The 72,089-nt window shown below is 38.7% G+C and overlaps 2 protein-coding genes across 4 annotated transcripts in view; both read left to right on the top strand.

Moving 5' to 3' along the window:
- Positions 1-19,944: 19,944 nt before the first annotated feature.
- On the top strand, positions 19,945-52,843 carry LOC139931527 (uncharacterized). 3 transcript variants are annotated; one of them, XM_078284861.1, is made up of 29 exons: positions 19,945-19,978; positions 22,105-22,186; positions 23,895-24,010; positions 25,751-25,828; positions 26,606-26,666; positions 30,599-30,692; positions 33,947-34,163; positions 34,288-34,488; positions 34,709-34,903; positions 35,196-35,371; positions 35,648-35,741; positions 35,821-35,920; positions 36,136-36,257; positions 37,781-37,954; positions 38,080-38,243; positions 38,409-38,526; positions 39,303-39,411; positions 39,527-39,660; positions 40,106-40,187; positions 40,325-40,403; positions 40,493-40,550; positions 40,735-40,808; positions 44,776-44,981; positions 45,071-45,315; positions 45,444-45,569; positions 46,501-46,648; positions 46,792-46,833; positions 49,856-50,107; positions 50,195-52,843. In XM_078284861.1, the coding sequence occupies exons 2-29, from the start codon at positions 22,114-22,116 to the stop codon at positions 50,218-50,220; spliced, it is 3,564 nt and encodes a 1,187-aa protein (XP_078140987.1). In that variant the 5' UTR covers positions 19,945-19,978; positions 22,105-22,113; the 3' UTR covers positions 50,221-52,843. The 3 variants fall into 3 exon arrangements, 2 of the variants coding, with proteins under 2 accessions (XP_078140987.1, XP_078140988.1); XM_078284862.1 differs by lacking the exons at positions 19,945-19,978; positions 22,105-22,186; positions 23,895-24,010 and adding an exon at positions 30,416-30,511 and having other exon boundaries at positions 25,775-25,828; positions 30,602-30,692; XR_013504999.1 differs by lacking the exons at positions 46,792-46,833; positions 49,856-50,107; positions 50,195-52,843 and having other exon boundaries at positions 45,071-45,320; positions 46,501-46,632.
- A 5,396-nt stretch (positions 52,844-58,239) lies between these two features.
- LOC144539463 (nuclear GTPase SLIP-GC-like) overlaps positions 58,240-72,089 on the top strand; it is a 29,348-nt gene continuing 15,498 nt past the window's right edge. The window contains exons 1-11 of the mRNA XM_078284515.1: positions 58,240-58,312; positions 59,099-59,217; positions 61,321-61,354; positions 61,803-61,896; positions 64,280-64,496; positions 64,647-64,889; positions 65,940-66,134; positions 66,277-66,452; positions 66,562-66,664; positions 67,127-67,223; positions 67,411-67,532. Coding sequence (XP_078140641.1) covers positions 58,240-58,312; positions 59,099-59,217; positions 61,321-61,354; positions 61,803-61,896; positions 64,280-64,496; positions 64,647-64,889; positions 65,940-66,134; positions 66,277-66,452; positions 66,562-66,664; positions 67,127-67,223; positions 67,411-67,532 — 1,473 coding nt within the window. The remainder of the gene's footprint in view (positions 58,313-59,098; positions 59,218-61,320; positions 61,355-61,802; positions 61,897-64,279; positions 64,497-64,646; positions 64,890-65,939; positions 66,135-66,276; positions 66,453-66,561; positions 66,665-67,126; positions 67,224-67,410; positions 67,533-72,089) is intronic.

The following is a 72,089-nucleotide window of genomic DNA, read 5'->3' as shown; positions in this document are numbered from 1 at the left end:
AAAAGCCAAGGTGTGTATTGTGACTTTCCACATATTTGCATGGGGAAAGTCACAGAGAGGAATTAAGAAAAACAAAACCAAACAATGGAAACACAAATGGGATTATTAAACCCATCACCTGGTTGGCATGAGGGGTTGTGGATCCTGCCACCAGAAAACAACAAGCCATGGCAAAAACAGGACAGGGTGTTAACAAAACAGATGAGACAGATAGTTTGGAAGGAAAGGAGAAGGAAGATGAGGCAGTAAGAAGCAGCTCGCTGAGCCCACGGGGTCACATGTCAGCAACAGGCTCACTGAAAGATTGTGAAAATGTCATTTCAGCAATAGGCTCATTGAAAGATGTCATGTCTGCAACAGGCTCGCTGACTGTACTTTGTAATTTATTGTATTGTTTGTGCTGTATTTTATGTCAGCCTGCCCTGGGACCAGACCCGGCGGCAGAAGCAAATCAGTGGACGGGCATTTCATTTTCGTGGGAGAGCCTAATTATGACATCAAAAAATATTTTCACTGCTTTTTTAAATCACATTTTCTATAAGACACATTTTCTATGCTACAACAATTCCACTGTGATTTCAATAGCCTACGATTAACAATATTGCCCAATCATATAGGAAGTTCACTTTCACTCACTTTATTGACAAGGATCTGGCGGCCCACGATATACTCCAGTAACTCCGGTAGAGGTTTTACTTTAGCTATATCCATGTCTCTCTGTGGGTCTCCGGGTCCAAGGCAGCCAGTGCGCCAATGAGATGGCTGTTGCGCTCACCAACACGCGCACACAGCTCTCCATGCACTGCATCCACAACACTATAAAACAACTTCTCCAGCTCAGATTTTTCATTTGTTTTGTTTTGCCAAACGCTTTTCTCCGCTACATAGTTCCGTAGATTCTGGTTTACAATACGCTTTCTCTTACTTGGCCCAGTTGTCGTTGTGGCATCGTTATTGGCCGCTGGTACAGATGTGTTCCAAAATGCAGAGAATTCTGTCTCATTGTGAAGTTGCCCAATGCATTCCGATGCACTGTTAACGAGTGTTACAGCAGTATACAAGTCCATATTCTCGGCTTGTAGCATGCGATTCGGGGGCTGTAACAGAGATAAAATCCTCTGGATCAGGTGAGCTATGAACTTGAAGCTCAGCTGCGTAATTGCGCGAAGGAGACCCACGGCTTCGATGTGCACGTACAGTTTAAATATCATCAAAATTGTCAATGATGATCGATACTGTTGCCAAATGACCTGTCCACCGCTGATCCAACAGGTGTTTTAAAGTTTGGCCTTTGTAGTGAATTGATATTGTGGGTTTTCTACAGAATTTGTAGAGTAAATTGCAGATATGGAAAACTTCCTCAACTCAACTGACATGGCATGAATAATAACTAAATGAAGTAGGTGATTGAAGCAGCAATGTTTTCTCTTGCACATGGTCCCTGACAAATAAACTTAATAAACTAAACTAAACTAAAGATTGTTAAATGTATGTGATTACAAACGGCACTGAAACATAACCTCCTTGGCGAGGTAATAAATGAGTGTGAGTGGGGCTGTCCATGGTGCTGAATCTTTAGGCCAAAATAAAGCCCACTGTGCTGACTAGTGAGATAAGTGAAAATATTTTCAGAGTGAGAAATTGAGTTGTATTGATTGTTTGGTTGTACTGATTTATTTGCTTTTGTTTGTGAAACAATCTGTGTTAAAGTTCTATAGTAATAATAATAATAATGTCAAAATATTATTTACAGATTGTATTTACAGTCAATCTTATTTTTTACATCACACAAAGGTGGAATTGTTGCAGAGACATTTGCAGGTCAATTCAATTCAATTCTCAGTTAAATCAACAAGTGATAAAGTCTGGGCGTGACACCCCTTATAAATGCGCTTCAGTTACCACCAACTCTCTGAAGACGCTAATAATTTCACTCTAACTGCATGTGGCAATTAGCGCCGACCTTTGTGAATTGGACTGTTTTTGCAGTGAGGCTCCTTTGCATAGAAGGGGGCCAATTTTGCGCCAAATGTATGCATATTACCTAATTTAAATACGTGCAAATAGCACAGGAGCACCGAGACGCTATTTGCGTGGCAGCGCAGTTTGCGGGGCATTTCACCCTTTGCGAGTGCTTTGTGAAGACGGTTCTGTAGTTATGGGCCTTTTAATATACCCAACACAACATATTGTGTCGTATACCTCTGTGAACTAAGCTGCCAAAACTTAAAACAATGATACAGTCAATCAAGTGTTCACCCTCCAACACGCCCTGGACTCATTGCACATTAATATGTTTGGGTTCTTGTGCGTTAAAAGAGTAAACTAGACCAACAGGAAAACTCGGGTTTCAGGTTGCAGTTAAGGTGTGGTTCATTTGCAGATGGCATTTCTCCAGTTCTTTGGGTACTAAAAGGAGCAATAACCATTGTCCTACATGTGAAATGGTTTTAATAAATTTAAATGTGGGCTAAAGGCATGTATTTTGCAACAAAAGCGATTTTGATATGAACTGCTGAATCTGCATAAGGGAATGTTACGTTTGTTTCACCCTCTGTGATTGCCCCTTTCTTTCTCTGTTTGTATAGGAATCCAGTGCAAGAATGTCTTGACTGTACCCAAGTGGGCGTTGGTTTGTACATTGCAATCCTGGTTGAGCTATCATTACTTGTGTGGTATCAGAGCTAAGGCACAGAATCATTCACATGGGAAGGCCTATACAGGCCTTTTATATGAGCATTTTAGATGTGTGATAGGCCTACCACTCATTCGCAAATGTTCAAAATGTGACCGCAAACTTCACACACTACAAAGTCACTGCAACATAACCTTGAGATAATATTGATAGTGTTTCATCTCTTTATGTAGTTTGGTGAAAGTCAAGAGCTCTCAGTTTGCTGAACAGGGTAAATTCCCATGTAACTTAATATACTTTTGCCCTCAATCTTTCTCTCTACTGTTTTTTTTAATCTGCTGGGTAGAAAGTGAATTGAACTCAGGTCATAAAATGACTGTCCCTCTCAGCTTTCCTACTGTCTCAAGAATTGAAATAACAAAGGGGAGTGGACTGGCTGCTCTAAAAGCAAAATACTTTCATTAGGCCAGTGAGACAAAAGCCAAGGTGTGTATTGTGACTTTCCACATATTTGCATGGGGAAAGTCACAGAGAGGAATTAAGAAAAACAAAACCAAACAATGGAAACACAAATGGGATTATTAAACCCATCACCTGGTTGGCATGAGGGGTTGTGGATCCTGCCACCAGAAAACAACAAGCCATGGCAAAAACAGGACAGGGTGTTAACAAAACAGATGAGACAGATAGTTTGGAAGGAAAGGAGAAGGAAGATGAGGCAGTAAGAAGCAGCTCGCTGAGCCCACGGGGTCACATGTCAGCAACAGGCTCACTGAAAGATTGTGAAAATGTCATTTCAGCAATAGGCTCATTGAAAGATGTCATGTCTGCAACAGGCTCGCTGACTGTACTTTGTAATTTATTGTATTGTTTGTGCTGTATTTTATGTCAGCCTGCCCTGGGACCAGACCCGGCGGCAGAAGCAAATCAGTGGACGGGCATTTCATTTTCGTGGGAGAGCCTAATTATGACATCAAAAAATATTTTCACTGCTTTTTTAAATCACATTTTCTATAAGACACATTTTCTATGCTACAACAATTCCACTGTGATTTCAATAGCCTACGATTAACAATATTGCCCAATCATATAGGAAGTTCACTTTCACTCACTTTATTGACAAGGATCTGGCGGCCCACGATATACTCCAGTAACTCCGGTAGAGGTTTTACTTTAGCTATATCCATGTCTCTCTGTGGGTCTCCGGGTCCAAGGCAGCCAGTGCGCCAATGAGATGGCTGTTGCGCTCACCAACACGCGCACACAGCTCTCCATGCACTGCATCCACAACACTATAAAACAACTTCTCCAGCTCAGATTTTTCATTTGTTTTGTTTTGCCAAACGCTTTTCTCCGCTACATAGTTCCGTAGATTCTGGTTTACAATACGCTTTCTCTTACTTGGCCCAGTTGTCGTTGTGGCATCGTTATTGGCCGCTGGTACAGATGTGTTCCAAAATGCAGAGAATTCTGTCTCATTGTGAAGTTGCCCAATGCATTCCGATGCACTGTTAACGAGTGTTACAGCAGTATACAAGTCCATATTCTCGGCTTGTAGCATGCGATTCGGGGGCTGTAACAGAGATAAAATCCTCTGGATCAGGTGAGCTATGAACTTGAAGCTCAGCTGCGTAATTGCGCGAAGGAGACCCACGGCTTCGATGTGCACGTACAGTTTAAATATCATCAAAATTGTCAATGATGATCGATACTGTTGCCAAATGACCTGTCCACCGCTGATCCAACAGGTGTTTTAAAGTTTGGCCTTTGTAGTGAATTGATATTGTGGGTTTTCTACAGAATTTGTAGAGTAAATTGCAGATATGGAAAACTTCCTCAACTCAACTGACATGGCATGAATAATAACTAAATGAAGTAGGTGATTGAAGCAGCAATGTTTTCTCTTGCACATGGTCCCTGACAAATAAACTTAATAAACTAAACTAAACTAAAGATTGTTAAATGTATGTGATTACAAACGGCACTGAAACATAACCTCCTTGGCGAGGTAATAAATGAGTGTGAGTGGGGCTGTCCATGGTGCTGAATCTTTAGGCCAAAATAAAGCCCACTGTGCTGACTAGTGAGATAAGTGAAAATATTTTCAGAGTGAGAAATTGAGTTGTATTGATTGTTTGGTTGTACTGATTTATTTGCTTTTGTTTGTGAAACAATCTGTGTTAAAGTTCTATAGTAATAATAATAATAATGTCAAAATATTATTTACAGATTGTATTTACAGTCAATCTTATTTTTTACATCACACAAAGGTGGAATTGTTGCAGAGACATTTGCAGGTCAATTCAATTCAATTCTCAGTTAAATCAACAAGTGATAAAGTCTGGGCGTGACACCCCTTATAAATGCGCTTCAGTTACCACCAACTCTCTGAAGACGCTAATAATTTCACTCTAACTGCATGTGGCAATTAGCGCCGACCTTTGTGAATTGGACTGTTTTTGCAGTGAGGCTCCTTTGCATAGAAGGGGGCCAATTTTGCGCCAAATGTATGCATATTACCTAATTTAAATACGTGCAAATAGCACAGGAGCACCGAGACGCTATTTGCGTGGCAGCGCAGTTTGCGGGGCATTTCACCCTTTGCGAGTGCTTTGTGAAGACGGTTCTGTAGTTATGGGCCTTTTAATATACCCAACACAACATATTGTGTCGTATACCTCTGTGAACTAAGCTGCCAAAACTTAAAACAATGATACAGTCAATCAAGTGTTCACCCTCCAACACGCCCTGGACTCATTGCACATTAATATGTTTGGGTTCTTGTGCGTTAAAAGAGTAAACTAGACCAACAGGAAAACTCGGGTTTCAGGTTGCAGTTAAGGTGTGGTTCATTTGCAGATGGCATTTCTCCAGTTCTTTGGGTACTAAAAGGAGCAATAACCATTGTCCTACATGTGAAATGGTTTTAATAAATTTAAATGTGGGCTAAAGGCATGTATTTTGCAACAAAAGCGATTTTGATATGAACTGCTGAATCTGCATAAGGGAATGTTACGTTTGTTTCACCCTCTGTGATTGCCCCTTTCTTTCTCTGTTTGTATAGGAATCCAGTGCAAGAATGTCTTGACTGTACCCAAGTGGGCGTTGGTTTGTACATTGCAATCCTGGTTGAGCTATCATTACTTGTGTGGTATCAGAGCTAAGGCACAGAATCATTCACATGGGAAGGCCTATACAGGCCTTTTATATGAGCATTTTAGATGTGTGATAGGCCTACCACTCATTCGCAAATGTTCAAAATGTGACCGCAAACTTCACACACTACAAAGTCACTGCAACATAACCTTGAGATAATATTGATAGTGTTTCATCTCTTTATGTAGTTTGGTGAAAGTCAAGAGCTCTCAGTTTGCTGAACAGGGTAAATTCCCATGTAACTTAATATACTTTTGCCCTCAATCTTTCTCTCTACTGTTTTTTTTAATCTGCTGGGTAGAAAGTGAATTGAACTCAGGTCATAAAATGACTGTCCCTCTCAGCTTTCCTATTGTCTCAAGAATTGAAATAACAAAGGGGAGTGGACTGGCTGCTCTAAAAGCAAAATACTTTCATTAGGCCAGTGAGACAAAAGCCAAGGTGTGTATTGTGACTTTCCACATATTTGCATGGGGAAAGTCACAGAGAGGAATTAAGAAAAACAAAACCAAACAATGGAAACACAAATGGGATTATTAAACCCATCACCTGGTTGGCATGAGGGGTTGTGGATCCTGCCACCAGAAAACAACAAGCCATGGCAAAAACAGGACAGGGTGTTAACAAAACAGATGAGACAGATAGTTTGGAAGGAAAGGAGAAGGAAGATGAGGCAGTAAGAAGCAGCTCGCTGAGCCCACGGGGTCACATGTCAGCAACAGGCTCACTGAAAGATTGTGAAAATGTCATTTCAGCAATAGGCTCATTGAAAGATGTCATGTCTGCAACAGGCTCGCTGACTGTACTTTGTAATTTATTGTATTGTTTGTGCTGTATTTTATGTCAGCCTGCCCTGGGACCAGACCCGGCGGCAGAAGCAAATCAGTGGACGGGCATTTCATTTTCGTGGGAGAGCCTAATTATGACATCAAAAAATATTTTCACTGCTTTTTTAAATCACATTTTCTATAAGACACATTTTCTATGCTACAACAATTCCACTGTGATTTCAATAGCCTACGATTAACAATATTGCCCAATCATATAGGAAGTTCACTTTCACTCACTTTATTGACAAGGATCTGGCGGCCCACGATATACTCCAGTAACTCCGGTAGAGGTTTTACTTTAGCTATATCCATGTCTCTCTGTGGGTCTCCGGGTCCAAGGCAGCCAGTGCGCCAATGAGATGGCTGTTGCGCTCACCAACACGCGCACACAGCTCTCCATGCACTGCATCCACAACACTATAAAACAACTTCTCCAGCTCAGATTTTTCATTTGTTTTGTTTTGCCAAACGCTTTTCTCCGCTACATAGTTCCGTAGATTCTGGTTTACAATACGCTTTCTCTTACTTGGCCCAGTTGTCGTTGTGGCATCGTTATTGGCCGCTGGTACAGATGTGTTCCAAAATGCAGAGAATTCTGTCTCATTGTGAAGTTGCCCAATGCATTCCGATGCACTGTTAACGAGTGTTACAGCAGTATACAAGTCCATATTCTCGGCTTGTAGCATGCGATTCGGGGGCTGTAACAGAGATAAAATCCTCTGGATCAGGTGAGCTATGAACTTGAAGCTCAGCTGCGTAATTGCGCGAAGGAGACCCACGGCTTCGATGTGCACGTACAGTTTAAATATCATCAAAATTGTCAATGATGATCGACTGTCGCCAAATGGCCTGTCCACCGCTGATCCAACAGGCGTTTTAAAGTTTGGCCTTTGTAGTGAATTGATATTGTGGGTTTTCTAAAGAATTTGTAGAGTAAATTGCAGATATGGAAAACTTCCTCAACTCAACTGACATGGCATGAATAATAACTAAATGAAGTTGGTGATTGAAGCAGTGCACGTATGGTATATCACGGCCAAGTTTATACTCGAGTAGTTTCTGCACTCCTCCATCTTTCCCTGACATAAGGGATGCGCCATCATAAACTTTAGAGAGAGCTATATAATGTATTATGCAAACTCTCTGGGGGGCACAGAAGCTCTGTAGGCGGGCCCGGCCCCCTAAGGCCCGCCCATAGCGCCGGGTATGCCTGGGACTGCAGATGGAAATTAGCTAATAGCTATAATCTGGTGCAAAGCATCATTTCTCTTCTCTGAGATCACTGTTTTCTCTTGCACATGGTCCCTGACAAATAAACTTAATAAACTAAACTAAAGATTGTTAAATGTATGTGATTTAGCTGTGCTTCTGCTTGCTTGCTAACTGAAATGTAATGTTTGATTTAACTAAAGACAGTGTCCACCTATAAGAAAACAGGACACGCCTGTAACTGCTTTAATCATCAGGAATATGTTAAAATATGATGCGGGGGTTGGTAAGAAAAACACCCCGCAGAAGCTTGCTACATATATCCAGCTTGCTTGCTGAAGAGACAGATGGGGGGGGGGGCACATTGAGGGGGTACTATCTGCAGTGGAAAACCAACTGGTTCTACCAAAAGCGAGTCGAGTCAAGGCGGGTTGAGCCGGTACCATGCGGTGGAAAAGCGGCTTTACCTGAAGGAAAGGGACTCCCGCCCGAGTGAGGGACATGTGAGACTAATACGGGGTCAGCTTAAGTGAGGCCTAGGCATAGCAAATTTGACATGATGCGTCTGTCAGTGACAGTGTAAGTGACAGTCAAGGATCAGTTGTTTGTGAATGTTTATGCTAAATATATAATGATTTTTGGTGAAGATTTTTGACTCCACGGCTGAGTTTTGAATGTTTATTTCAAGCAGTTCGTAGCATCAAACAATGCAGTATGCATACGTGAAACAATGCCGTTTGGAGTAGAAACAAAACGTAAAAACGTACGGTCAACAGACTCCCCACTCACCCCCTCTCTGCCTAACCAGACTGACTGACTAACAAACAGGTGATATCTCTTCCGCTACCAACACACACACCCCGACGTCATGCCCCAAATTACCGTAAGTGACAGTGAAGCAGTGTGAGCACAACACAAACACATACATGGCTCCAGCATCTTCAAAAGCAGTTGTCACTGCTTGCTGCACTTCCCACCATGGCGCACTGACAGTTTCATAATGAAGAGGAAAGTCCAAACCGGCTTCTCCCAAGAGGAAACAATGTCCTTGTCTGGGAGGTGCACAGTCACAGCGGGCATATGCTTGAGGAAGGTGGAGGAGCGGCCAAACCTTGATTTGTTGTTGTAATGACATTGCTGAACGATAGAGGTCAGCATTGGACCAGAAATTACACTGCTTTACGTATCGAATTACGTAATAGTAACGTAAAAACGTAAGACTAGTGCCCCATCATCACAGAACAACGTTACAATAGGCCCTTTTCACGTTCTGTTTCTCAATGCTTCTGCATTGTGAATCCATCCGTTGTAACATTATAGATTTACCTTGCTGACACGTTGTTCACACTTCTTTATTATGTTACTTACCTAACCATACATTTAGATCTTGTGTTAAAAAAAGCTATATCATGGTGTTGTAATTTTGACCTCCATTCTATCCTACCAATGAAATGCCAATACTAGTGTAACTCATGACTTCAACATTAATTTTCCAAGATACTCAGTACAGCAGTAATAAATGTACACATATCAAGCCCAAATGCCATTGAGATCAGGTTCAAGTTAAATTTATAGGTAGGCAATATGTGCTGCAGCAAGTATACGTATGGTACAGAAGATGAGACATAAACATACAAAACCAGATACAGAAACAACATAAAAAGGGTGTCTTGCACCAGTGCAATGTCCATAGCAGGTCCCCCAAAGCATACAGTATAAGTGCTAGTATAATATACAGTACATCCTCATCACCATGATCATCACCTCCACCACCATCATAAGCATCAACTGCAGCATTTATTGACAGAATATCATGACTTCCTCCTCCCTAGTATTTTTCTGATAAAATGATGGAATTACCATCATTACAATTTCTTGATATGTCAACAGATTAAAGTGCACAAGAACTAAATTAAAACACCCAAAAACTGCTTGTCAATAAAATATACATTGTCTTGCATTGTTGTAGTTTCAGGACAGTAATAACCATAGACCAATGATTTCAACATTATATCAGTGGTGTTGAGTATTTTTTCAAGCTGTGAACTACATTTCAGTTCATCATATACACCTTCAGTGAATTTATGTCACAGGGGAATTCAAACAAAAAATGGACAATTTGTTGAAGGGATGAAAATTAATTAATTATTAAATGGTGCAAATACTGTCCACACTAGACAGTGAGAGCTTAGCATGTGTTTATGGATCCCCCAGATATTAAAGTAGGATGTCTGCAGGCATTAGCAAGTTAAATGTAAGGCTTTATACACATTTTAAATGCTTCCTAGAATAACATTTAAGACAACGTTTGCCACAAAAGTAAGCACATGCAAGTTGTACTCTTAACTACTTTTTTCTTAACGACATTTCTACAATTACCTAAAAGGACAACATTGACATTTGTCCAAATGGTTATTTTGGTCCAAGAAAAGGACACATTGCAGACTTTTGCCATTCAAATACAAACGCATTGTAACCACAGATAAATACACCATGAATTATTCAACTGTCATGGTGTATTAGACAATTTTATACTTTTCCAGGCCTTTTATGAACAAAAATCAATTTAAGACAATTTAAGACTCATTAAGGGCCTGCAAACACCCTTAAAGACATGTCACTTATTCATTTTTACATGTTACTTAATTTTTAAAAATGCTTTCCTTGTTAGCTATTTAATAAGGTCAGAAGAGCTCAATAGAGTCTTATATTATGTACCATACAGTTCCAAATAACACTGCCCAAATTCACAGGCCTCCAGTGCATTGTTCTACTTGGAATACCGTCGCTCTTGTCTCAGGCACATGTAGTAATGTTCTGATATCTTGAGTGGGGAAGGCTGGACCTTGGGTTCTTCACTGGGGCAACAGTCATACAGCCATGTGTGGGAGCTGAAAGGATATAAAATTGAACCAAGTAAGAAAAATAAATTGAGTATATATATTATATATATACATACATGCAGCAGGCTAAAATCGTAATTGTGTTTTGACGATGACAAATAATACAAAACTAACTGATGCAGGGTAATCCATTCCGACAGGACACTTGGTCAAACACATAGCTCAGCATCCAATGCCACTCAATGTTAACTATGTAGTTGTATGTTGTACACAAGGGGTTGGGGAGCAATGAATGACCTGAAGTGCAGGGGTAGTAGTATTAAATACAAATGGTGGTAATACTGATCACACACAGCAGTGCATTATAGGGTGTGGAAGACAGTAGCACAGTCAATGCAAAGGAGCTTGGAAATGGGCAAAAACAATGGAAATATGAGCAAAAATGACAAAAAAAATGTCAAAAAAACAGCAACATTATTTGTTGAGTCTGATAGAGGATGACAACAGGTAATGAGCATAAAGGGCAGTTTATAGTACAGCAATGTATGATTGCCCGATGGACATCGCTACAAAGTCACCAACATTCCATCATTGCTCGACTTTGATTTTGGACGCTGTTGATCATAAAAAGTATAAACACTAGAGCGATTATAACGCATCGGAGGTTCAGTCATTTCCTCTCATCATCTAGTTACTTTACTTTGTTGCTATAGTTCTACATAGCAACTAGGCTAGTTACTTTTGTTGGGCCAGGCCATGTCGTCAAACAAAGGAAAGGCCTACATGTAAGATTGGAAGCGCATCGGACCGCCGCGTCCATATTTATGCTGTATGAAGATACCTCAATCATTATGCTTGCTGCTTAATTTGATTGTGTTAATGTAAAGCTGATTTGTGTTCAACTGCATGCCGCTGAGCTTGCATTCGTGTTAGTAGCCACCGTATAGAGCCAATATACTGCATTTTACCAGTTCAAAGACCAGTAACCCGGCGTACTATCTCCAAGTACCCCGAGTTCCTGTGTGGTAAAAGGCTATTGTTGTGTCTCTAGACGGCGAGTAGAATCTCTAGGTTCACCCTGAGTGTTTCCCCCTTATTCTCCCTCTCTCTCTCTTACTAACCCACACATACACACACACCCACATCTCATTACACATTCATTGCTACCTAGGAATTAGATGGTGTTGGTTTAGCTGCCTAACTCCAACTCCATCTTGGTTCCAAAGCCCCTTTGTTCAAACTACGCAGTCACAGCCGCCTATTTGAACCCTCGCGAGACGTGGCCACGTCTGCCATCTTGCCTTCTCTCTCTCTTTCTCTCTCTCTCTCTCTCTCTCTCTCTCATCTCTCTCTCTCACACCCACACACACACACACACACACATACACACGCATCCATATGTGCCATATGCTGTTTGTGCCTTTATGCTTGCTAGTTAGACCTATAGTTATAGTTGTATAATAGTTGTTGATTAACTGCAGTGTTATTGATTATTGATTGATATTGCTAACGTTAAATAAACTCTGTTACACTAATAAGAGAAGTTGTCTGTGATTCCTTGTGCATATGTGTTGTAATAACGGCTGGTTGTGAGGGCCTGTGTACGAATTCACCCTTCACTGTTCACTCATAAATGTACAGTGGTACTTAAACACTGTCATTTGGGGGTGAACAGCCATTCTGAGACTGTATTGAAGGTTCGGTTATTGGTCCCTGATTCCAGGGTGGTGCCCCGTTAATATTGACTCCCGTCAATAGTTTTATGAATATGAATAATTTCACGATTATTAATTATTGATTGCTAATAACCAAACCTGCCCCTATCAAAGCCCAACACTTTACTAAGCTAGTCTTTATTAAAAGTAGCCTAACTCAGTCAAGTGCTTTCAAGTTACTAACTTAAAAACTTCACAGCCTTTTTATGTCTTCTGGTGTTGTCCTCACTCGTATAGAAATCATCACCGAGTACTCTACTGTTATCTACTGTTATCTACTGTCTAAAACAAGCAGCTTTCATTTATTTGGGGTCTGATCATCTTCATGGTAAACTAATAAGATCACAGAGGAAGCCTTGATTAATCATGTCTGGTCTAAAAAATAAACAGCAGATAGCGCTCACAACACATTTGTGCTTTCAGTTCCCCGATGCACAGCTAACAGGTAACAATAATCAGTAATGCAAATATTCCCAGGTTGTGAAGTTTATTGTTGTGTTGTTCTGAAAGCGAGTCGGAGCCTACAGCCTCCACTGCCTCCAACCAGCTACTGCAGTCTGCTTTTAATAACGCCATGTAACGGAATATATATATTTTTAATTGCACTAATTAATAACTTAATAAAATGTAACCATTTGAAAGGAAAATAATAATAATGATACAGTTTGTAAACCAGTCTGCAGAATAGCCTAATAACATGGTATGTAACTGCTTTTGCAATGTTATTTTTCCCTCTTTCTTTTTAAATAAGAAGTTTCATTCAAATTCATTTATTCATTTATTTTCTTTATTCTGATAAATAGCATAAATTGTCTCCTCAGTGTACGTTTTAGTCTACAGTCTATTCTGTGTTGTCGAATGGGCTTTTGGTTTTACTAAGACAGGAACGGGAGTAGCAGTGTGCGCATACTGCCATCTAGAGGCGCTTTTTGCGCTCGTCAGGTTGACATGATTCGGCTGTGTTCAGATATTTTCTCATGGGTTGGATAGAGAACTTATATTTTATTTAGGGCTGTCAGCGTTAACGCGTTAATCGCATGCGATTAATTTCAGATGTATAAGGCGTTTGTTTTTTTTAATCACGTGTTAATCACGTGTTATTTTGTCCCTTCTACACACCCTTAGTTGGCTAATCAAACGCCATGGATTGCTGCTGCATCCCGCTGGCTGTGTAGTTGCCTGTGTAATTCACATCGCGGTGATTGATAAAAACGACGACACCACTGGGATTTTGAATGGCTCGTTTCACTTTAAAAGACTCCCAGACGGCTCAGTTGACAAATCAAAAGTAATATGCATCTTGTGTCAAATGGAATTTAAGTATCACCGAAGTACTTTGAGTTTGAGCTACCACCTACGAGCCAAACATACAGGTGCTAACATTAATCAGACTAGCGGGCAACCGCTTCGCCAAAGCCGGCAAAGCACTATTTTAGAATGTGCGAATCGCCACAGACCTGTGGATGAAACTACATCTAAGTGTTGTGTTCATTTGATTCCTAATCAAGACACTCTGGTAAGAATTGCTTTACATTGTTAATATGGACTTGAAAACTGTTTTGAAATGCAAAATAATGGAATTGTAAACCGAACTATTGAAATTCGGAGATTAATCGCAATTAAGAAAATTAATCGTTTGACAGCCCTAATTTTATTATGTTCATTCTTGATTCAAACATTTCAAATGAAATTGTTTCAATCTGTCTGCAAGCTAACTTTAGCTAGCAATGATTATCCAGGCTAAACAGCTGTGACATACCATCAGTGGCGGTCCTGCTGCCCAGGAATTTGCCTTTTTACTTCCATCCTTGTAATCTGCCCGTTTATTACTTATTTATTGTGTTTATTACTTTTTGTACAAATGTATGGTCTTCCAGTGCTGTTCATTACTGTTTAATTTGAGCTCAGAGAATTAATCGACATTAGGATAAGAACATTCCATAATATTGTCATGACAACTGAACCAGCGATGGGGTCAAAGTTAAATCCAATTTAAGTCTCGGCGATGGGCGCAACGGCCATCGCAACGATGACAGATCGCCCGTCGCTGCCCTTAATTCAGCATAATGTTGCTGAATGTTGGTGTTACTGTAACAGTGCCAGGTGCCCCAATCAGGAGCTGTTCTCTTTCATTGTCCGAATACCAGACTGTACACCAACCTTGAGTACTATACATTTAGTAAACGGACAGGCAACATATAGCCTATATATATAACTTTATTTTTCATGAATGTTTTTAGGAATGAAGCCACCATCTTTGCAATTCTACAACCACTCACTTGTTAAAGGATAAGGCTGGTGTTTTTTAATGCATTTCTTACCGTCAACAAATCCTATGAAAATAACAAAATCAGCAATGAATTTGTTTTGCTAACAAGTCTCGTCCATGTAGCCGGTGCCCAATAAAGCCATGTCTCAGTAGCCATAAAACTCCATTGTGTTAAAAAAAACGATTAAAAACACGTCAAAGAGCCATGCCGTTGCTCTGGGCAACATATTTCAACATTGCGATGCACCGGGCCAGCCGACTTTTTCCTCAAACAACTTAATAAGCCGACCGTAAACACGTTTTCGATCGCAGGAAAGTAGTTCTGTAGCACAGAAAATAGTCCCAGGTGTAATTTGTTCCCATTGGTCGCTCTGTCTGCGACCACGCGTTGCTCTTTGTCACTTCGATCATGAAGGTGCGTCTTGGCAGAAATACATTTCATTAAAAAAACATGGCGGCCTCCCACAGTACAATATATAGAGGAAACACTGGTTAGCTCTGCACAGCTTCGCTGCACATGAATAAATAGCTGTCAAGCAATGTGCTCACTAACAACCTGTTACTGGCAGTAAGTGGCTAAAGGGTTTTGGGTAAAGTTGGTTAGCATTAACTACAGCTTGAGCTGCTGGACCTCTGTGTTACCTTTTATTTGAGTTGCTGTATAATAGTTCTGTAACTCTGTGGAATGTTCTAAACGTTTAGAACAGTTTGCAGTGGGATACGTTACCTCTTCACTTGACATTTCTGAACTGTATCGCTACTGGGCTAGGTGGTGTCTGTTGTGAAAACGCCAGTGTTGATTATGGTTGTGACAGCAGTACTATATAAATATAATAAGTCTAAATTACAAAAAAAAAGCAAACTGATTAGAAGCTGTGTGACCTTGATGCATTAAGCACTAGTGGAAAGTGAAGGTGGGGTCCTCGGGGTTAAGCTCCCCATGTGTTTTTTTTCTGGTATATTGCTTTTAAAAATATCTGACGATCTTGACAAAAACTCAGGACACAGTTTAGAAACCATAATAATAATACTAAATAAATTACAATTAAATTAAAATTCACTGTATTTGAGTCTTGGTATGGTGTTCATGCTCCTTTTTTGATCAATTTGAAATGTGAAAAGTGATCTCTTGTTCAAGGACAAGTGGTTTTTACAGGCGCTGGGTTATACTGAAATCTGATCAAATCAGGTCATGAAGGGGCCCCTTCTGGTCAAGTGCATTCAAATCATGGTAGAATGATATAAACTTAAACAAATGGAATAAACCTCTTTGTGCTTGTTTAGAAATTGTATTCTACTTACATTAGAATGTTTTGGAGAATAGATCTGTCATCTATCACTCTCTACTCAGCGGTGAGTAGGCTGTCTGTGTCATAAATTGAGTGCTGATGCTTATTACTTTGTGTTGTGGAATCTAGAGATTCCCCTAGAAGGGGTGAGAATGGCTCATCCATCACTTCCATAAAAACCGGTAGGGGGTCACATCCAAGATCTGAGTCTCGGAAACGGCACTGAGCCAGATTCAAGGCTAAGCAAACAGAGAAAGCCTCTAACGCATAGAGATATAACACTAGAGGGGACATTACGTCATAGACTGTGGGATAACCATCCGCCATCTTACCTGGGTACAGTTTACCAGCAACTACAACAGCTGTCTATGGGAAGCAACCACTGTTGTCCTGATTTGGACCAAACTGCTGCACTAAAAGGACCAAAGAGACCAGAGAAACTGGCTTCAACTTCCACATGTCAGTAGAGTAGAAGATAGAGGCTGTTTTATATGCTAAATTTAACTGACACAACTTAAAACACAACATGTCTGGCTAGTAGTAGCCAACAGACTGGAGTTCTATTTGAAACAGTTTGTAAGGGTATGTGTTAGCTAGTTAGCTGTTAGATGTAATCTTTACATTTCAGCTGTATGTTAGTTGGCTAGCTCTCTGCTGCCATACAAACACGTTTCTGAGAACAATCAGCACACATCATTCAGCATTATGTCCAACCAGTGTTTATATTCTACTGTGGCAGGTCGCCACCATAAAGTTGCGACCCGCCATGCTAAACATACGTTCTATAATGTTTTCTATAGTATTTGTATAGTGTTTGTTTTTTTTATTAATTGCAGGCTATTTCTGCCAAGACGCACCTTAATGATGGAAGTGACACATAGTGGCGTGTGGTGGCAGACAGAGAGGACGTATATTCTCTGTATAGGCTACTGTGGATTTTAAGTTGATTCAAGTGTAGAGATGTTTGTTTTTACTGTAGTAGCCTACTTGTTTACATGATGGCATCTATATAAATTATTTCTTTATGGATTGTAATCTTAATTGTAGGCTAAGATGTCATGCCAATAAAGTAAAAAAAAAATGTGAGGGCCTATGTCCATTATTACCTGCTTAAATTGGCTTAGAGCTGTCACACTAACCACTTAATGGCATTACATTTGCCTTTTATTGTATATTTTATCTGGGTGTATTGTTAGGTGTGTTTCAGTGATGGTGATATTTAATTGCTGCCAACATCTGTCTATTGCTACAACAACAGATCATTTGGGGGTTTTACATTAAAAATAAGCAGATTTTCATATATACTCTTAATACGACAGTACCAAAGAGTACCAAAGAAATCTGAGAATTATAAAGTCTTCTTGAAAATAGGATTCATAGTTTCTGTAAAGTAATGCACCATTAAAATACTTCCAGAAGATAATCTTTATGATTTAAAACATAATTACTTAACATAGTTTAGCTATTTTTATCTACAGACTACAAAAAATGCTCATGTTTGGTACCATTTTAGACAGTCACGGTTGTCTTGCATACAGTGAGCTAAATAAAAAGTAGTAGTGATGTCTCAATAAAAAAATATTAGCATTATAATGGCAGCATAAGCCACTTTCACCATTGATTCCAATGACAGTCAGCTGAGAAGTGTACCCAGGTAAGATGGCTGCCATATGGTCCCATTCCAGAATAGGAATTCTCTATGACATGTCCCCTCTACTGTTATATCTCTATGCTCTAACGGCCCTGTTCCACTACAGCCATCAGGCGCCAGCCTTCAAAGGAATAATTATTTTAAAAGCACTGAAAGATGCTCCACTGCTCGCGTTGCATTCACGTTGCATTGCGTCCGATGGCTGCAACCAAGCTAAAGAATCACCGAGGTTCAATTCTCGATGGTTGACCCACGTGTTCTCCCTCATTGAAATAAAGAGAAATAAATTTGATATTGGTTGTTTTCTGGCGTATGGCTGACTGCATCACAGAGGGCCTCAGTGAGTCAGGAGGAAGCAGAGTAGGAAGAGGAACTGCCATACAAGGACAACAGGATGTCCTAATATGATGCACCACCCGCCAAGGGCGGATATTTCATTTCACTGTTGGGGGGGACAATAAACAGAAACATTTCTCAAGAGCAATTCCTGAAGGGGACACCAAAGGTGCCGCCAAAAGTACTGTTGTATTAAATGTATATAGAGGTCCATTATGACACATTTCCATAAGCACTTCATTCCTTTCTTATGAAGATTTTATCAAATTGCCTTTGATATTACTGGGGTCTTTCTACTTGGCGTTTCGGTGCACTGAAATATGATCGGATGTCTGTTTTTCTTTTCTCTGCCATTTTAACTGACCTGGCTGGCTGACAAATAGACACACACACACACACACACACACACACACACACCCCACACACACACACACACACACACAGCATGCAGGTTATTTACAGTAGTAGGTGAGATGCCACACCCATTAACTGAACTAAAGCTAATATATGCCTAATTAGATTTAGTTTTCCCGAAAAAGCAGATCTCTAATGTTTTGCTGTCAATGTGTAAAAGTCCAGAATGCTATGAAGCCTGCCAGAAACTTACTTCAGGGTCTTTTTTAAGAATTAAGTCTTCATTTATTTCCAAAATTATGAACAAAATTACATAGTGGCAGCCATTTTACATGCAGTAAGAAAAAAAGAATATACTTAGAACCTAATTACGTAGGGTAAGTTAATCTTAAATAGCCTATTATATTATAGAAATATTACTGTTACCATCTACAAAAGATAATTTTGGTATGAAAACCCGCATTTTAATTTAACCAAGTATCCTGTATCATAAATACATGTCTGGCATTTGTAACAAACCAAACCGCTTGAAAATCGGTCGAAAATTCAGCGAGTTATGAGGATTTTAATTGTGGACAGACCTCCTGCCTCCATACACATACATGCATTAGGAGACGCGGCTGCTCCGTACCAACACGCTGACGCACAAGATTCAACCGCGAGGTAATGGAGCGAACAAAATGTAGTCTGGTTACAATTGTGAATGTGTTTTATTCTATTGAGTGGCAGAAGTAAAGAAAAATGTCTGACACATCCTTTGTTTTAAGTTAACCTTTGCGAAGCAGCTATTTACTGGAGGTCTGCCACCACTGACACACTTCCAGAGATCCTCCACACACACTCGTACCGAGGGATGATGTGTGTGTGTGTGTGAGGGTTCGGGGAGTCAGGTAGGCAGTGGACCAAACTGTGAGGCATATGAGAGGGGGGGGGGGGGGGGGGGGGGGGGGGTGCAATCTTTAGAAACTTAAAAACGCATTGTTTTGTGTCTATAATTAGCACAAGTGCTTTCAATGCATATTATTATATTATTTAAAATTATATAGTTATGTTTACAATGATATATTGAGGGGGACAACTCTCTGTTTTTCCCAGGAAGGGGGGGTCCGGACCCCCCTGTCCCCCCCGTAATTTCCGCCCATGCCGCCCGCTAGTGTGCAGCTAGAAACACAATTTGAAACGGCTGCTGCATAGACACCCATGCGTTATGATTACAAGACAAAACCTCGGAATGATGGAAGTAAAGAAAGATCAAACATTCTTTTTTGTGGAGCATTTCTGGTCATTGTTTACTGTTGGCACCATATAAACCAGGATTTTTCTTCATACCAATTATTGTTGCATTCCCGGACCAAGCACATGATCCATTTTTCTTAGGTTCTAGAGGTGCATCGATAGTAAATGTAGTATTGGAATTGGTATCAATCCACCTCCTTTTTTCAAATGATAGGTTACAGATACAAATCGCTCTGCATTTGTCTGTGCAATGTGTTGAAATGTGGTGTCTGACATATCAGAGTCATGTGACATTTGTTCTTTGCCTCCTCATTAAACTGTTTGATCTCCCTAAGGGGAGGGAGGGGAGTAAACTGGAGAGAGGTGGAGACATTATAAAAGAGAACGCCCAAGGTACACAGAGCACCAGAGGAGTACGGAGGGAATCCAGTTCATTAATTTGGAAAAGACAAAATGTAAGTACATTCAATTTTCTGTACTATATTCAGAACTGAATATGTTAATAATTCCAGGTAATAACAAAATAACATCATAACTAGCAGCCTACTATGTCATTTTCAATTTTGTCACTGTCATTTTTTTCATTAACTCTCAACATAATCACTTAATCACTGATTAATCAGTACAGTAAAGTGCAGTGTAAGAGTGCAGTGTAAGAGATAAAAGGTAAGAGCGCAATAATTTGTCTTGTTTCACCATAAACTTTTTAGCACATGGAAGAAAACATTTGTCTCAAAGGGGCCTGTAAATGATCTCCCCTACTAATGCATCATACCAGTATTATAGCACATTGTGTAATATTATATATGCAGTATCTCAAAGTTGCACTGCAGTCTGGCTTGTCCTTTGTAACTCATTTTGTTATACTAAGAATACGCATCTCTACTAAATCTCCTGTACTTAAGAGTAAGCAACATACTTTTAAGGACAAAGCTCAAAAGGTTGAGAAGTATCATCCTCCCTAACCTCTCTTCCCTCTCTGTAGATATCATATAAAACGGTTGAGTGCAGTCAGGGGGTAAAGTGGGCCGGAACGATCCGGAACGGCGTTCCGGCACCTTCGATTAATAAATAAATAAATCTGATTGGCAGTTGTTAGGCACTCCGCTCCGCGTCGTGCCTAAAACCCCCTTAGCTGTTCTTCACGGGGCTTATTGCTTTTATAAAACGGTTACTACATATACCTGGCAAGGTTTCATAAAATAAACACACAGCAACAAAAAAATGCAATAATTTATTGATACCAAATAATCATTCTTCCGCCAAGCAATGTAGTTCTTCAGCAACATTTAGCAGAATGGTTGCCAAGCAACACACAGACGCAGACACAGACAATTTGTTTGGCGCAGTAATACTGATGTGATGCGGTCACAGGTGTGTGTTTATAGAGTATTTTAAAACGGCTTCGAACGCAGCTCAGCCAATCATAATCAAGGACCGGAACTATCCGTTTTATAAAACAGTTTTTAGGTTAGTATGCCTATGCAAAATCATGAATGTGAGCACCTCAATGCTGAAATCTAGTAATATAACATAATTTTACATTTTTGGTTAACATTATACAGGGTTGCTGTTTCTTGACTTAATCCAAGAGGTTAGGTGGTGTAGAAATGCAGGAAATTTGTTTTAAATTACTGACCCCCCCACCAATTATGCATCTTACTACTATAAAGGTAATGTTTCCTCATTCCTACCCTAAGTAGGGATTAAAATCCTCTATATAGTGGGCATTTATTAACTTTTATAAAACGGATATTTCCGGTCCTTGATTATGATTGGCTGAGCTGCGTTCGAAGCCGTTTTAAAATACTCTATAAACACACACCTGTGACCGCATCACATCAGTATTACTGCGCCAAACAAATTGTCTGTGTCTGTGTGTTGCTTGGCAACCATTCTGCTAAATGTCGCTGAAGAATTACATTGCTTGGCGGAAGAATGATTATTTGCTATCAATAAATCATTGCATTTTTTTGTTGCTGTGTGTTTATTTTATGAAACCTTGCCAGGTATATGTAGTAACCGTTTTATAAAAGCAATAAGCCCCGTGAGGCCGTGGTTTACAATGATTTTAGAACAGCTAAGGGGGTTTTAGGCACTCCGCTTAGCTGTTCTAAAATCACTGTAAACCACGGCCTCTTGGGGCTTATTGCTTTATTAGAGAGAGAGGTAAAACAATGAAAGCATTGTCTAGCTTGTCTAGATACTGTACGACTTGAGCCTTATTTTACTTAATGTGTTAACACATTTTATGATGCAGATTGAAAGCTGCTTTCACATTTGACTTCACACCATACAGCCTGTCGGACAAGTACAGCAGGCTACTCAGAAGTCTGAAAGTCCTAAGATACATAATGTTGTATGAACTGTATATTGTAATCTTATTAAAGGTCACTGCTCTTATAAAAGGTCCTTCTTAAATGTGCAAAATGTAATAAAATCTGCCATTGTGTCCCTACCATCTTCCTAAGCAATCATACACCCTAGAATTTAATTAATTGCTTGACATAACTTATTCAAATAATATTAATCAACAATAATTGGTCAAAACCATATAATTGTTTGTTTACTATTCTTACAGTGGCATTTCATGGAGACATCTGATTTTGTCCGGGACAAATTACGTGAATGGGGTCTCAGTGAGTGGATACATAGATTTGAAGGTAAAGTATTACCATGCTTCCTTGATGGGCACAAATATGATACAATATTGATATTGCTTGAGTCTACCAATACTACCAATAGTCCCTCTCAGTCTTTAAGAAAAGGCTAAAGACCCAGCTCTTTAGTGATCACCTTCTCACCTGATCAGAATCAGAATTATTTTCTTTTTTTTCTTTTGATGGACTGTATAAAAAAATTAAAAAAATCTTTATCTGCCTTTATGCACTGCCTCGTGGCACCTATGTCCTGTCGGACTAGAACTTATCTTTATGGCACTCTCATGTGTACGTTGCTTTGGATAAAAGCGTCTGCCAAATGGGAAATTGCAATTGTACTTCAATTGAAAACAGAGATTGCAGTACAATGGTTTCATATACTTGCACATTTTTACAGTTAATTGTTTTGAGAAAATGTGTGTTGGGACTCTCTCCTCAGTGACCTTGACCACAATTGTAACAGTACTTGCAATAGAAAAAGAAAAGGCAGGAAGTAGGCTAACTGTCAGTTAGTCTACCTCCTAATACAGGCCCCAGACCAGCCCTCACTCTAAGGTGGTTTAGCCTGTCTGTAGTTAACAGTACAGGATTAATCATTCATCAATCATAAGCCGGTGGCAGGAGGTACTCATCCGGATGCTAACTGTTTTCTATCCTGAAGCCTTCCCTACTGCCACCCCAACTGCACTCTTACTGGCCTGTATAAAGATACTTGGAGTTGCCTCAGTTAACAACAGCTCCTACCTTAGTGCAACAACTGTTGGTGTGGTTGCTAGAATAGTATTTAAACAGTAAATATAATTTTACTGTTAAGGGAAAATTATTTTTTGAGACTGAGCAACACATCTTCGAGGAGAGGCAAGGTAACCGCTCTGACTCCGACTTACTCCTCTGTCACTGAGAGATGTCTCCGGAGTATTAACCGGTGTCTCCTGACAACTAATGATGCTTAACAACACTCAGCAGCTCAACAGTTCCTCGGTTCCTCGGTTTCCACAGCTGCAGTCATTCAGCAACATATTTATAACTGCGGTGTTACCGTTACAATATTGTGATTCTCAACATAATTGTTCTAATTCCATAATTACTGTAATGAATACTGTACTTGATACATATCTGATGATTACTTATGAATAATAGCATTAACTGTATGAAATAAATAATTGTATATCAGCCACTCTCAAGGGAAAACCCATATTTCTCTAAGTTAGACTCTTCTTCAATCTTAGGTACTTGCCGGGTGTCCGCCTCTTGCTTCAACTCCTCCTTTTCCTTAACTAACTTGAAAGTCACTGGTGCTCATTAGCAGCTTGTAGATTAGTGCATTATCAGGAGAGGAGGACCTCGGCACAGGCAGCACTGGAAAAAGAACGCATCTGTGAGCTTGAAAAGTGACAGAGAGAGAAAAGTTATACTGGATGAAGATGAATACGTTTTCAGATCTCAAAATTAGCAGATGTCAAATTGTTTGTTTAGCAAGCAAGTACAGTCATCCATTGTCCTGTAAGCAAATCTGCCAATGAAACTTTCTCACAAGTCAAGTAGCTAATTACCAATATTGTGTCAGAAAAGGGCAACTAATATAAATATGGAAAATCAATATCAGTGCCCATGTCTATTTCACACCTAAGGAAATAGATATCTGCAACAGTTTGAAAATAAGACTTATTGCTGTGTGACCAAGATTCAATTTAATATTTTTGAATTTCAGATGAAGGCATTGACAAGGAGAGTTTCCTCATTCTTGATGACTCAGACATCAAAGACGTGATTCCAAAAGTAGGACCAAGGGCAAAATTCAAAAAGAGACTGAAAGAATTGTTACAGGTAATGTGCTGCACTATCAAGATAATTTACACTGACATTTGGAATACTCTCATTTGTATACACATGCTTGTTTTCACAAGTTATTTTAGAAAGATTATACAGTAGCTGTAGAAGGTTACACTATAAATTTACTGCAGGAGCATGAACTTCTGTCTAGAGTTCAGATAAAGTCATGTTTCATAAGAACGTACACAAGAATAATGTGCTTTATATTCATTATGCTTTTATAATTACCAGAAGCTGCTGAGTCATTTGCCCATTTGTGATGGGGTTCAAATGACAAACATAAAATAGTATAGTATAGGATAGTATAGTATAGTAGCCTATTGTATAGTGTTGTGTAATATAGTATAGTATACTATAGTATGGTATGAATCCCTAACTGCCTGTCTTATGGTCCTGTAGATTTATGATGGTATAGCCTGATGTTTTCTATGGTACTCATTTGCATGGTAGCATATCATTCTGTTAAACTCTCACCTTGGATTATGGCACAAGGGATAGTAACATCATATCCTGTGTATTAATAAATGCAACTTCTGCCAACATTTGATTATGCCACCAAGTGTATCGGCCTGAGAAAGACTATTTGCATCTTAAGAGGATATGTCTAAGCGTTGCTGTGCAGAATGTGCACAGGCACATCCTGTTTCTGTTATGTGTGAAACGTGTTTTGTTTTTGTAAAAAGAAGCCACACTTAATTTTCAGTTTTATCAAAAGTTCTACATGAGTTTTAAATAACTCATCATCTAATTAGATTCCAAGATAATTATAGGGACCTTACTCAGTTTTGTTATGCAGTACGTCCATGTTAACAGTGTTTGACAAGGTTTTATCTTGATTCAAAACTCATTTTAAATTGTATAATGGATAATGTATTATTGATAGATTGTTGAGCTGTCAAAGCATTTGTTTGAATTATGGTATCACTGGCATAAAGATCATGTTTGCAATTACTGCAATGCACGGATTCAGTGTCTTTACATGAATGTATGCCAATTAATTTCAACTTATTATCTCTCAATAAGTCTTAAACCAAAAAAAAAAAAAAATTGTGGAAGCCTATGTGGCCAGACCAGCTAGGGGCAATAGGGAACCAGGTAGCCCGGCAACGCCACCTTGAGAATTGCACCCAAGGAAGTATTTTTGAGTACCTTATTATGCACAACAGGTTAAAAGAATAGTTCCCCCAAAAATGAAATCTGTCATTATCTACTCACCCTCATGCCAGTTGAAACACAGGTGAGGTTTGTTAGTCCATATAACACACAGGGAGGTTGGCAGCACAACTCCATAGCAGCCTTCTCCAAAACAACTGAAGTCTTTGAGGACCTGTTCTTCAGAGTTCCAAAAAGGGCAAAATTTTCATCAACAAAAATATCTTAATTGAAATATAAGTCCTAACAAAAGTAGCCTAACCATCCAAACATGCAGCATCTGTAGTCTCCCCCCGCCTGTTTACTCAAAATGGTTTAGTCCTGCCCCTTCCAGAGCTCCAGCAAACAGTGCTAAGCAGTTGGAGATTTTCAAGGGACCAGAGTGATGACAGACAGTAAGAAAGTCAGAAAGTAATGTCAGGATTTCAAAAACGAAAAGACAGAAAGGAGGAGGGAGAAAAAAGAGGACCTGTATCTTAAAAAAATTTTCACAAAGAAAGCTGGGCTTATTAACTGTGGTGCAAATTAAACGATAACCTTTGGCAAGGCACTCATACTAAATCAGATGTCCCTCGGTACCAGGCCCAGCAGATTCAGATTCAGCCTTCCTGTCACCCCGTGACACCAGACCCAATGAACCGGTCTGGACTGAAGGAAGAGGTGAGCAGCATTGTGTTGAATGACCACTATTCTAGCATTTAACTATTCTAACATAACTCAGATCATAAGTTAGCAAATCTCTTATCCAGCTGTTCTCTAGGTGAATTGTTAATACCATATATTGCTAACAAATACGTATAGATAATAATAATAATCATTTGTCATCTCTTGAAATCACATAATGCCCAATGGGATAGTGGGGGCCCAATATGATATCTTTTCATGGGGCCCCACTATCCCTGGCAACGCCTCTGCCTGAAAGACCATCACTATTGGATAGACATTCATTGGCCAATAGCACCACAATTAGTAGTTAACTCACAACCAAACCAGAAAGTTGTAATTCTAAATGCCATAAGAAGCAACAAATACAAATGACGTACATCAAAGAGGAGTATAATTTACTTCTCCTATCAAACAACTGTCATGGATTAGCACTTGGACTTTAAAGGAGGAGAGAGTTAACTCTTTAATTACCTGCAACGCACTGGGGCAGCACACAAACCAGGAATGATCCTATCTGCTAACAGGCTATTTATAATAGCCTACACACAATTAGATGATGGCAATGACCAGGAACCCCTCTTGCGCTATGTTAAGGTAGGATCCTGTAATGATTCATGCTAATAAGGCAAAGGTGTGTCAATAGAGGAGCAAGTAGTGACAGTCACACCTATTCAATTATTTTATATATTTGTGAGAAAAGATAAATAGTGAATCAGGTTTGTTTTTGCTGAAGTGCCATTTAACAAGTGGACTGTTCATATTCATCTTCAGCTTGGGCCCTCCACCAGTAACTTCAGTACTCTACGAGTAACTGATGAAGGTGAGATGCACGGTGAGGAATCTCTAATGAATATTTTGATGCCTGGCAAAACAATATTATGTAGCTTTAATCAAAGGACGATACTATGACATATTGAGACAAATTCTTAGATTTAATGGGCCTCATTTATAAATGTTGCGCATGCTTTCCGCACAAACATTGGGATTTATAAAAAACAAACTTGACGTGAGAATGTGCGCAGCTCTATGGAAACTGTGACCCATGTGTACGCACTGTGGACACACTTAGAAATGTTGAATGTGAAATAAAGGAAAATGTTTTAATTACACTTTTAATCAATTCTTTATGCCCCAAATCAAATTACACAGACTTCTAATATCCCAGAGGAACATCCAGGCCATACTCATTTATTTGTTGCTTTGGTCTAAAAGCCATCTACCCAAAAGCTTCATCCTATCTACCTCCACCAACGGAGTTGGACGAAAAAAAAGTGATGTTTACTGAGGTTGCGCCCTCACCCACTTGCCAGGTCCACAGTGTCCTGCCCATTCGGTTTTGGAGCATATGGGATGGGTTTTCAGTGGCTCTTGGGCTGGAAATTTATCCTAGACCTGGCAACCCTGCCCTGTTACTCAAGACTTACCCTGCTTATGAATTTGCTGTCCAATGCATCCCCATCCATTACCAAAAGGATGAAAGATAATGATGATGTGAGTACTCGCAGTGAGTTGTAATACAGTCCTGAAAAGAACGGTTTTGCTTACCCAGGCACAGAGTGAGAGTAGAATCAATTTGTAAGGTGTATTTGGAATAGATAAGTGGCTAGATAACTATCTTGCACTGTCCCGCTGGAATAATATCTAGCGTTGGTCATCCTCTCAATGTAAAACAGCAATTTTTAACCATCGATAACTCCGCCGAGACACACACACCAGGAGAGAGAGACACATGGACCACGGGAGAGAGAGAGACATCAGGAGAGAGATAAAAACACACCAGGAGAAAGACAGAGACACGCCCCTGTCACACACACCATGGGGAGAGAGAGACACACACCCCAGGAGAGAGAGACACATGGACCATGGGAGAGAGAGAGACATCAGGAGAGAGATAAAAATACACCAGGAGAGAGACAGAGACACACCCCTGTCACACACACCATGGGGAAAGAGAGACACACACCCCAGGAGAGAGAGATACATACACACCAGGAGAGAGAGAGAGACACCCCAGGAGAGAGAGACACACACCAGGAGAAACAGCGACACACCCCAGGAGAGAGATACACACCACAGTCTATGATACACACACACATACCAGAGGCCTGTATCACTAAGCAAGTTCAACAAAGTCAGGGTATCTTTGAGTTAGCCGGCTTCACTAAACCTAACACTGACGATACTGATAACCGGTCTCACGTAACTGGTTATCAACTGGCTCTGTCAACCCAGGATTTACCTATCCAGCTATGAAAGAGGCGGGGTTTGCAACAAATGGTCAATCACGTGCAACATGGACAGATCCAGATCAGACAATTTGGATAAGTTAAGATGAAACTATTGATCCCCGTGGGGAAACTAGATTGTTGCACAGCAAAAGTAATACGATTCAGCATTGAAAAGGATATAGAATATAAGCACAAAACTGTAATAGAAATAGGCGAAAATAATAAAATAATCAAACAATAAAAGCCATAGACAATAGACCTAATTACAGGATGATATAAGCCCTAATATTTCCTGCTGACATTTTCAACATGGGTATCGGAAAGAAATGGATAGCTCCTAACATTGGGTTCTTCTCTCAAGAAGAACAAATTCTTATAATGAATAACTGTCAGCATTACAAAACATAACCGCAAAAAGTAAACGTTGTTTCTGCTTCCAAGGCTAGAGAGGATTACTGGAGGAACTGCCCCGTCATTAGGACACAGTGGGCATATTTTTCATTGATAAAATAGTTTGTGGACACATTGAGGCTGTAAAAAGATTTTCTATTCATAAAGTCGGCCTCATGTTCTTTGGGGCTGCGGTAATGGAACATGAAATAGCCGACATTGAACCAAACACTGTCGGGAATCCAATTAAATAAAGTCAGCGCAGTTAATATATGCAACAGTAACTTTAATCCTTTAATAATATGGTCAATTAAGTAGCCTACCTGCTATATCTCAGATATAATAAGTTATCATGGGAAACAACGTGATTCTACTGGTCTGTAAACACGTCGCCCTGCAAACAGCACTTTTTACTGTCTGTTAATTCAATAGTAGCCTAACAGTTTTCAGTTTTTTATTGTGATTTCCATTTGAATGCAGTATAGTTGTCCATATCAGGATCCTGTTGGAATGGTGACTCCCTGTTTCCAGACAGCTGATTGGTCAGGAAGCGGGCCTTTCATACGTTTTGATCCGATACCCTGAACTTAACCTGCTCCGGAGCTGGTTAGCCGTGCAGCATAAGTTACCATGGTGATCTACCCCGGTTAAAAATGAACCACCTTCGTGAGACAGAAAAGCCAGGGTTAAACCCAAAGTTAGCTCGCTAACCCATTAATCTCGCTTTATGATACAGGCCTCAGGAGAGAGAGACACACACACAAGGGGAGAGAGAGTCACACACTTCAAGAGAGAGAGACACACACCAGTAGAGAGAGACACTCTGACAGAGCAAACTGAAAACTTATTTGGCCCTAAACAGACAGTACATGATGGCAGACTACCTGACCATCGTGACTGATAAAAAACGGAGAAAATCCTTGACAAGCTACAGACTCAGTGAACACAACCTGGCTGTAGAAACAGGCCGACACCGGCAGACCTGACTGCCCAGAGAGGGCAGGCAGAGGTGGAAACAGAGCTGCACTTCCTCTTGCACTGCACACATTATGTAGGAATCAGAGATCTTTACCTCCCCAAATTCAAAACCATATGCACATATTTTGACAACTTTCCAACAAATGAAAAACAATATATTCTAGGAGAGAAAAAGGAGTGTGCCACTACTGCACTACTGCAGCCAAGTCTCAGCCTGTCATTGTCTCAGACAGGAGAACCATTGACACTTTAAAATATTTTTATAAATTGGTTGGCTGTTGTTGTTTATTTGATGACATATCAATTGTATATTTAAGTTTGATTACTGTTATCTGGTTTGCTTTGGCAATAAGTACTTTTGTATTTCATGCCAATAATGCACCTTGAATTGAATTGAATTCAGACACACATCAGGAGAGAGAGAGACACACACACCAGCTGAGAGAGAGAGAAACACACACAAACAAGGAGAGAGAGACACAATAAAATACCATAAATTATTGCCAGTGTACTCTTGATTATCGCATCACTATTCAAGAGCTAAAACTAAAACTGTAAACTCTTAAAAATGGAAAGGCCAGTGGAATTGACAATATTACAACAGAGTGGTTGAAAAACAGCAGTCCTCAACTCTAGATTGCTATAGCTAAATTGTTCAACCTAGTTCTAAGAAGTGGAAATTTCCCTGTGATCTATGAGGTGTATGATGCTCTTGCACGTATGTATGTACCATTTCAATATTACTGGGATTTATAAAGGGGGAACTGCGTGCCGGTGTGCATACACAAGGTTTTATAAATCCTATTATTTTTGTCCATATGTACTTTTCCTATTTTGTGTGCACATAACCTGTTCGCGTAGAAGCTCTGCACAGTTTTATAAATGAGGCCCAATGTGTTTAGAAGAAAGTGAAACTTGACAAGTCAAGTCTGATAGCTTTACTGACTGCTGTTTTATTTTTAAATATATCATTCTTTTTTTTCAGGGAAGAGAAAGTTTGATTATCAAACTGAATTGAGCAAAAATAAATCAAGAACTAGTGAACAACATTGTGGCTCTGTATTGGGAACAAAAATTTAAAGTTAGTTTAAATTGCATAGACTAACATTATAGCCTGTGCACTGGTGCATGATTCAAGCTGAATGGTCCTTTACTTTTACTCTGACAGAAGTGAATATACTGGCTGAGGTGAAGGAGATCATGAAACGTGTCCATGACAAACTCGATGAGCAGGGCAACACAAAGCTCAATGATTTTCTGAAGTAAGTATTCCATGTAAAGCTCCTTTTTATTATTCACGTTGTTTTACATGAAAGACCCTTACTTCTGTTACATCAAAATAGTGCTTACTCAATGCTTAACGTCAATGTGTTGAACATACTTCATAATTAATTATAATCCCAATACATTTTCCAGCATTTTGTAGTTATTGTTTTACTAGTGTATGTGACATTTATGCTCCTAGAATTGTAACTATTCCACTTGAATGGTTTACATTGATTTTGCCAGGAGCACATCAGGTGTGTCAACTGTAACCTGAGAGAGAAGGGAAAATGTCTTGGTAATGGCCATCTCATTATTGTGTAGTTCTTGATATACTGTATGTGTTGATTCATGTTTGTGCAAGCAAAGTATGGAGATGCGAGTAAGGATTGTAGTGGTGGTAGGTATTGATGGTGTCTGATATCAATATAATTTAGAGTTAGCTTCAATGAGAATTAAGAACAGGGCACCAGATAACAGACAGCATCAACAGGTCTCATCTGAAGGAGTGAGTTCTCGGCATGTTTGAATTTAAACCCACACAATGAGCACAGGAGGTGACTTTATGCAAAATAATATATTTATTACTAAACTAAAGCACACTCAATAATCAGGTAAATGCAAGTGACTATAGTACAGTATGAATTGTGATGAATCAATGGCAATAGGAATAGATGATCATGTGAATATGCAATACTGATAATTAAACCAACATTTCAGCAGACACAATCATGGAAGATGAGCAGTGGAAGACATGAGTCAGAAACGACAGCAATAAAGGGGCAACAGTATAACTATCTGGAAAACTGACTTAAATGAATCCTTGTGTGTCCTTCGCATATCTCGAGAACCGTTCGTCCGATCTACTTCACACTTGGCGGGTGTATTGCTGGGGACCCAAGGACGTGCAGTGTCGCGACACGTTCAATGTTAATAAACTTTGAATAAACAAGCGGCCAGCGCTCTGTGCAGCAGCGCGGCGGGGCGAACAGCGCTCTGTGCAGCAGCGGGCTCAAAGCATGCGACTGGAAGCACAGTGTCGAGTGTGAAGTTGTTTGGATGAGCGGTTCTCGAGAAAGCTGCAAGCAGCAATACCGAGGCCAAGCAATCGGCCCATTCCGAAAAGGCATGTTTTGAACGGGTACTGCGCTAGTCTGTCAAATCCAAAATACCTGATTAGAGAGCAGTGCAGCAACACTTTTCTACCCCATGTGATTTTGTATTGATTTATTTGCTAATGGAGAGCACTGTACTGCTCTTACTAGATGTAACTGATATCTAGCTATCCAGCAAGTTAAACACTTGACTCAAGAAATCCACAGGAGACCAGAAGTCGTTTAGGATGTTTACTGAGCCACAGTGTGAAACTGAAAAGAGACACAATACAAAACACTGTAATTAGAAATTACCCATGTGTCAATAATAAGTCCAATACGGCCAGGAGATCATAAATCCGTGTACAAATAATATGCAAAATTAATTAAGTAAATATGTCCTTTGCAGGTAATCACCATACATTCTTACATAATTCCAATAATAATTCCGATCTTCTTAAAATACAAATCAATCTCCATAGCATAGGTACATTTAATTAAACACAGCTATGGTGAATATAGCTGAATATAACCAAACGTGTTCACAGCTAGGCCAACATCAAATTAGCATGTAAAATAAACATCTTATCTTGGTATTATTGGCTGAGTATTGCATAGATATATTTCTCACATCACTATTAACATGGCAACTCACAGACAATGCGTCCAACAAGGCTTGAGAGACGGATGGAGAGGATTTGAACAGCCCTGCTGCTGCTTCCATTGTCTTTGGGCAAACAGTAACTGATCTGAAACTGGAGGTTATGTAGTACAGGAAGTGATGTAAAACAGGAAGTGATGTAAAGGTACCAAAATAATGGCTCCAAGAACAACAAAACATTTCCCAATCCAGCACAACACTATAAAATTGTATGTGGTTAAGTGGTTAGCACTGTCAATCATAGGCAGCAGTATCACAATAGTTATTCCTTTAGTTATTTTCTGCTCAACAAAACTACAACAGGAGTATGCCTCATTAGGTTAAGCGTCACCATCTTCTGTAGAAGATTGTGGGTTCAAATCCAGGCTCGTCTTTTCGTCATAATAGTCATAATAAAAACAACTTATTCCTGCTGGTTAATTTGATACCCACTCGCTGGCTTCACTTCAGGATCAAACACAAGAGAGTCCAGTTTATAGAGTTCAGAATGTGTTGAATGTTGAATGAATGCAGGGGGTAACAACACAGGCAAACAGATGAATTATTGTCCATAGATCACAAAAGGTAACAAAACAGATGAAGACTGATGATTGGCGTGTTTGATGATTGACGTGTGGTTTCTGAAAGACAATAAGAAGAAATAAAGCAATGAAAGCAAAAGGCATTCAACTATCAGTAGCCTTAATGGCATTAATAGACAAGTGAATTTCATCATCATTTCAGTGTTTAACAAACTATTATTACATAAGGGTCAGAAGAAGGTACTAAAACACATAAATGGGTGATAAGCGCCGCTATTCAAGTTCATGAATATGAATTAAACAAATGAAATTCTTAATTTCAGACACATCTGAAGTAACAACAGCCAATGTTTCACCAAAATTAGCGACACAAAGCAATTAACATAAATAACTACTACTGATAATGAATGTCCCGTATAACAAACTAATGAATGAATGCTGACGTGGCCTATGAATTTGGCCAAGCGCCAGGATACTACGTGTTGGCCGTATAGGATTTAGCAGGCATTGATATGATATGAATCAATCCATATTCAATCGCAGCTCTCAGACGCGGCAGCCTCTTCCTCCATTCATGGGGTGTTAGATGCGCCCCGCGCATCCAAGCAGCTTATGAAGATTGCGCAATCGGAAAGGGAGGAGAGAGTGGGACGGCCGCGGGAAAATGAGACTCAGAGGGAATTCTTCACACATAAACTGCCAAGAATATCTTGAACAATGTGCGATGAACAATATGGTTGCAATTAAATTAGAAACTTTACAAAAGTTACAGGCTACCACAAAATTAGCCATAATCAACTTCAGAAAACTTGTCTGTGTGTGTGTCTGTCTTGTCTACCTTCCGTAATGTTTTGATCTGTATGTCTTTTCAGAGTGTGCTTGGACCCCGCAATTGCCACTTGCAGCAATATTTATTTATATTTTTACACAATCAATCAATTAACCCCATAGTTAAACTTTTATTTCTTTCACAACAGGGATAAACTCAATGATTTGGAGACAGGCAAAAAGCAGCTTGTGGGCGTCTTTGGTAAAACAGGGGCTGGAAAGAGCTCTTTGATAAATGCCATCATTGGAAAGAAGGATCTCTTGCCCTCTGGAGATGTCAGTGCATGTACCTCAGTCATGATTAAGGTGGAAGCTAATATGAGCAACTCCAAGTACATGGCAGAGATTGAGTTCATTACAAAACAGGTAAAATGAGCTTAATATGTTGTACTACATAAAGCTAAAGGATATGGTGCAGCTGCAAAAGTACAATTGTTGGGTACATGAATGTTGTTATGTGGCAATATTGAGATTTTATTTAATTTTTTAGGAATGGAAAGATGAGTTATGTTCCATATCAAATGTGATCAAGGAAAATGAAGATGGTGATGATGATGATGATTTTGAAAAGCTCTCAGCACTATATGGAACAGACAACAGGAAATCCCCCGAAGAACTCATGGGCAACAAGTATTTTATAGAAATTCCAGAATTTCTCAAATGTAGGAAGAAGATATTGACATGTGAATCAGTAAGTAAAATAAAATGTCCTGTATTTTTAGTTCATAGTAAGCATTCCTGCAACTCAATGTTTAATCTTTCTAACAGAGTGGAAAGTTATGAAATCTGGAATTGTTGGTGTTTCAAGGGCATAGATATATATATATTTCAATTTGATAAAATTTTGTTCAGTGTTCATTGAATAAAAATAAAAAATAAAAGCAGTGCATTCATTTGAATGTATATTGCAGTCCTCAGAGCTGTCTGAAAAACTGGCCAAGTACACAAGAGGTGACAAGAAAGAGTCAGGAAGACAGTATTGGCCACTAGTGAAGTGTGTGACCATCAAGGTGCCAAACGTCACTGATCTTCTTGAGCATGTCACACTTGTGGATCTTCCTGGAAGTGGAGACTGTAACAAAAGCAGAGATGAAATGTGGAAAGAGGTAATTTATTCTTATTACTCTTATCTAGAAATTGTATTGCCACCATGTTATTACAATCCTTTGATTACTGTAGTTAATACACAACTAGGGCAGATTAATAGAGTTTTTTTCAGAGTTTACTATTACAGTATCCATACCTTGATTACACTAATCACAGTGTAATTTAAGTAACGCTGGAAGAAAAAGTTATAAATATTGTGATAGAAACCATAAGGTCTACCATAGCATAGCATTTGTTGCAGACTGTCTTCAAGGATGATCATAGTTATAACTTTCAATTATGTTCCTTCAGATTGTTGGAAGTTGCTCTACTGTGTGGATTGTGACTGACACTAATCGAGCAGCATCAGAGAAAGAGCCCTGGGAGATCCTGGATGACACCATCAGCCTCATGGGAAATGGTGGAGAATGTCGAAGCATCAGTTTTATCTGCACCAAGTCTGATGCTTTTGAGGATTCAGATGAGATGTAATGCACCATTAAGGATATAGTTATGGCTAGATATAAAATATAAAATAATACATTGACTTGATATTCACATCATGTATTAATTTTGATATAAATGCTACAGTCTCTGCAGGTACAGCTTCAGTGACAAAAGATAACTGTGCCTTTTTTTCTTAGTGGACAAGATTGTATGCCAAAAATGCATTTTGAAGTTTAATTTCAAGTGTTAAAGTTACAAGGAGAAAGTGGATGATAACAATAGAATGGTCTAAGAGTAAGACATGCAATTTCTTCCAGTTCAAAAGACAAAGGACGTGCTTACATATTAAACAGAAACGAGCAAGCCAAGAAGCAAGTGAGGGAAAAATTCAACAGACAAAACAAGATTAAGGTAACTTTTAAAGACTGACACAAAGTATGTCTTACAGTTCCAAACCTTCCTTATAACTGAATCAGTTTTTTCTTTTCAGAAACATTTCAGTGGTGACAGTGACCTTTTACAAGTGTTCACAGTGAGCTCCAGAGAGTTCCAGAAGGAAAGAGAAAAATTTCTACAAAAAGATGAGACCGGTAGGTGAAGTCTCCATATGTGAATGCTGTATTGTATATGAAAGATTAACTGATTTAACAAAACCGATGCCTCAAAACACCCCAATATTAAATCTGAAATTTGGATCATTTGAACTATTTTCAAAGAATTTATTTACAATTCTAAACAAAAATCAAAATTTGGATTATGAAATTGATTTCAAATGAAAATTTCTACTCTACTATCTTTTTTTCAGAAATACCCAATCTTCAGAAATTTCTGCAAAATCTCAATGACCGTCAATCAAAGACATCAAACTATGTCTCTGGAGCTTATGGGATTCTCTCTCTGATTCAAGGAGCCAATCGTAGCAAAATGGTATGATCATTTCAGCCCCCACAAAGATCTATTCAAATTCACTACACAATTACCCTCCATTTGTATGCTTAAATGTATTTCAAGTTTCAAATTTGAGTTCACTTTATTTATAAAGCACATTTAAAAACAACAAGTGTCGACCAATGTGCTCTACAAGTATTTACAAAACACATTCAAACACAAACAAGACTAGGTTGACCTAGTGCAAGCCGGACCATTGATGTCTCGCCTCCTGTTGGTTTTCGCACCTATAGATGCCATTATTTCAACCTATAGAAAATTTACTTTTAAGCAACGTCCCCAAATCCCCACACACTTACTCAAGAAAATAGGCCTACATAAAGCTGGACTTGACACACATACACAAGACCTCTAAACATGCCTTTAAATAATGTTTTCTAACTTTGTTTTTGAAATTGTCCATAAATTATTCCACCGTGGTCCTGATACTGTTACAGCTCCTGTGCTGCTTGTAGATAATGAAATCTTAATCAACCTGTTATAGAGAACCACATATTTTCAACCAATAGGCCTATGCATGGTTTACTCCTGAAGGCATCTGTGATAACATAGCTTTGTGTTTATTCAGATATTTCTAGCGAATCACCCCTACTGTAACAAAAGTATACTGTACTTATGCCCAAATACCTCAAATGCTAAACACCAAATTTACAGATTAGGCTATGTGGTTCATATCAAAGGATACCAATATAGGGGTATTTCTGTAGTAGTTATGGACTACTTTCTTTAACTAGTCTTGAACCTTTTTAGGGCATAGATAAAGCATAATTGGCGCAGGGTTGCCAGATGCCCGGTTTTCAACCGGACTGTCCGGTTTTCAGATGCATTGTCCAGGTCCGGTCAGAAGGGTCGACTGGACATTTAAATGTCCCATCAAAATCATTCTGTAAATAATAATTCTAGCCATGCCTATATTTCCCTGTCACGGGTGGCTGTCTGTTGCTTTAACAAGCTAAAATCGCTTTGATAGGCTCATGAACAAGTGAACATATCACCCCACGTAGGTGGGTGTTTTATTGCATGGGCCGCATAGCAAAGTTTTGAATGGGCTACGTTATCATCGGACCTATATGATGGCGATAAAAAGGTAAGAGAGGCAAGCGTCCGACTGACTGTCTGACTGTCTGTCTGCTCCCCCCCCCTCTCTCGCCTCGTTTGCACCGGGATTTCTCCACACGTTGTCGGATATTAAGCGACTAGTTTGGGTCTCTGCTGTCTGTGTCTTTAGCTGTGTGTGCATGCTACATTAGCATCCGAGCTACGTAAGCTGCTCAAGTGACCTGACCTATTTGTGCTTAGCGAATGCAGCTCTGGAACCGAGTCAAACTTTTTGCCTATGAGCTCAGTACTATCTGCGGAGTAGAGAAAGTCATATTTTACTATTGAAAATGGGCAGCATTCCTCTTTAATTTATTAATTTTGTTGTGGCCACAGTTTCAGGTGGTATATATAGTTTTGGTGCTTTGAATACTTTATTTTGAATGTATTGTGTTTGATTTCAGGCTTGCCACAAACCAGAGGTGTGCACAGTCCTGGAACAAAGAATAAAGGATGAGCTTGATAAAGTCAGACAATCCATGGACGAGGCTTATAAAGTTTTTGAAAATTGCCTCAGTGAGGGAGTTAAAAAATCACAAGAATCATGTGAAAATAACATGAAGTTCATCTTAGCTCCTGTAAGTCCTTGAATAATAATTTTGTCAACATCAAATTTTGTGCATCATCTGAAAATGTTAAATGTTATATATTATATACAATATATATTACTGTATATATATTTGCTTTTTCTTATTTATTTCAGAAAGGGAAACAAGACAGAGGATTTTATTCAACATTGAAGTCTTTAGTTGAGAATGATGGCATTTACAAACCAAAGGACAAGAAAAAACGTGGAATAAACATCAATGAGAAATTAACTTCATGCATGAGAGATCACATTGACGAAGAGTTCAAGAAGACCTTCCCGTAAGAAACTACTTACTACAGTACTTAACTATAGATGTAAAAGCACTTGTTCCAGCACATTAAAAACAATGGTGAATGAGCAGGATTAACAAATACATTACACTATTAGAAGAACCTGTCAGCTGTAAAGCAGTTTTTTAACTACATAAGGATAACATGTTTCAGGAATGAAGGAAGATGTGGACCATTCAAAGGGGTCATCAATAAGTTTACACTTGACACCGACAGCCTGGTTGACAAGTACAAAGACGTCTCATTGCAACTGATATTTCTCAAGACTGAGGTACAATGTCAAAATAATACTATGATATTTTCATTTATTGAAGGGTTCAGTGTCTGGTGTCTGTCCATCCATCATTATCATGCTGCTTGTCCAGGTCAGGGTCATGGTGGCAGCATGGCAAGCAGAGCAGCCCAGACGTCTTTTTCCCCAGCAACTTCCACCTGGGGGATACCAAAGCCAGCTAGGGGATAGAGTCCCTCCAATGTGTCTTGGGTGTCCTGCCCTGGGGTCCTCCCCATTGGCCTGGTATACTGTCAAACAGAGGCACTGGGTGGGGGGATGGGTGGTGGGAGGGTTGAGGGAGGGAAGTCAATCGCTGACCTTTGGCCCAAAGTGCTCTGGTACCAAGTACACTTATGAGTCTTGTGCTTGAATGTGGTGTTAGGAACTATCCATGGCTAGCACAGACATTCAATAGAAATGCACCACTCAGGTTCAGATCAGGCCGGTTGTTCTGACAATCACGCCCATGCAGGATTCCCATCATTGCCCACATGAGCACTGAAGTCTCCCAGTAGAACTATGTCTTTGAGTCTGTAAGATAAGATGAAACTTTAATGATCCCCATGGGGAAATTGAAAGAACATAAAAGAACATGAATATGAATATACCAGGATTCTTTGAGACTAATGAGCTACAGAAATGTAACTTGATTTATGAATGCATATTTTGGAGACAGCATTTTTTCATTATTCATTTTTATTTATTATCTTATTGCAAGTCGCTTTGCTATTAAGTGGAGTGTTTATTTACACTTTGTTTATTCTCTCTATAAGGAAGCAAAATTGAAGACAAACCTCAATGACTACATCCGTGAGAAAAAGAAACAAATCTATGGTAGACTAACAAACTCAATCAAGGATTCCATGCAACCATGCTATGAAAGTAAGAAACAAGACCATGGCAGATGCAGACTGACAATATAGTGATACACATTTACATTCACCTTTAGCTTAACAGCAAAATGAAGTGTGACAATATTGTTTCTGTTGTATTGTAGAAGCAGCAACATACAGCGGAAAGGACATGCTGAAAAACATGAGGGACACAATTGAGAAGCACCTGAAGGATTCAAAGAACACCATGTTCAACAAGGCAAAGGATGAAATGCTGGATCAGATGAGGAAGCTGATGGTTTGCCACATTTTGTATTACAAAATTTTTCATAATATAGCAGCAAATTGTGCTGCACATTATTGTCAAATCCATCTGGAACATAGGCCTAATTTTGTCAGTTAACTTCCTGTGAAGTCATGTGCCTGTGACTAATATTCACAAATATGCACTATTGGTGAATCGTATGAGGTCATCATTCACATGAAGGTTTTTCATGGATGTAAGTGTAAAAAACATCATTTTGAGACCTCCATAAAATTCTTCCATGCACTGTTACAAAGATGTACAAGTATTGTTATTAGTCTGGTATTCTCACAAGAGGAAAAAAAATGTAACATATGCTTAGCTATCAACTGTTTTGACCTCCATATATCTGGACAGTTAATTCTGGTATGGTTCAGTTAATTTTGCACTGAGAACAAAGTATTTGTGTAAATGATAATGATTACAAATGCTGAATTAGAAATACATCTTGAAGACCCTTGATCAAAATATGAAGAGATCAATTGAGCTGTCACTCAAGACGGATGATAACTCAATCCCAGGTAAGGAGAAAATGTTGAAAGGAAACCAATCATGTAGCTTACTATAAATACTGTGAATAATTTTTCACAGAATAAAATTTGCCCATTAATTTAATGACGGTCAATAGTGCAGTCAATCTTAATTATATTTGTTTCAGATGTCACTGAGGAGTATCAGAGGGGGAAGAAATGCTATGATAAATTAGGCAACCCCAACAAAGAAACACCAATGACATGGTAAGATGTTGTTAAATTGTTTTTAGAACTGTTAATTAGAATTGCAAGGATTAAAAACTATTCTGAATTTTGAAATGTTTATTCCCCAGTGTTGAGCCACTCAAACCAAAAGCTGCATCTGACTTTCAGCCCATGGCACATGCACAGGTAAAGTTCTTCTTGATTGATTATCCAAACTGAACATTCAAATTGATGACAGAACTTTGTGTTCCCTATAACTATTCATAATCCATTCATGATATTACATAAACTATTTGTAAAACAATTAACAAATGTTAAATAATGCTTGGTTATTGCAAAGTGTTACTGTGTTCTTTTTATCTGAATACAGAGTCATGTGTCAGGTGTGACAGTATTAAGTCCTCACATTCTTCATGAAACTGATGACCACAAACCAAGTTACAGGTACTGTACAACAATTATTTTAACTCAATTTTTTTTTTTCACAAATTCGTGCTTGCAGTAGTTTGCAGTAATCACCTTACCACCCAAAATACAGTGTCTTTCAAAAGGATACATATTTCAAAATGCATTTATTCAGGATTTTGTGTCTTGAGTTCTATGCATAACATTCTACTCTATCAAAAAGAGAAAACAAAAGAGAGAGAAAACAAAACTTATTAAATTTATGTGAATGTATAAATTAAAATAACAGAAATTGAGTTTGTACAAGTATTCCCTGAATTTTAGGGTGTAGCTATACCTAAGCATAATAGGATACAGTATATGATTAATTTATGGATGACATTCATATCCAGTTCTTGAAATTTCAGAGAAAATAGAAATCATCACCCTCCCATCACAGTTTGGGAAAATACAGAATTTGAAATATTTGAGTTTATCCGGTCCAATTTCTCCATTGACTTCTATAGTAAAAATGGACTGGAAAAACCCACTGAATCAGTACCTTCTGTATTTTCAGTTATAGTGATTGGAATTGGATGATTTATGTTTTCTTTTAAACTTCAAGAACTAGACTCTAATGCCATCCATGAATGAACCATATAGTACATTTTTCCCACGGCGCAGCCAAGGGCAACACGTGGCAAATTCAGGTCAGGCAGTCAGTCAGACACCTGTCGCTTCGTGAGATGATACGCTTTGTCAGATGGCCTCTGGAGGGCGTCTTTGACTGTGAGATGCAGTGTTTCCCATACAGAGGCACAACATCAAGTTGGTCAGTGTATAGAAGATGATCTAAATTGATCTCTAATGCGCCTGATGTGTGCATCACGTCATGCGGAGATGTACAGACAGCAGACCAGCAGCATTGTACTAAATCCACAGTCTCCTGCTGTGGAAACAAAAGTGAAACTTAACATTCCACAGTTAGTAACAGGGATTTGTAAACAGTAACTCGTCTTCTGCTAGGTAATGTTATTATCTTGTGGTATTTAAGCAACTTTAGTGGAATACCGTGTCGCAGTGCTTCAGTGCATAGAATTGAACACACACGGCGTGGGGCAGGACTGTGAATACTGCTCTGATATCATTGCTGCTTAAAAAAGACAAAGATCCTACTCAGTGCTCCCATTATCGTCCAGTATCATTGATTAACTCAGAAGTTAAGCTTTTCTCTAAAGTTCTTGCATTACGCTTAGAAAAACACATACATAAATTGGTCCACCCAGACCAGAGTGGATTTATTAAAAACTATTTTCATCTGACAATATGCACCTGGTTTTACACGTGGTGGGATCAGAAGTAACAACACGGGCAGTTTTATCGGTTGATGCTGAAAAAGCATTTGATCGTTTGGAATGGGCATATCTGTGGGAGGTTTTAAATGCTTTTGAGTTGAGTAGTAGCTTTATCAATCTGATCAAAATATTATATGCCAATCCATCAGCGTCAGTAGCTACTGGCAATATATGTTCTGCTCCATTTAGGATTACAAGGAGTAGCCGACAGGGGGATCCATTAAGCCCAGTGTTGTGTATTTTATCTTTGGAACCGCTTGCACAGGCTATACGGCAATCGAAACAGGTTAAACCAATAAGACTCAATTCAACAGATCATTTCATTTCATTATATGCAGATGATATATTAATTTTTCTTGAAAATGTTCAGAATTCTCTTCACAATGTGCCGCATATCTTTGAAAACTTCAGTTCAGTATCTAGCTGTAAAATAAACTGGACAAAATCATCATTAGCGTTAATCATTGTTATCGTTGCAATGCAACTGCTAAAGATGAAGCTGCTATTTTCAAGATACCAATCGTCTCTCATTTTAGATATTTAGGAATAGAAATATTCTCATCACTGGATAAAATTATTTCAAAGAATTATAATAGAATTATCAAACTGGTAAAATCGGACCTTACGAGATGGCAGAAACTACCCATCTCTCTGACAGGTAGAATCTCCAATATAAAAATGAATGTACTTCCTAGAGTTAATTTTTGTAGTTCTATGTTGCCTTTGCCTCCACCTCCTGGTTACTGGGAGAAGATGCATGGTTATATAATCCATTTCTTATGGAGAGGTAAGAAGGCGAGAATTAAACTTATTCATCTTAAGAAAAAAAAAGAGACAAGTGGTTTAGCACTTCCAAATCTAAAAATGTATTGCCAGGCATTACATTTTGCTCAACTTTTGAAATGGTTCTGTTCTGAATCTACAACCCCCTGGCTCATCATTGAGAGAAACATTGTTACACCAATTGCTATTGAAGAGTTAGTCTTTACTGAAACCTCTCTGAGACAACTGAAACAAAAATATGGTCCAAAAATTGCACACGGTATTTCAGTCTGGCGTAATATGAAAAAACAATACAAATGGTCGACCAAGTGGCTCTCATTTACTCCAATATTTAATAATACGGCCCTCAGACCAGGTGGCCGTCCTTTTATCTCATCCCAATGGTCAAATCCTGGAGTCCGTTTCTTAGGGGACATTATGGATAGAAATGGGCTTCAGCCCTTCCAAGACCTTAAAGAATCATTTAATTTACCTGGAAAATCCTTCTTTTTGCATTAGTTTAGATCAGCTATGCTGGCTTATGGCGTTCCATGGAACATGCAACTTCCAGTTCATCCGGTTGTTGAACTGATTAACAAATTAATTGATCTTCCCAATGGACATTGGATTTTTTGGAAATTTGGAATACAGATCTTTCTGACTATGCTCAATCTATAAATTGTTAAAATCAGCTGATCCATTTTAAGTTTATACACAGATATTATTCAACCCCTAAGAAAAGACACTTGATGAATTTTACTGCAACACCTAACTGCACTTTATATACACTAAATTATCTAGGAACCTATTTACATATGATGTGGGAATGCCCCCCGGTAAAAACCTTTTGGACGGCAGTAATTGATTTCCTATCCAAGGCAATACATACACCTTTGTCTGATTCCCCAGTTCTGATGCTCTTAAATGATGATACTTCTTTCAACATGTCTTTAAATCAAAAACATCTCTGGCTGGCTGGTTGTACTGCTGCACAAAAAATGTTAGTCATGAGATGGCAACATCCACATGCTCTCCCAATACATCAATGGATTCAGTTGTTATTAGATATTCTAATAATGGAATTATCAACAGCAAAACTCAATGAGGCTAGTCATGAAACAGTTGAGGCCTGGAAGAAAATTATCACAATTGTAACAGAGCTAAATCAGTTAATTATTTTTTATTACTTTTATTTTTATTAATTTTGTTTATTCATTTATTTTTTATTTACTTTATTGTATTTTATTTTTTCATTATTACTACTATTTCCTATTATTTATTGAATGTGTGTGTGTGGGGGGGGTACGTACAGGGGATATGGGGATGGGTGAGTGCGGGAGGATAATATGGGGATAAATTATGGGGACATAGAGGGTTAGCCATCAGATTTCAGTTGTATTTTCATATATTTGTAAATTCTGTGGGTGATGGCAAGAGGGGAGGAGGGAGGGGTAAAGGGACAAATATGTTTTTCTTTTTCTTAAAAAATGTAAAATGTCAATGTAAAATGTCTGAACCCCTTCTATAGAGAAATTCAATAAAAAGTTGATCGCAAAGAACCACTAAATACAATCTGAATATGACATATGAGTAAAAGATAAAAGATTTTGCTATTGTGGCTGTTTAAACCAAACAAAGCAAAGGGATTGAATACTTGTGCAAAATACATTTCTGTTATTTTAATTTTATACAACAGTTAGTTCCGGTTGAGTAATTTGATTGGACAAGAGGCATTCCATGAGTGCTGATATATAATAACACTGGGACATTTTTCACTTTGATAGAATAGAGTGCAATACACAACAAAATGTGCAAAAAGTCTGAATACTTTTTCAAGGCACTGTAATTATCACCAATAACTCACCAGATGTATCTGTCTCTGTTGTCCTGCTGCTGTCTGTCCTGTTCAGACTTGATTGCCCTGGGCCGGGGCTCTTTCAGTGTGCTTCCACTGGATTGGTGTTTGAGATGGAAAAGAAAGGAGAAGTGTTTTACAGGACTGTTGACTGGGACAACTTACTGAGCACCTTGACACCAGCAGGGCCTTTGTTCAGCATTCAATGCCCTCAGTGTTGTGTCCATCAGCTGCATCTCCCTCACTGTGAAATTCTCTCTGGTTAGTTAACATTAGTTGCTTTGCAGCTATATACTTGACACTGGTGAAGTACGACTGATCAATTAATCATTTCAGTTCTGACTTTTCAGATGATCCTGACAAGTTGTTGGTGGCTCATGTAATTGATGGCAAAATGGAGGAAGTGCAGCCAAATCGTATGACTACCACACACGTGATAGTTGATGTCACAACTCTCTCTCTGTACGGCCTCTTCAGAAGATGGTTCTCTCGCCGCCCAGTACAAGGACAAGTACTGCTGTTCCAACGAACAGCTGCAAACCAGAGCTGTACACTAAATGTGCTTTTGTTACCAAGGAATGTGCCAATTTGTGAGGTAATGTAAGTTAAGTAAATATTAAGTATAATAAGTTTAACGAACCTTCTGTTTTAATCATTTCTTAGAATTATTGTGAATCAGGTTATAGTATTTTTACTAAACGTTTGCTCATCCTCTCTTTGAAGGTGGAGAGTCATCAAAGGGGATGTACTTTCATTCAAACCAGTTCCAACTGCACTTTGAGCCCTAAAGGGGGTTATGGCCTCGGCTGTGAAACGGTTGCAGAGACAGGGGCAGAGATACAACCACAAGTAAGCATGAGAGGGAAAAACTTGGTGGTGCATGCTGGTGGTCTTAAGTAGTGCAGGCTTTTTGCATGTTTTTCTGCCTGGATGATTGATCATTCCGTCCATTTCAGTTCCATCAGTCTCAGTAATATGATCACCACATTGAACCATTTGAACCTTAGGTATGTTTCGTATTAGATGATGTTAGACCTTCTTTACTATTTTTATCCCAATTGTTGAGTTCACATTGTTATGCCCAGCCTAGGGGAACTGGACACAACTGAAATGAGGGTGACTCCCCACTTTTCCCCACTTCCAAGGAAGACCAGAAAAACGGGATAACAGTCAGAAGTAGCAGGTTTATTCTCCGGTTCACCTTTTGCTTCAGGGTGGGCATAGCCAAAACAATAAACAAAGGTATACAAAACCAGGTCTAACTTACCTATCAAAAATAAAGGGAAACAAAAGAACATAGGTAGCTAACCTAACTCCCTAAACAAAACATGAGAAAACAGTACTTAAACAAAAAGGCTACCCACCTCTACAGGCCTGGAGCTGCTACTGGAATAGGTATTTACAGATAACTCATGGTCCTTAAATACTGTAACTGCATACAAGTTACTGGAGCTTAGTTACAAAGTCGGCAGCTGCATCACAACATGGTCTGGCTGGTTAGGAGCAGGGAAGAAGAGAGAGCCCACAGTATCAGCTGTCCTCTGGCCTTATATCCCTGGAACTGTCATCCACAGGCCAATCAGCACATAGGACACACCCCTCCAATCACCTGGATCAACAGAATATGCCAACATACATACTACAGAACATGCCAGCATACATGACCCCCACTGGGTCATAACAACATTGTGATAACACAACTTGCTTTTGCTCATGTTACTAGTCTCTGGTGTGTCAGGGATGATGATCCATCTGACAATTTTTCTATTTGATTTTTCAGAGTGGGATGTTTGACTGTGACTACAGTCCAAACTACCACCCCACCTTTCAGGTGTTTCTGGAGTCAGGGGCAGAGACTGTAAGATTGATCCTAATGGACAGAAGAAATAATGACCAGAGAGTGTGGGAGTCTCTAGTTCCACTTGCAGGTTAGTTTGACTGTCAAATCAGGGTTAGTATTTGCAAATAATTCTCAGTGTTTTTTTAACATCCATGGTGAACAAGAAAGGTACTGTTTACTGTATCAAAAGCAGTTGTCACTGATTGCTGCTTTCGTGGTTTTTTCTTTCAGCTGCATCAGGTTTTGAAGAGCCACAACTAACTCCTACTCTGGGTAAGCCCTGTACTTGTCTCTCACCTCTGGGCCCTATCTTCATGAATAAAGTCAAATCATCTCCTCTCGTTCCCTTTAAATACAGTGTGCTCCCCGCCATGGCACACTGACCAAAAATGCCTCTCCCAAGAGGAAATGATGTCATTGTGTGGGAGGTGTAGATATACAGTATACACAATACTCCAGAAATGCAGCCAAGTTTGGATTATGTCCCTTTTTAAGAGATACTGAAGTCCTTGTCACCATGTTTTCTGTGTGTAATGATGCCCAGAGACACATTTTCACTTTCATTAGATAGACAGGGGGATAACAAGCGACAAAGGTCCTGGGTCGGATTTGAACATCACAGTTACATGATACGTGTCTTAGACTACTGAGCCACCAGGACGCCCCGAATTTGATAGTTTCTGATTAATGACATTATATAAACCCTCACCAGAACATTATCTCAGATTTTCAATTGATTATGCGTGTTAGTCTACATTTGGCCAAAAGACAGGTGTTTGAGTTGTGACTGCTTTGTTGCGGTTGTGACAGCTCTTAAATATTTACTATCATTACCAAATAATAATATTTCTAATGTAACCCTGAAGTGTTTGTATATCCTTCATCCATTTTATTTGGAGAAAAAAAAAATGTAAACACGGAGTGTTTCAAAAATGGCGAGTATCCAGCAATGTGTTCTGCTTAAAATAGAACAAAAATTACCCTAAACACAAGTTTCTGTTTTCAAAAAAGGGAAAAATCAACATGCTGTGGTATAACCTGTAGGTGAGAGTGGAGTAAGATGAGCCAGTGTTTAAGTTGACCCATTGCCTTTATCTGGCCAATGTTACACAGCTTTTTGTCATTTGACTACACATTTAGGAAGAAGCCATTTTATCATGACTGTGACAGAGGAGTGCATATGGGAAATGCTCCAAAAAGTTTTTTTTACTGTTAAAAGTAAACTTTTTTGAATATCATGTTTAATGATCCCTGTGCTATTGCAAATTTAGCATGGTTTTAAAAATGTATGATAAATGTTGGTCTACTACCGTAAAAACATGAAATAATTATTTTTTTTATTTTATTTGGATACCCATTTACTGTTACAATTTCTAACAGCTACTCTTCCTGGGGTCCACAGATAAAAACACTACATAATACATGGTACAAACACATTACACACATAAAAACACAACCTACAACACAGTACAAATACAATTCAGACACAATACAAGGTCAACAATCAACAAGAAACACTCACTCCTATCCCAATCCCACATCAGTTAAGATAAAAGGATAAAATCAAAACATAGAAATATGTTATGTACACAATGAAAAGCATATACCAATGTACAAGATGTACCAAGCCAATAGTGTTGGGCAAACACACAGACGCGCGTGAAAACATGACCTCCTTGGTGGAGGTAATCATGAGAAAGGACAGCTTGGCTGTTGATGAATACATGTATTTTAAAAAAAAAAAGGTTAAAAGACTGCAAACCAGTCTCTCCTCCACCTTTAACCATGACAGTCTGGCATGCATTCCATCCACCTCCTGTCTTACTGAACAGTTGAGTACAAGGCGTGCTGCTCCGTTCTGTACTATCTGAAGCTTTTGCAGATCTTTTTTAACTGTACTGGACTATACCTCAGGACAGTATCATCTGCGTTAATGCTGTACATGTAGGGTGACCTTACTTAAAAGCATGCTGGAATTCGGCATTCAAGTCATTAACAGCATAAACAACATACCTTGAGATCTGACTGAAAACTACTTTCTCCATAAGCTTGCTCAAGACAGGGAGAATATTTATTGGTCTACAATTCAAACCTGTAAAACTTTCTTTCGTGTTCTTAGGTAAAAGAATAACCTTAGCAAGTTTCCATTCCTGGGGGCATACACCCTCCTCAGAACTCAAATTAATAAAACTAGAACTCATTTTCAATAATTCTCCATCCAAATTATGTCAACATTCAACTGTAAGATTAGTTTCTCTATCCTTTCTACATCTACTGATTGGAATTGAAATTTGCAGTTTTTACCATTCATGATAAGACCTTTAATTAATACAAAGGATAGTCCACCATCTGATCTGGTCATCATGCCTCAGTTTCTCAACCTTGTTGACAAAATAATTATTAAAATAATTAGCAATATCATTATGAACACTTGGGTGTTCAGGTGAAGTCTCTTAAAACCACACACTGATTTTCAGACTTTGAAGGAGAATTATCCTCCTACAAACAATTGAAGATGACAGATATTGGTAGGAATCACCCCTTAATCTAGCCTGGTACATGATCTGCCTTACTCGCATATTGCCGGTGCTACTTGCTACTTTCCAGAAATAAACGTGAAAAGTGAAGATGGACAGCAACGGCAAGTCTGAGCAGGACCTACAGCTCATACTTAAAAAATATTACCTCGGATTGATATCGGATTCACGGATTGGCATTGATTATCCCCGGATTGGCATTTCTGCATTTTTTTCTCGCATGTTCAGGAAATGCTGTTTGTTTGCCTGACATTTTCAATTTATAATCTCATTCTCATTGTTTTTTCCCTAACAAATTGAATAAATAATCTTCTAACTTCCCTTCATTTTATACCTTGCAAATATGTACCAAACATTAGTTGAAAAAACTAAAATATTTTGTTTCACCTCCATCTGTGCTGCCATGTTTGCCACAAAATTTCAGGCACAGGCAGAAAAAATCTGCTTGCGCTCAACAAAATTGCACCTTTGCTGGTGCAAGATCATTCTTGATCTGTGCTGGCACAAAAATAGGGCCCTATATTTTCACCCGAATCAAATCAACAAGTGGGCAACAATTTAAGAGGCTTATAGATATCTTATAGATATATATGTTTATATATATGTTTATTTTTATTTTTTTTTACATTTTCTGTGTTATTCCTGTGATATTGCTACTCAACATCAAAGTGCAACTCATTATCTTATGTGGTAATTGTGTTACTATTTGTATGGGTGGTTTGCAAGTCAATTAATATACAACCTAACTTTTCTGACAGGCGCAACAGAGTTTTTCCAGAGGTACAGCAGTGATTTAATTCAGCGAGTCTCAGAGGTGATGGCTATAGCAGATGACCTTCGAGCGGAGCATGTGATCACACAGGAGATGTACGCCAGAATCAGTAATATAAAGCCCAGTCAGGAGCAAATGAGAGAGTTGCTTACTGTTGTGCGGGCAGCAGGATCAGCAGCAATGTCAGCATTCTACAAGGCTCTCAAACAAAATCAACCAGGTCTTATCGAGGATCTGGGTAAGAACAAACAATTCAACAAGTCTCGTTTACTGCAGTTAGTGCAATGATACAGTTGAGTGACATGCTTTCTCTTTTCTTTTCCAGTTGCAGCACCGTGTTCCCACAGGTGATTTATCTCTGAAGATGTCTCACAAGTGAAGTGAAAGTCTTTTTTTTTATTTGTCCTTCAATTTAGCCAGAGTAGAAATGTCTATTGTTTTTTTTTGTGATCAACTTTTTTTTTTTATTGTCAATCAGGTATGCCTTATGAGCAGTGTACATTCATTGAATTGTTGACATAGTTTTGTAATTTTCCATGAACAAATCAACATCCAATAAGACACAAAACGTAAATAAATTAACGCTCACACTTACAGAGAGTTGTGTTGGGAGGGTAGGGGTGAGCGTCTACAACCCCCCATCCACCCACATACATACACTTACAACCACAAACTCTCATAAATAACACACACATCGCCGTACATATATTCCTCCCCATCCCTCCCCTGGGCAAACCCTACTATATAAAGCAAGATTGATTAGGACTTCTAATTAGAGATGATCAATTATAATAATAGTAATAATGACAATAATGATAATAATAAAAGAAATGAATAACTAAAAAAGTATGCACTAATTTGTGACACATATAGGGTGTAGTAACCGTTGCTATTCTCTCAGATCATGAAATTTATGAACAGATGGAGTTCATTCTTTATGTACATCAACACATTAATAGGAAATGAACCATCATTTTCAAATATGATGCATGGTTCTATTTTGGCCATTATGTTGATGTTCGGCATGATGAAGTTTAGCAGTGGATAGCTCAAGTTGTGCTATGTCCCTATAAGCTAAGAGCAAGGGTGGGTAGTAACACATTACAAGTAACACACATAAGTAAAAAAGTAGTTTTTTTTAAGGAACGAGTACTTTTAGTTCCTTTTTTTAAACTGTACTTCTACTCTTTATTCAAGTATATTTTTGAGCCAGTAATCTACTTTTTACTTCACTACATTTGCCATTTATACCTTTGTTACAACTAGTCTGCTCTAAATGCGGGGATTGAGTGTAGGGGGGAGAGCGCGCGAGGAGCATCTCTACTGCAGATGCCAAGTTGCTGCCTGGAAGAAAAATAAGCACCACCTGTCTTTTGACAACGATGCGATGATGACGGAGCAAAACCCAGAACAAGAGGCAGCTTCCAACAAATGGGTATCCCCAAATGAAAAATGTGAATGGAAAGAAGTTTTCATTGTCTAGTTGATTGACTGAGGTCTTGGTACAGGGAGTAATACTACAGAACAGAAAATCTGAGTTTTAATTAATTGTATTGTATTCGGTATCTACTGCATTTTGGGCTGTAATAGGTTTGGTTACTTTGATAATGTCTGTAAATACTAGAGTTAAACAGACTTATATTCTGTTTTATAAAGGGCTAAGAAAGTTTTATCAACAAGTGCTGTTTTTTCATTATTTTGCACTGGCCCCCACACCCTAAAAAATATTAAAATGGAAAGTAACCAGGTACTTTTTTACTTTTACTTGAGTAGGTTTCTCAAATGGTAATTTTCACTTTTACTTGAGTCATTTTTTATGGGAGTAATTGTACTTTTACTTGAGTATAGATTTTCAGTACTCTACCCACCACTGGCTAAGAGCCATCCCCTGATTGCTAAGGTATGTGGTGGCTTCCAGCGACAGCCTGTCATCCTCTTGGCTGCGGTTAAGCCAGCAAAGAGAATGCGTTTGTTCTGGATAGACACTTCTGTAGAGGAGGTGTCGTTGAGCAATAAGAATGTTTGTGAGTGTGGGATTGTCCTGGTCATGATAATAGACATGATGCTGGCTACATCTTTCCAGAATGAATTTACACTGGGACATTCCCAAATCATGTGTATATACTGTAAGTGCCCAAGGTGTTACCTGGGCAAAAAGAGCATTGCGGATCAGGTCTACACTTCATTTGGTGTAGTCCTCTGGGAGTCGAGTAGGATCTGTGGATGAGTTTGAAATGGATCATCCGATGATTAGGGTTTCTGGATGATAAGGATACATTAGACCAGATAGTCTGCCAATTCAGACAGTCCGACTTCAAGTCTTGTTTCCAGATATCGTCCAGTGGGAGGGGTTTGAAATGTCTTTTGTTAACCATTTATCAAACCACTGCTTGCTTCTGCTGGATACTTGTTTTGTTGTTTCAACTGTATGATTCCTGTATATTGTATTTTTTTTTCCATAATTGAAATATTGAAATAGCGATCTTAATTTACAATCATTTGAATTTATATACAAAATCGAATACATGCTTTTTATATATCAGAGGTTATCAGTGACAGATACATGACCTTTTTCATAATCCAGTTTTTATTTTTTATATTTGAATGTACCATTGGTCAGTGTATAGCTTACCTGTGTCCTGTCTCCTCTATATAATACCGTCTCTGATATCACATGGCAAATGAACATGGGGTCTGCTACTTAACTTTAAAGGGACATTTGTCCTCTGTGTGTTTATTTACTCTAGGAGGCTGCTGGACCACGTAGAAATCTGCTTCTGGTCTGAACATGCCAACATTTGTGTCCCCTAAGAGAATGTGTTTAAAGTATTCTATTGGTTTCCCTCGGCAGTGTGTCATGTCCCTGGTGTGTGTTGTTTTGCTACTGCACAAGGAAATTATGGTGGGAGAAATGTGCTTAATAAATGACAAGTTGACTAGGCTACAGCCTGGCAACTTCCTTATAATAAATTGACTCTTGTGGTGTGTGATTACTTTGATTCTTTGTAGTCCTGTGAAATGTTCTTAAAATGTTTTACCATTTGAAAAACCAGCCATAGGAAAACAATCCACAAAATGATGCTAACGATATGCGAGCAATGTGAAGAAGTTTTACTACTTTACTTTTTTTTTTACTACTTTACTACTCTACTACTAACTACTATTTTTTTTTACTAAATATTTTGTAACTAAATATTTCCTATAATAAACGGCTTGGAAATGTACCCTTGCAGATGGTAAATAATAAAGTATGTGAGGGTTGAATTGTTTTTGGCTGGACCGCAACAGCGGGGCCAGCCCTATAAATGCGAATGTCATTGGTCGGCTGTGGCACGTAGCACATCATAGGATCACAGAGCCAGAAATTTAAGTTTCATTTTCTCTGCCATCTTGTTTCTTCACTGAGATCGGGAGCCCGTTACTCCCACATAGTAAGCAGGCTGACCAATATCATGCATGTAAGCTGAAGCTAACTGAAGCTAAAGTAGAGAGGAATTAAGAAAAAGAGCCAAGGTGTGTATCGTGACTTTCCCCATGTTTGCATGGACAAAGCCAGGACTACTTCTTGTTTTCTCTGCGCCGGGGACCAAGAAAGGTAAGCCTGCTGGCACTTTTTCAGGCCTAGGCATAGCAAGCCTCCACCAGTGAATTAGTCTTTCAGGACACCTTAAGGGGAAGCAAGAAAGTACAGGATTTACGTGAAATTAAGTGAAAGTAGAGGAATGTCATCATGGCTGAGTGGCCTAAGGAGCCGGCCACATGAGTGCAAGGTCATGCGCTCACAAGGGCGGATATTTTATTTCACTGTTGGGGGGGACAATAAACAGAAAAATTTCTCAAGAGCAATTCCTGAAGGGGACACCAAAGGTGCCGCCAAAAGTACTGTTGTATTAAATGTATATAGAGGTCCATTATGAAACATTTCCATAAGCACTTCATTCCTTTCTTATGAAGATTTTATCAAATTGCCTTTGATATTACTGGGGTTTTTCTACTTGGCGTTTCGGTGCACTGAAAAATGATCGGATGTCTGTTTTTCTTTTCTCTGCCATTTTAACTGACTGGCTGACAAATAGACACACACACACACACACACACACACACACACACACACGCACACACACACACACACACACACACACACACACACACACACACAGCATGCAGGTTATTTACAGTAGTAGGTGAGATGCAACACCCATTAACTGAACTAAAGCTAATATATGCCTAATTAGATTTAGTTTTCCCGAAAAAGCAGATCTCTAATGTTTTGCTGTCAATGTGTAAAAGTCCAGAACGCTATGAAGCCTGCCAGAAACTTACTTCAGGGTCTTTTTTTAAGAATTAAGTCTTCATTTATTTCCAAAATTATAAACAAAATTACATAGTGGCAGCCATTTTACATGCAGTAAGAAAAAAAGAATATACTTAGAACCTAATTACGTAGGGTAAGTTAATCTTAAATATTATATTATAGAAATATTACTGTTACCATCTACCAAAGATAATTTTGGTATGAAAACCCGCATTTTCATTTAACCAAGCATCCTGTATCATAAATACATGTCTGGCATTTGTAACAAACCAAACCGCTTGAAAATCGGTGGAAAATTCAGTGAGTTATGAGGATTTTAATTGTGGATAGACCTCCTGCCTCCATAGACATACATGCATTAGGAGACGCGGCTGCTCCGTACCCATGGGCGGAAATTACGGGGGGGACAGGGGGGTCCATTGACAGCAAAACATTAGAGATCTGCTTTTTCGGGAAAACTAAATCTAATTAGGCATATATTAGCTTTAGTTCAGTTAATGGGTGTTGCATCTCACCTACTACTGTAAATAACCTGCATGCTGTGTGTGTGTGTGTGTGTGTGGGGTGTGTGTGTGTGTGTGTGTGTGTGTGTGTGTGTGTGTCTATTTGTCAGCCAGCCAGGTCAGTTAAAATGGCAGAGAAAAGAAAAACAGACATCCGATCATTTTTCAGTGCACCGAAACACCAAGTAGAAAGACCCCAGTAATATCAAAGGCAATTTGATAAAATCTTCATAAGAAAGGAATGAAGTGCTTATGGAAATGTTTCATAATGGACCTCTATATACATTTAATACAACAGTACTTTTGGCGGCACCTTTGGTGTCCCCTTCAGGAATTGCTCTTGAGAAATTTTTCTGTTTATTGTCCCCCCCAACAGTGAAATGAAATATCCGCCCTTGGACTGATGGATATCTGACACGACCAGCAGCTACCTGTAGCTTCGCTCATAGTGACTCTGTCCTACCGCTTGTTAGCTAACACTCCTAAACCTGTGTTTTTTCCTGGACATTAGCTGTAACGTTAAGTTAGTAACGTTAAGTCCGCTCCTCTCTTGCTCTGGTGTGGATGCGGTCAGCAGACAGTAGCCTATTGGCTAACTTGTTTTGCTAGCCAACTGCCCTTCACAAAACCACAAAAATAAATACTTTCCCTTTTGTTTTCTGAAAATAATTATTCACCATGAGATAAAAGTAACAAAATCACTCAAAATCCCAAAATGCCTGCAAAACTCGTTTTCGATCTATTTTGGTTCATTGCCAACAATGTGTAGCGGCAACATCCGACGGGTTCTCCAGATCACATTATAAGTGGCACTTTGTACAATTTTAAGGGTTCCTGCCTGGGAAGTGCGTGTAAACAATCATTTTGATATTCAATTCAACTCCATTGTAACACTAACATTGCAAACAACGCAATATCACGTATACCACCATAACTGTGTAGGTCTTGACGCCACTTCTCTCGCGACTTTCAACAATGGGCAGTCAGTCAGTTAGCTACTTTCACTCTTCTAGGCCGGTCCCAGAGGCCCGGCAAAAATGGTGCATATTATGGTATTATGACATCAAACATTAATCTGCCATCTTACTTATTGGATTTGATGATTAAATGAAAAGAAAATTGTTTAAATCTATATTTTTACACATTTAAATTTTGTGCTTTTATTTTGAAGGCTGAAAGCCCAAACTGGAATTCTTGTTCTTGTTTTTTTGGGGGGTTTTTTCTGGTCAGCATAAAAATGATTTGTGGATTCTTTGGCGATGTACAGGCACAAGATCAGTCTCAAAAGTTTAAATGGATATGGGCATGTTTGTATGAAACCTTATGTTTAAAAATCGTAGTGTTTTTGTACAAATACAATATGATATTGTGCATTTCTGCGCAATGCATTTAAACTTGTGGTGTCTGACATATAGGCCTATCTGAGTCATTAGGCATTTGTTTTCCCTCTTCATTAAACCCTTTGATCTCCCTAAGGGCAGGGAGGGGAGTAAACCGGAGAGAGGTGGAGACATTATAAAAGAGAACGCTCAAGGTACACAGAGCACCAGAGGAGTACGGAGGGAATCCAGTTCATTAAATTGGAAAAGACAAAATGTAAGTACATTAACTTCTCTGTACTATATTCAGAACTGAATATGTTAGTGATTCAGTATAGTAACCAGGTAACAGAATATTTAGTAGCATACTATGTCATTTTATTACTGTCATTTAATCAGTACAGTAAATGTTTTTGCTGTTGATTCCCTGTAGTGAAATATTCTGCTACAGTTGATAAAAACTTAAAACTGAAAGGTATAAGAGTGGTATACAAGTGTAGAGTAAGAGATAACATGTAAGAGTACAAATTAATATGGTTAAAAAAGGCTTGTCAGTTATGATAAAATTATGTTTTATAATTAAACTTACCTGAAATATGTCTTGTTTCACCATAATCTTTTAGTACACATGGAAAAAACATTTGTTTCAAATGGCCATTTCAGTTATCTCCTCAACTAATGAACCACAACAATATTCGACCCGGTCTCACGGCAGTTCGTGAAATAGTCACGTAATTTAATCTATCGATTCGTGTTCATGGACACGATTTTTCCATTTTTTTCATGACACTCAGCACGACTTTCAAGCTAATGTATTTCAATTGGAAGTATCTTTTGTGCCTGCAGCACGTTTTTTTTCTGTCAGTTGGGACTCGGGAGCACTGAAGCCGTAACATAACCTTCGATTGTAATGATATCTTTAACATTTCTCAACACAAAAACACTAAAGTGTCCTTGATAACTCAACAATAGAATAGGTTAATGTTATGGCCATTCGTTTTAATTATTTCACCTTCGATTCTGAGAAATCCAGTTTTTTTGTCAGTTTTGGACAATAGCGGAAGCGGCTACATTAGCCTACCCATGATCCTCAGCGAGCGTTACTATGAAAAAAAGATATAAAAGATATATCTACTGAATATATCAAATATCTAGTACAGCCGAACTACACTGCATCTGGATGATCTATGTTAAGAAAAAGTAAAGATGTTGGTTTATTTCAGATATTTTAGCCAAAACATCATATTAAACGGTTGAGTGCAGTATAATACATAACTGCCTTCGGTCAAAAAAGGGCTTGCCAGCTGTGATATACTAATATTTTGCTCTCAGATTTCTTTTACATTTGTCTGGTCTCACCACAATCCTTTTCAACAGACATAGAAAAAGCTCAAATCAGTTGTCTCAAATAGGCCTTGGTATTATCTCCTTTATTAATGTACCACAACAACAACAATAATAAATATAGCCACAAGCAGCAATTGAGGGGTCCCTGCACACCTTGAAAAAAAGACAATACATTTTTTTACAATACATGTGGACACGAAGAACAGGTGAACCCCATGTATAGGTCACACAGCAAGGATGGAATGAATGTCAATTGACTTGACAAATGACTAGCAGATTCAAATGGAAACAAGGCAAATTGGCTTTCAGGACACTAAAAGCCAACTTAAACAATCAAGTTGTATAAGTCATTGGTTCAACAGGTTAAAGCACTTCAATGGATGTGGAACACCGTCTTACTCAGTAGCTTACATGATTCAGGAACACTATCTGCCATTTCCCCATTAAAGATTAACTAAACTGATTCTGACTCCTCTCTCTCCCCATCTGTTGCTCATTTAGCCAATCTGTTCACTTCACAAACACCTTCAACAGATTTAAAACTCCACATACATAACTGATTCAAATATTAACCAATGATAATTGGTTAAAACCATGTAATAATTATTTGCACTTGTTACTGTGTTATTATATTAGTATACTTACACTTGCTTAGCAATGTAAAATAACTGATAGAAGGGATGTTCTTACTTTACTTTTCTTGATTAATGCTGTAGCACTTTTTGTTTTCATAGCACTCTGAATTATCTGGCTACTTACCCTGACCCCTACTGATGGAATATTAATTTATTTTACTGTTGCACTTATTCGTAAGTTGATCTGTATAAGAGTGTCTGCTAAATGCCTTAATTGCATTAATTGTTTTCCATTTTAACAGTGGCAGATCATGGAGACATTTGATTTTGTCCGGGACAAATTAACTGAATGGGGTCTCAGTGAGTTGATACAGAGATTTGAAGGTAAAGTATTACCATGCTTCCTTGGTGGGCACAGATATGATACAATATTGATGTTGCTTGAGTCTACCAATACTGAAATTGAAAACAGAGATTGCAGTGCAATTGTTACATATCCTTGACATTTTGTACATGTAATTGTTTTGATAAAATGTGACAAGTTGATACTCTTTTGTCAGTGACCTTGACCACAATTCAAACAGAACTTGCAAGAGCAAGAAAAGACTGGAAGTAGACTACTTGCACATTGTTAACAAATAACTGCAATTTTCTCAGTGTTTGAAGTGTACAAATGATCTAATGGACTAAATCCTTACAAATTAGCAAGCAATTAGCTGGAACATTGAAAATGACTGGCGCCCATTAGCAACTTGTGGATTATTGCATAATCAGGAGAAGAGGACCTCAGCACAGGCAGTGCTGGAAAAAGTGAACTTGTCTGAGTTTGAAAAGTGAAATAATATTACAGTTAGTGACATTGAATGTTAGACTGGATGAAGATGAATATGTATTCAGACCTCAACATTAGTAGATGTGAAATTATATATTTAGTAATCAATTTGTCACTATGGTCAGTCATTTATACTAAGTATGCAGCTGTTGTCCTCTAAGCAAATCTGCCTATGAAACTGTAGTCTCACAAGTTATTGTATCAGAAAAGTACAACTGATATTCGTATGGAAAATCAATATCAGTGCCCACGTCTATTTCACACCTAATTAAGTAGAATTTGAAAATAAGACTTGTTGCTGTGTGACCAGGATTCATCTGAATATTTTTGAATTTCAGATCAAGGCATTGAAAAGGAGAGTTTCCTTGGTCTTGAACAGTCAGGTGATATCAATGACTTGATTCCAAAAATAGGACCAAGGACAAAATTCAAAAACAGACTCAGTGCATTCTTACAGGTAATGTGCTGCACTATCAAGATAATTTAATTTACACATGCTTGTATTCATAAGTTACTATAGCTATAGAAGACTGCACTACATTTACTGCAGGAGTATGAACTTCTGTCTAGTGTTTGGATAAAGTCATTTTTCCTAAGAATGTACACAAGACTGATGTGCTTTACATGCACAGAGCAGAAATGGGGGATGGAGGTGTTATGTCCCCCGCTCCTTTGGCAAAAGGCAAATCACCCAGACTTTTTAGATGCGATCAGCAGCTAGTTTGCATAGTATTCCCATGATGTCACATGCATTTCCTACCAATATGGTGCTTTACCATATACACAGCTCATTGGCTGTGGTTGTCATTTGATTATAATAATCTGTTAATTTATTACAATCACCTGTTAGTTTCCTACCAAGATGACCGTGTAGTGATGTAACAGAACACTATGAATAAGTCACTCTGTTGGTCGGTCCCCAAAGAAAAAAAAACAAAAAACTAGAAAGACCATGATTGCTGCACTACTTTGAGTTTAGCTCAGTTGGTAAAGAAAAGGTTTACCATGCCAGAGATCCTGGGTTTTAATCTCGTGTGAGTTAATTTAGCACAACCATTTTTTCATGCATGCTGGCTTCCCCCAAAACATGTGACCTACGCTCTTTTAAACAGTTGCACGCTAATTCTCAAATGTGCATGCCGGTGGTCCAATAGCAATAGCTTTGCACTTTCTCCTGCACTGTTAGTGGAGCAGGGAGCAGCAGCTGCTTCTGCACAGGTGAGGAGTAACTAGCTGGCCGGACAGCTAAAGGATAAGATCACATTTAATTTTATATTCTACTTGATAATTAGCTTGTTACAGATATGTTTTATTAGCCAGATGATGAACATGGTATTTATTACTATTTTAGGGATGCTCATCTCAATCTTATTCTTTAAGTTTCACTTCATTTTTCTGTACTGTCAATAGATAGAGCGGGGAACCGCAGAGCAGGGGGCAGCAGCTGATTCTGCACAGGTAAGGGGTAACTGGCTGACCAAATAGGCCCTTTTCACAAACATGGCTGCTCGGTTCTCACCATTGCCAACAATGTTAAATGTGACAATACATGTATTGTATTCACTGATGGATTTATCCCACTATAAATTGAGGAAAACTCTGTCCTTCTGTCTGTCTGTCTGCATCCATTTTGCTCCTCAATGGGTTGGCCAATCAATCTGAAACTGCACATGGGCATTGAGCATTGGCATAGGCAGGGCGCGCGCATCCCCGGAAGTCTGCACGTAGTTGTGGCGCGCGCATCCCCGAGTATGGACTAGTTACTTTTGAAACAGGAGTTAAAGAGCAACTGAACTCCAAACCCAAATCTGTGGTGAAGCCTGACATCTAATGGTGAAAAGTAGGGTACTGAACTGGCAATCTGCTGTTGGTTGGTCTTTGTGGCAGGTGATGTCACCCTCTATAGAGTACAGCAGGTGGTGACATCTATCAGGTTGCCGGGGTGCAACAACGGAGCAGGTCTCCCAAAAGTAGCACCAGAAGCATGCCATTTTTTCACCACTGTAGAGACAGGCCTATTGCTGCAAGGAGTAGAATCATGGCTGTAAATCTTTTGGTTAAATTTGATAGTGGTGGGACAGGAAACAAGTTTTTTTTTTTTTTTTTTTAAAGAAAACCCTCAGATTTCCACAATTCTATTATGAAACTGTCACTGCGCTATGGCGGGGAGCGCACTGCTTTTAAAGGGGATGAGGGGAGCTGATTTGATTGGCCATGATTGATGCCAGCCCCTACTCACCTACTGATAATGTATTCTCTCTAATCCTACCCCTTTCTCAACTGTGCCGCTGGTGTGCCTCTGCTGCGCCTGCGCATCTGGTCACAAAATTACCAAAAATCTGTTGGTCATGTCCAAGTGAGCTTTCACCGTGAGCTTGCGCCACTGCCTGTGTCTGTGCCTTGATTCACGAAAATAGAGCCCTCTTCTGAATACATGAATATATCGTTATTTCAACTCATTAATTGTGAGAATACATATGAGAAAAGGTACATAATGAATCAGCTTTGTTTTTTCTCTAAAGTGCTGTTTAATGAGTGGACTGTTCATATTCATCTTCAGATTGGGCCTTCCACCAGTAACACAAGGGCTAAAGGTGAGCTGCACGGTGAAGAATGTATAATGAATTAATATTCATGAATGACTCTCAAAACAATAATGTCTAACTTTGATCAAAGGACGATACTAAGATATATTGAGACCAAGTTGTTGTGAGAAGAAAGTTAAACTAGGTCTGATGGCCTTACTGACTGCTGTTTTAAATCATCTATTTTATTAGGAAAGAGAAAGTCTGATTCTCTAACTAAATCGCACAAACAGCAATCAACACCTAGAAAACAACACCGTGGCTCTGTTTCGGGAAGTTCAGGTATTAACAGTTTTTCCACAAATTGTAAAGACATGTTACAATGGCTGACAATAGTCTACTTTGTGTTATACAAACTTTATGTAATTAAATGTTCATTGCATAGCAAATGTCTGTTTATATTGTATAGACTACCATTACAATCAAGTTGAATGGTCCTTTACTTTTACTCTGGCAGAAGTGAAAATATGTGATGATGTGAAGGAGATCATGGAAAGTGTCAATGGCAAACTCGATAAGCAGGACCACAAAGAGCTCAAAACTTTTCTTAAGTAAGTTATTCTATGTAAAATTCCTTTTTATTATTCACATTGCTGTCCATGAAAGACTTACTTTTACTTATAAACATTATATCAGAATTACAGGTTACTCAATGCTCAACTAAAATCTGTTGAATGTACTTCACAACTAATAATAGTTCGATTACAATACTTTGGTGCTTTGTACTTAATGTATTAATAATGTATGTGAACTTTATCCATGTGAAATTTTAGCTATTCCTCTTTTAAATGGGTTAGATAGATTTTGCCAGGAGCACAGCAGCTGTAATTGTAACCTGAGAGAGAAGGGAAAATGTCTTGGTAATGGCCATATCATTATTGTGTAGTTCTTAACACATTTATTGATTTGTTGTTCGTAATACTGCATGGTACACATATTATGTAGCCTATTTGTTGACTCATGTTTGCGTACGTAGGCTATGGGGATGAAAGTAAGGATTGACACTGGTCTGCCACTGGACAATACCTGCATTTAAACTATGCTTGACTGGGTTGTCATAGATGGTTGTGTTCTAGTGCTGGTCAAAAAAGAATGCACAAATCATTTTCAACGAATCATTCTCGAACTTGAAACATACCATACGTACGTACGGGTTCCTCCCACTTCAAGTTTCCATCAAAGCTCATTAAACGATTGAATGATTGCCATAACAAACAAAGACATCAAACACACTCTTTGGGCATGTAGTAGCAAGCCGTTCATTCGGGTTTCCGACACTTGACACGACACGGCAGTATCGAACTCTTGAGATGCTGCTTGTCTCGGACAGCCTGCAGATACTGTGCAGGTAGGCACGCTGCTGCGGTTTCCAGCTTGGTTGGTAGTTACTTGTTTAGCCTTTGTGTAACTAATCTTGTAATTTGTCTTAAGCCATATTACAAACAAATTTAAATAAAATTATGCTTTTGTACTCTGTTAATTCTTTTCTTAATAAATAAGAATTGACCTCACACACCATTGAAAATTACTATTATAGTGCTCCTCTCACCATATAAATAGACAAGTAGAACCAATAAAACTAAAAACTGTTAACATTTATCAAAATGTATGAGTGCATAAGTCACCATCTAAAGTATAATGAAATCAAAACAATATAAATAAATACAAATATAGCTGCAAGCGGTGATGATAGTGTTTGAAGCTCAACACAGAATTTTAACCGAAGACGAGGAAAGAAACACTTATCTCATAGTTACAAAAAAGTTGAAAGAAGGTTCTGCTGTAGGCTACTTAATGCTTACGTATACAATGAAAGTGGATACAACTCATTGACAAATACAGTGGAAGTCTATGAGAGACTTGTTGCCATTCTGCCTTACTTTCACCGATTGGGACAAAACTCGGTAGGAATGTTCCAAATAGGATTACTAAGGAGCCCAGCAATTGTCCAATCGTAGCAATTGTCCAATCACAAGCTATGTTATAATCAAAAATGTCATAGGCCACGCCCACCGGAAGTAATTTGGACCAAATTTTGGATTTTGATTAGTGTCTGTCCACTGAGTATGTGTATTAAATGTCTTGACATTTGGTACATCCAGTTGTGAGACATACATTTTTTAACATTTTGGTGCCCCCTATTGGACAATTTTATATTGCTTTTGCACATGTTGTTACTATTCAACATAACTATAAAGTTTGGTGAAGATTGGACACAGTCAATGATTTAGCAACATTCTGGGTCAAGTTTGTTAGCCACGTCACTGAACTGATCAGGAAAAAAAAATTTTTTTTGTGTAGCTCGGCCTGATAGTGCTGTGAAAAAAGTAGTGAAATTTTTTTTTTTTTCAAAAAATTCAAAATGGCAGGAAATCTAGTCAAACAGAAATGGGCGGGGCCTATATGGATAGATGCAAAATGACCCAAGTCAAACGGAGAAGTTCAGAAGTTATTGGCCAAAATGTAAAGTTTGTCTTATAGCGCCACCATCTGGCCGATTTGTTTGGTTGCTGTGGGTCTTACGGTTTCTGAGACCCAGATACTTTTAGCGGAGAAAAATAATAATCCTAACAATTTCAATAGTGTTCATAATTAATAATCGTAACAAAAATAATAGTGTTTCTGCACTACATGCTCAAAACACTAATTAAATAGGATATCTTGCCCTATACTGACCTAAAATGAGTACAAAACTTAATGTGTAGGCACACAGGAAGTTGCCCAGAGCTGTATGAAGACCAGATGGCTCAAGCTTGAAAACCTGAAAAACTTGAAGGTTCAATTCATTTAGATGCACTGACTCGAAATAAACAAATCAACAAAAAGACTCTGACTTACTGGCACTATTGTCTTCCTTCTCCACATCTTCTATTTCATTACTTGCCCAATCTGTCAAATAATCCCATAGTTAAAGTCTTATTTCTTTCACAACAGGAAGAAAATCAGTGATTTGGAAGTAGACAGAAAACAGTTTGTGGGCGTCTTTGGTAGATCAGGGGCTGGAAAGAGCTCTTTGATAAATGCCATCATTGGAGAGAAGAATCTTTTGCCCTCTGGAGATCTCAGAGCATGTACCTCAGTCATGATTAAGGTGGAAGCTAATATGAGCAACTCCAAGTACATGGCAGAGATTGAGTTCATTACAAAAGAGGTAAAATGAGCTTGTTATGTGTTATAATAATATTACTACTATATAATAATTATAAGTGCTACATAAAGCTATTTGAAAGAATGTGGTGCAGCTGTATAGTTGGGCACACAAATGTTACGTGGCAATATTAAGTTTATATTTTATTTTTAGGAATGGTATGATGAGTTATTGTCCTTATCAAAAATATATGTTCCTGAGGACAATGTGAATGAGGAAAATAAAGATGGTGATGATGATGATGATGATGATGATGATGATGATGATGATGGAAAGCTCTCAGCACTATATGGAAAAGACAAAAACAAATCCCCCAAAGAACTCATGGACAACAAGTATTTTAAAGACATTCCAGAATTTACCAAATGTGAAAAGAAGGAATTTGCATACACATCAGTAAGTAATCCTATATTTTCACTTTATCTCTGCCACTGAATATTTAATCTTTCTAACAGAGTGGACAATTTTAAAATCTAGAATTAATGATGTTTCAATGCATGTACCTGTAACTTTTTTTTTACTCTTTTAAGTTTTGACACCACAGAAAAGATAGAGAGATGGGCATTTCTCCTTTTTGTTTGTCAGTCCAGAAAAGTGTTGCAGAGGTGTGGACAATACTAATCTAATGGACTGGCTGGACCTCAGTTTCAGAGTAAAAGTGTCTGTCCGTTTGAGCCAAGTTGTTAAACAAGTTGTGATTAACATCTTTCTTCCTGTCCGAACAGAGCATGGCAGAGACGAGGGAGGAAATTTTCAGCCCCTAGGTTTGAATAAGGGTAACCCTTAATTTTCCAGGTCCCTAACAGCGTATGAACTATTCCTAATTATACGTTAACAAAAAAACTATTACACAGTAACGTGGCTGTGTTATTTGATCTTAAATTATGTTATTGTCTAACTGGACTAACTTAGCATTTAGTTATTGCATTGTTAATTACTAACAACATTAGTTAGTTATTAACAAAAAATAATTATCCAACAACATATTTGCATTCATATGTATTTACATAGTACCGGAGTTGTAATATGAAGCAGGCCTATTTTCTACAATTAAATAGTAATTCATATGTATTTACATTGTACTGGACCTGTAATATGAAGCGGGTGTAAGTAGACAATAATTCATACAATGTGACCATGTTTATTTTCTTTATTGGCATTGAAATGGTACATGTAAGCAGCTTACATTGCATACAGACCAGACTGTAAAGTGCCGGGGGATCAATTTTATAGATATTGAGATGTTCTCTAGCTTTAGCCTATCCCAGGGTAGGCTACTTTTCTGTGGTGTCAATTCAAACACAAAAAGCAAAGGACCGCAAAATCGCTTTTTTACTTATTAATTAGATATAAATATTTCAGTTTTGGTTTAATTTGGTTCAGGGTTCATTGAATACAAATAAAAATAAAAGCAGTGCATTCATTTGAATGTACTGTTTATTGTAGGCCTTGACTCTGTCTCAACAACTGGCCAAGTACACAAGAATTGACAAGAAAGAGACAGGAAGACAGTATTGGCCACTAGTGAAGTGTGTGACCATCAAGGTGCCAAACGTCACTGATCTTCTTGAGCATGTCACACTTGTGGATCTTCCTGGAAGTGGAGACTGTAACAAAAGCAGAGATGAAATGTGGAAAGAGGTAATTTATTCTTATTCACCGTTTCATATTATCCTGTTACCCTGTTAGAAACTGTATTGCCACCATGTTATTAAAATGCTCTGACCTTAGCCTGTAGTTTGAAGGATGATTATAGTTATAACTTTCCATTATGCTCCTTCAGATTGTTGGAAGTTGCTCTACTGTGTGGATTGTGACTGACATTAATCGAGCAGCATCAGAGAAAGAGCCCTGGGAGATCTTGGATAACACCATCAGCCTCATGGGAAATGGTGGAGAGTGTCAACGTATCAGTTTTATCTGCACCAAGTCTGACGTTATCAACCATGAATGTCAAACGTAATGCACCATTTAGGATATAATTATTACATAGCTAGAGTGCTACCATCAGGAGATAGTGGATGATATAATAACTGTTTAAGAGTAAGACATGCAATTTTTTTTCCAGTCCAAAAGAGGAAGAACGTGATTGCATTTTGAACAGAAACCAGCAAGCCAAGGAACAAGTGAAGAGAAAATTCAACAAAACCAAGAGACAAAAGGAGATGAAGGTAAATTTTACAGATTGAAACAAAGTGTGTCCTACAATTCCAAACCTCCCTTAAACCTGCAATAAGCGACTTCAGACCCTATAACCAATCCTGAAACTAACATGTGCTACGTGGAAATTTCCATGCGATGTAATGATATAAACAAATAGCCACACACGCGGGCCAGCTGTGTTGTTGTTTTCACCTCCTTTTCTCAAGCTTGTTGTCATGCTTGGACCGAGCAGTAGCTTTTCCTTTTTTTAAAACTAGCTTGTCTCCTCCCTCGCTGTTTGAAAGCGGCACTCTCCCCCTCCCATCCCAAAATAATTTTCGTAATGGCGGAATTGGTGAAGCGACCGAGTAAACTTGTTCAACTAGTAAACTTGCGACCTGCCTCTTCACTTGTCATTGTGGGACATGTAACCTTAAGTGGGAGAAAGATCTGTCAAAGCGAGACTGGTAACTGTTTTTTTTTCATTGCAGAAACATTTCAATGGTGACAGTGATGACTTTTTCCAAGTGTTCACAGTGAGCTCCACTGAGTTCCGGAGGGAAACAGTTCTACAAAAAGATGACACCGGTAGCTTCTCCATATGTGAAGATACTGACGATGAAAGATATATTTTTATTAATTTAAGAAAAACGATTGCTCAAAACCCCAATATTAAATATATAATTTGGATTATTTCATTTGAATATTCTAAAAATATCTATTTACATTTCAACAAAACATATTACAATATATATATTGTAATTTTTTTTTCCAGAAATACCCAAACTTCAGGAATTTCTGCAAAATCTCAATGACCGTCAATCAAAGACATCAAACTATGTCTCTGGAGCTTATGGGATTCTTTCTCTGATTCAAGGAGCCAAATGCGGAACAATGGTATGATCATTTAATTCCATTTATTGGTCTGTTTGTGTGGTTGTTTGTAAATTATTTTTATTGAATTTTCATAAAGCAAGAAGATATACATGTATACCAAAATAAACATTGTATGTTATAAGTGATATAACATACAATGTGTATGTATAAGTGAATAAACATTTCACACATGCCCTCCAATTGTAGGTGACAAATTGAATTTACATGAACTTTAAGTCTTGTTGTAATGACGACTCAGCAACATGCAACTGTATGGCATAGTATGTTTTGGATGGTAGTATTTCATTCTGAGCATGGGCTCAGTCTGGCCTCTCAGATTGGATTCAAATGTTATGGGTTTTTTTGTCACTCCCCACACAACACATATTTGATGTCATATGTTGCGACAAGAAGCAGCAAACTCAGTACTCATTACTGGCCAAACATGCAGGCACCTATAGAAATAAAAGTATATATGCCATATAATAAATGTTGCGTCATTGACATCTCAGGACAAACTGTACCATGACTACAACATGCTATTATAGAATCAGTGAAAATGAGCATGTCACTATGCGCACACCTGCGACACCTACAACAACCAAGGTGGATATGGCAGCAAATGAATATAGGTGTGTGTGTGCACGCATGCGTGTGAATGCGTGGGAATGGTTTTGACTCACTGGCAAATAATGGGCAATAATGGGTTTCCAGGTTTCAAAAGTGTTCTCATTGGTTTCTTAAGCTGTCATCTTTTTGTGTAATTAGGGGTCCAAGCACGTAGTGCTGGAACCCTATTGTTTTTGTTCGGATTACTATTATGCTTCTTACTCTGCTCCTTCTGCCCTAAAAGTATCTGGATCTCAGAAACTGTAAGAGTTACAGCAACCAAACTTGGCAGATAGGTCCAAAGTCTCAGCTGCTACTCAGGCAACAAAAACCATGTCAACTGGCCGCATGGTGGCGCTGGCGCTATAACAAGCAACTTTATGTTTTGGCCTATAACGTGATCTATGACTCGTAGAATCAAAATTCCCTGGATTCCTTGGTTCATTCCGCATCTATCCATATAGACCCCACCCATTTCCATCTGACAAGATTTTCCGTCATTTTGAATTTTGTCCATTTTGTTTTTTTACTACTGCTCCTACAAATGTTGCCCAATCTTCACCAAATCTGGCACAATCCTGCACAAAAGTTATCACCCAGTTTTTCCCAAGGCGCGCCATGTGGCTGGGGGCAGAAAGTGGCAAAGTCAGGTCACTCACTCTTTCATTTATGGACGGTTTGAGTGGAGCCTGTGCTTCATTGGATGGTCTCTAGAGGGCACACCGTGGGTCTGCACAGGATTTGTGCTTTGATATTCCATACTGTTTAGATAGAATTGTCTTCCAAAGTTTGGTCAAATGTTGTGGGCGGGGTCTATTTTACAAAAATTGCCATAACTCAGGAACGCATTGTGCTCTCTCAACCAAATTTGGTAAGCATAACCCCTCCCATTTCTGCACACAAGGTTGTCTACCATTTAGAATTTTGTCAAAAACACATTTTTTGCTACTCCTCCTACATATTTGATCCAACCTTCACCAAATTTGTCTCACAGCATGTCTGGACTGTCCTGCACACAAGTTAATGAGCAGTTGGCATTCAAAATGTGTAGGCAGGTCCTAATATACAAACTAAGGCTGGGCGATAAAACAATAACGATATCTATTGCGATAGAACTTACACTCAATATAAAGATAATACATGCTCAATAGAAAGGTCGATAGAAAGCATTGCTTGGTTAGCAGCTCCACACAGCGGAGAGAAAGCCTTGGAGCAAAGTTAGGTTACAGTAAAGACCTGTGAAAGAAGCGCTGGTGCTGTTTTTTCATTATTTCCTATGGAAAAATTGCGCTTTCAGCACTTAAGACCCAAAACAGGTACCTCGCCTCTTTTAGCACTGAGCGCCGTGAGCGCTGGACCTGTTCTTAGGTTGAAACTATTTAAACTTTGTCTGAAGTGCATCGCTCATCAATGTCACTTAAGAGTTCTACAAACCAATGAGGATGAAGCAGGAGCGGGACCAAGAGCCAGCATCCTGCCGTTTTGTAGCTAACGTTAGCTAGGCTAATGTTTATCACAGCAACAACACCCAGAGACTCAGCTCCCCGCTCCAGCGCTCACCTGGTGCCGCCAAAGCGCTCAGCACCAGCGCTTCAAGCGCTCAAGAGGTCGCTTGGTCGCTGAGTCCTGCCTTGCATAGCGGTGTATAAGTTGCTACAAATCCTACACATGCTTTCTATTTTGGTTGCTGAAGTTGAGAAGAGTGGTGGAAGAAAGGCAAAGAAAGAAATTAGTGTACCTTTATAAATCATGTGAGTTGGCAGATTTCAGGGATTTAATATCTTAAATCTTAATCTTTAATATCTTAAAAACATCATAACTTTAAATGGCCATACACATACATTGTATTTATATCTCAGTCATTGTATTCAGTACAAACTTCATTCAAGTTTCAAAATGCCAGTATGCCACAGGGATCACACTCACCCCAGAGGTAATCAGGTTCTCGGACTAAAAACTAATTGCTGCTTGCGGCTATATTATGCGTTTTGTAATTAATTGAATCCATAATAATGAGTGTTGAGTTTGTGACTATTTTTCCAATTCATAAGAATCGCTTTCTTGGCAATAGCAAAGGTGACTAAAATGACTTTGAAGTCAGAGCTTTGGGCACAGTGGAATGGTGCAGTCCAGAACTGAGCATATGGTGCAGGTGATGTCTTCCCAGAATTGATGTACCAGGGGGCAATACCAAGTAGTGTGGGGATAGGTGTCTATGGTATTGAGGGAGCAGTGAGATGTCAGCGGTACTGAAGCCCATTTTTTGCATTTTGTCATTGCATTTACCTTCCACCAGGCTGCTAGAGTTGTTCAGATGACCAGATTTTCATCATAGGTGTTTTGTAATTGTTTTACTCAGGAAGGGTAGGTTACTAATGTCAGTGTCTCATTCTGAATCTTCAGTCTTAAGCCATGAGTTTTGGTGCTGATTACCTATTCCTTTTGTAATGCGCTGTAGCTGGTTTGGTTTGCAATTTGCAATTTGTCTTCTTGTATGGTGGCCAGTTTTATCTGGCATACTTTATTGTTCCAGTAGAATTTTCATATTATTGAGTCTAGGGTGGAAAACCAATTTATGTTAGGAACAGGTTGAACAGGTTTCATTGTGAATATGTAATTGATTTTGGGGAGAATACTACTTTTCAGTGTGGAAATTCATCCCAGGAGGAAAAGAGGAAGGTTAATCCATCCAGTGGTTTAGGTCATCTTCTATAGTTTTTCCCACAGCGCAGCCGAGGGCATCAGGAGCCACACACTGAGCCACACTCTCCATCGTTAATTTACAGACATCCACGTCTTCTGCCGCCCTACCAACTTTAATGGCAGGTAATGATTACCTGTGGTATTTACGTTACATTAGCTGCGGTGACACTGATCCTACGCATTCCTACATTTTTGGAAAAAATAGTGCTGATCACAGACACAACGGTACAACCAAAACAAAGATAAATCGGTGAAAGCCTGGTATAACGTTGGGATGACTGTAGGTTTTCCAGCTCGGTTGCTAGTTACAAGCAAAGATAAGCTACTGTGAGACAAATTCAGGGCTGGGATTCCTATGATGCTGTCAGTCTGACTGATAGTGGTACCTAGAGGTTCTATGAAAATTGTTAAAAGAGATGGGGAGAGTGGTCTTCCCTGTCTGGTTCCCCGTTAAAGTGTGAAGTATTGAGACATAAAAGAGGAAATAAGCATCTCCAGTAATGCTGGAATTGTGCCATATAGATTGATAAGAAAAACAACAATTGCATGGCAATACCAAAAACACACCACATATCTTATGACAACATAAACTCATAATAAACTTATTCACATATATGTGAACACTGAACAACAATACCTACTCAAAGACAGAGACATACAGAGTTTAAAGATCCTAACTGATGATGAGGAACAATACTATTTGATAAAGCAGAAGGTCAACACACTCTCTACAAAGGAGCAGCATATTCTACAGGACTGCAGCGTAATGGATGTCTTTTATGCAGCATTCCCGGTAAACTGTAGCCACTGTAGTGTGTGAAAATCCCAGATGGTCAGTCGTTTCAGAGATGCTAGAACCGGTGCGTGGGACAACAATGATCTTGCAATGTTCAGAGTCTTAAACCATGCATGTAACTGTAACAATAACTGAACCTCTCAATCCTGTCTGCATGCTTTATACTTATGCTTCATTAAACTCACAGTCGGGAGAAGCAAGCTGTTTGTGTCATGAGAGTGCTGTGCCTAATAAACTGTGTTGGTGATATTCATTGCGCAATATATATAATTTTTCTGTAAACCCTTAATTTATTCATTTGCTGTGGCTACAGTATGAGGTGGTGTATATATAGATTTGGTTGCCTGGTGTTCAGCCCCCATGAATCGCAGTGTTTAGCACTTTTTGAATTTGCATGGCGATTGTGGACGCAAGTCTATCCACCGGGAGTTATTTTGGATAGATATTATCCGACATACCTGATTGGATGG

The sequence above is a fragment of the Centroberyx gerrardi genome, chromosome 7 (genome assembly GCF_048128805.1).
Source record: "Centroberyx gerrardi isolate f3 chromosome 7, fCenGer3.hap1.cur.20231027, whole genome shotgun sequence".
NCBI lineage: Eukaryota > Metazoa > Chordata > Actinopteri > Beryciformes > Berycidae > Centroberyx > Centroberyx gerrardi.
Note: the sequence above shows the minus strand (reverse complement) of the source record. Positions and strands in the feature narration are given on the sequence as shown.

Coding starts and splice junctions, on each gene's coding strand:
- LOC139931527 (XM_078284861.1), top strand. CDS start 22,114: ATGGAGACATCTGATTTTGTCCGGGACAAATTACGTGAATGGGGTCTC. Junction 40,809..44,775: donor GACCACAAACCAAGTTACAG/GTACTGTACAAC, acceptor TGTCCTGTTCAG/ACTTGATTGCCCTGGGCCGG. Junction 46,649..46,791: donor GTCTCTAGTTCCACTTGCAG/GTTAGTTTGACT, acceptor TTTTTCTTTCAG/CTGCATCAGGTTTTGAAGAG.